This window comes from Magnolia sinica, chromosome 11 (assembly GCF_029962835.1).
Source record: "Magnolia sinica isolate HGM2019 chromosome 11, MsV1, whole genome shotgun sequence".
Taxonomy (NCBI): Eukaryota; Viridiplantae; Streptophyta; class Magnoliopsida; order Magnoliales; family Magnoliaceae; genus Magnolia; species Magnolia sinica.
The window spans coordinates 63,761,384-63,833,472 of NC_080583.1; the positions used below are offsets into that span (position 1 = coordinate 63,761,384).

At 38.4% G+C, this 72,089-nt stretch overlaps 2 protein-coding genes across 2 annotated transcripts; one reads left to right on the forward strand and one right to left on the reverse strand.

Annotated features, from left to right (window-relative positions):
* The first annotated feature begins 24,261 nt into the window (after nucleotides 1-24,261).
* On the forward strand, nucleotides 24,262-35,645 carry LOC131219237 (heparanase-like protein 1). Its single transcript, XM_058214286.1, has 11 exons — nucleotides 24,262-24,556; nucleotides 24,589-24,608; nucleotides 27,732-27,985; nucleotides 28,121-28,157; nucleotides 29,462-29,645; nucleotides 30,128-30,276; nucleotides 30,368-30,601; nucleotides 31,852-32,041; nucleotides 32,157-32,282; nucleotides 33,820-33,919; nucleotides 35,064-35,645. The coding sequence occupies exons 3-11, from the start codon at nucleotides 27,776-27,778 to the stop codon at nucleotides 35,451-35,453; spliced, it is 1,620 nt and encodes a 539-aa protein (XP_058070269.1). The 5' UTR covers nucleotides 24,262-24,556; nucleotides 24,589-24,608; nucleotides 27,732-27,775; the 3' UTR covers nucleotides 35,454-35,645.
* A 2,352-nt stretch (nucleotides 35,646-37,997) lies between these two features.
* Nucleotides 37,998-42,352, reverse strand: LOC131219238 (heparanase-like protein 2). The gene is made up of 7 exons (XM_058214287.1): nucleotides 42,133-42,352; nucleotides 40,623-40,783; nucleotides 40,289-40,522; nucleotides 39,881-40,070; nucleotides 39,065-39,190; nucleotides 38,857-38,956; nucleotides 37,998-38,356 (listed from the first exon to the last, which is right to left on the reverse strand). Exons 1-7 carry the CDS (start codon nucleotides 42,174-42,176, stop codon nucleotides 38,027-38,029), a joined length of 1,185 nt encoding a protein of 394 aa, XP_058070270.1. The 5' UTR covers nucleotides 42,177-42,352; the 3' UTR covers nucleotides 37,998-38,026.
* Nucleotides 42,353-72,089: the final 29,737 nt, after the last annotated feature.

Here is a 72,089-nt window from a genome sequence, read left to right on the forward strand (position 1 = left end):
GGACTAAGGTAACGGTTTCAACATCAATGGTTTACCTACCCTGGCATAAGGTATTTAGGAGGTTCTCATAGGACTCTAGAAGAGAGTTCAATAGGATTAAGGCTTAATCATCCTTGTCGATCTTCACCTCAACACTCACCAATTTGGAAAGTACCTTATTGAAATTGTTGATATGTTCATCGAGATCTGTCCCTTCCGTCATCTTCATATTATAGAACTGCTTCTTCATAAACATACGATTGAAGAGCGATCTCGTTATGTAGAGACTCCAACTTCGCCCACAATCCAACGTTGACATTATATAGGTCCTCATTGGCCAAACACAATTGGATTGTGCTAATTGCATTTTGATATAATTCATTCCACTCTTTATCGCTCATAGTATTAAGAAGTTTTGCTTTCCCAAAGAGACCTCTTGTAACCCTTGCCTTTTGATCTTCAAACTCCACAATTTAAACTTAGTTTTACTTGTAAATTTTTCCGTCTCAAACTTGACATTCATTACCTTCGATGTCATGTCTTCATATTCAATCTGATACCCCAACCTAATAACTTGATCTCTCTAATACCACTTGTTAGGTGCGGAAGTGTCACCCAAACGTACATATGTGAATCTAACAAGCATAGAGACAGAAAAGTCGAGCATGGATAGAGAACACACCGATTTTCATGGAAAAATTCTTTCAGGAAAAAACCACAACACAAAGCTATAAGTAATCTACTATGAAAATGAAATTATAAGAAATGAACAACTTACAATTAAAATCCTATAGTATGAAACCCTATATCCCCTTTCTCGAAATCCTCACTATCTTTAGAACTAGTTCCTAATAACATATTACACTTGTTTATATAACCTCATATTCGAAATTAGAAACAAAACCGTGCACTTACGTAGAAGTTGCGCATACCATCGATCAAACCTTCAATCAATCAACATCGATTGAGGATCCTTCAATCTATCGATGCCACAATGATCGATCAATCAAATATGCTAAAAAATGTCCAGAGAGTCAACATGATTTTCTAAAATTATCTCGATTGATTGAGCCACCATGCTCAATCAATCGAATATGTCCAAAATTGTCCAGAGACAAAACTAGGAAAATCAGAATTTTTTCGATTCTATTGATCGAAATTAATCCCTATTTCAACACAGATTGAAGGCACAAATTTAAACCTTATTTAAAAAAGTTTAAAAACAAACTTGTAAAAAAATTAACCAATATCTACCCATTTAAGCCAAATAAATTCTTAAAGAAAAGATAACCTCCCTATTGCTTATTTCTTAAAAGCTTCTTTGATGGTTTCTAAGATAGCTCTGAAATTAGAACTTTACTAAACACTAAAGAGTCTATTTCTAAAATAAGAGCTTCTTCTCTTTCTTTTTTCTTTTTAATAACCAAATAAGCTCTTATTAATAGGGATGCTAGGCAAAACAACTCATCCACTGAGGCGATTGTTGTATCCACGGCCAACATCCTTCACTGCTATGTCCGTGAGAAATCCACTCAGTCTATCAGTTTCTTGGAATCATATTTCGTAGGAGCCCAAAATGAGGCAGATTCGAAGCTTAAGTGAGCCATACCACAGGAAAATCAATGAAAGTTCTCCTGAGCCTACCGTGGCGTTTATATATGCCATCCAAGCCGCCAAAAAGCTTATTCCCATTAGGATAACCTGAAATACAAATATTATCAACTCCAGTAGCCCCATGAAGCTTTAAATTATAGAGGTTCGATCCACTTTCTCCTGTGGTGTGGCCCACCTGAGTGTCCTAATATAATACAAAAAAAATAAAAAATAAAAAATTGATGAAGGAAGTGGATTTCTCTCGGACATAGCGGTGGGCCCCACATAGCTTCTGCCTACAAAAGCTTTGGTACATGGTAGGGCCATCTCTTATCAGTACACGTGGCATGGTATGTCTCAATCCGGATTTCCATCAGGTGGGTTCAATAATGGCTGGCTCCTTTTTAAAAAAATCACACATACATGCGTCATTTTTTCTTGATTTTTCTGCACTTAACGTTGACCGTTAACTAGTTTTGTCTCCTGCCGTTGCTTTCTTTTTTTTCTTTTTTGTTTTAATACACACGCGCACACACCCCCACACACTAACGCTAGTGGAATTTCACCACCTATGGGGGAGTTGAAACTCCTGATAGTCTACCACCCGAGCAATAGTAAGGACCCATCTATGTTTATCTCGACACTATTTCGTTCCATTATCGGCCCAGTGTTGGAAGGTCTAGATTGATAGATTAACTGCCACGTGTAAGTAGGCTGATGCACTATTGTATCGTCTTCTGCTTTTTAGATCTCGATGCAATTTTTCTCCACGACCTCTGTCATAGGTTAGAGGTTCTCAACACTTAACACCAACACCAGCCATATATATTATAAATTAATGAAAACAAATGCTCCAGGGACAGTTTATGAAGACAGGGTTAAAGGTTTAACCACTCTTTTTATGACAAATCTTAACCACAATATTGTGGTTCCCAAAAGAATCAAATGGGATGAAATCAATATTGCTAAATGGCATATTGAAGATGCCTATGAAAAACTTCCAAAAGAAACTACTGAACCAGACATTATACAAATAAATAATGATGGTTCTGTCGATATTCTCTTTTCCAAATATTTTAAAGAACCTTATACTTCTTCCCAAAATAACTCTTCTCCAAAACAAAATTTTATCCCAAAAACAATCCCTACCCATGTTTTTAGTCCTCGATACCAAGAAGATGAGTATAATCTGACGGAAAGTGATTTTATACCAAGTATAAATGTCATTTCCGCTGAATCTAACCTCCCAAAATCATTTGTTATAGATACTGATTATCTAAAGCAAGATTTCTAAAGACATCCTTTAACTAAATGGTATTTTAAAACTATACCTGAAATAGTTAAAAAAGATCTTAAAGAAAAATGGTATCTTCACATGAAATCAGTGAAACAAACTATTCCTTTCTTTACATGGTTTAAACTAAATACTGAAAAAATTCCAAATCCCTCAAAGGAAATTCTTATGCTCCAAAATCTCACAAGAAAATGGGAATCTCAAGCAGGGAATTAATTAAACCAAACTTTTCCTCCATTCCAATCAATCAAAATATCTGGTACTATAGCATCTCCCATAAAAATAGGAGAAAAGTTTCCTGCGGATAGACCAGTTACTCCAAAAGATTTAGCTCCTATAGTTGAACAAAACAACTATACGAATACGTTTCTTCATACTCTTGAAGAACAAATGAATTTGAATAAAATACCATTCCCTCCAGCATCTTTTTCATATCCGATAGAGCAAAGAAAAACCTCTGCTTTCTTCTTACCCAAAGAAGCTGCCAAGCCAGCATTTCCTAATCCAAATCCACGATCAGATTTTATATCTGAATTAGCCAAAGAACTGGAAAAAGCAAAAAATCCTTTTATCAATGTTCTTTTCCAAGAATTTCAAGAATCTTCTGAAATAAATAATCAACTCCAACAAATTTGTCTAGATTCTACCTCTGAATCTGATAATGAACAAAGCAGTTCAGAATCCGATTCTTTTACTGATCCAGACATTGAGCAAATAAAAAACCAATTTATTGAAGCAAAAAATCTCCCCCAAATACAAAGCATTGTTAAACATACTAAACAATATTACCAAAGACCTACTCCTGTTGATCTTCAGATAGAAGAACAACAAACATTCTCTAGACTCCATTTTGATGGGAACCATCTTTATGAATGGAATCTAGATGGTATGACTGAATACCAAATACTTCAACTCTGCAACCAAATGCTAATTTACCAAAATGCATGTTTAATTTACCATCATACAATTGCCAATATTGCTAGTGCTATTACGCAAGGTTTTACTGGCCAGTTATATGGATGGTGGAATTCCTTTCTTTCCCAAAATCAAAGAGATGAGATTCTTTCTGCTGTTAAAATGGATGCTCAAGGAAATCCAATCCTTGATGATAAAGGAAATCTAACCGGTACACTTTTGGTGAACTAATTCAAACAATTTGCCAAGTCGGTTTAGGAATATGTACCGAAATGAAACTCCAAAAGCAATTAAAGAGAGAACAATCTAATGGCCGAAAAGAATTAGGTACGTTTTGTTACCAATTCGGTTATGACCCCATCGTTTCTCCTTCTACTCGAAATTGATCCTTGTCGGCTGGATATTTGATCTTGGAAAGCAATGAATGCAGCTTTGAGTGCACTCAGCTCTTTCTTTAATTTGGTTGTTTCATCTGGTAGAGATGATGCTATAATAGCCTCTTTGAAAGATTTTGGCAATTTTTTGGAGGAAGACTGCTTCTTTGTTGCTTCGAGAACAATGGAGCAATTAAATTTATTCAACCACTTGATATATGTGGACTGGAATAAAACTTTGGCATTTTGATATTCAGAGGGTAAAACCTCATACTTCCATTGAAGAATCCATGGGATCTCGTATTTGGCATAGTATTGCATCAGAAAATATCCTGGATATTCAGGATTTTGAGCTTTCTCAAGATTTGAAAAATGAGAAAATAAATTATCTGGCAAAATGTTTGAATGGCTACCAAATAAAATCCACCATTGATTATAAAACCATGATGGAATAGATTTGGTATATGGTGTTGAAAAGTTTAAAAACCATGAATGGCTATTTTCAGAATTTTGGAATAAAAGAGCATATTTCCATGCAACCATATAATCCTAATAGGAAAAGGAATGAGACTTTCCGTTAGGACTATGGATATGTTGGACTTGGGAAAGAGAATCTCCCCATTCGTTTTGGAGAATAATGTTGATGATTTTCATTTTGGAAAATGAAATTTCTTTTTGGTTTTGGTTAGTGCAATGCTCAAAAATTACATTTTTGGTTTGGATCAGAATAGCTTCATAGAAGTTTCTAGAGAAATTTGGCTGTCTTGGATTAATATGATTATTTGGAAGAAAAAGTTTTGGAATAAGAATTTCTTCTAGAAGTTTGGAGAATTCTGGATCTAGGGTTAATACCCTATATTTTCCTTTTGGTTTGTATTCTTCTGGATTTTTGGTATTTGGTATGAATACTGTTTTTGGAGGAGTTTGGATTGTTTGAAATGGGTCTTTTGGGACAATTTGGATTGAGGGTTTTTTCTGTTCTTCGATTTGGAGAGGAGTCTAGAGAAGAGGAAAGAAGGAATTCTTGATTTCTAATTTCATTAGTTCTTTTCCCTTATTTTTAGCTTTTTGTGGCATTTGAAGTCAGATTCAAATGACTTATCATTTTGGAAAGATCCTTCAATATATATCTCATTGGTAGGAACTTGTGGTAAATTCCAATTTTGGAGTGATTGTTCGATATCTGAATATCGAATTTCTTCAAGATTTTTAATAGACATCGTCTCAGCAAAGGTTGTCTTGCCAATGCTAGTAGAATCTATTTTTTTGCTTGTTTTTGCAGATTCTGAGTCAAAATTGCTTTGGGTAGAAAACCATCTGGTTATTTTGGATTTTAAACTTTTGGAAGGGGTAATAGTATTTTGACTAACAGAAGCAGAGCTATTAGATCTATCTAGTTTTGTATATTTAGCAGACCTTTCAGAAAGAGATTTTCTTCCTGGTTCCATATTCTAACTTTTAATTAAAAGAGTGGCTTGTCAATAATAGAATTCCCAGAAAAAGTCTTACGCACAACTGGCTAATGACTAAAGGGTATTACGACAAGGAAGCCTCGAACCTCTTTTAACTTAAAGCTAAATACAGAATAAGGAATTGATCTATTCCGAAAAGGTTTGAAAAATACAACACAAATACAACGTCAAACACACAAATTTTGTATATATAAAACTTCAAATATAAATACAACTACTTACAAGATTGGCTCTGATACCACTTTCGCCATCTACCATATGTAGAGAACTTTAATGAAGATCACATTCCTACTAAAGCTTGCCCTTCCCAAATGGATGTCCGGCTTCTTAAACTCTGTGATGAAGAAATCAATTCTCTTCTCCAAAAAGGTCTTATAACTCCCTCAAAATCCTAATGGAGTTGTGCTGCTTTTTATGTGGAAAAAGCTCCTGAGATTGAAAGAGGTGCTCCTCGGCTTGTTATAAATTACAAGCCTTTGAATCAAGTTCTAAAAACAATCAGATATCCAATTCCAAATAAAAAAGATTTATTAAATAGATTGCATAAAGCCAATCTATTTTCTAAATTCGATCTCAAGTCAGGATTTTGGCAAATCCAAATTCATCCTAGAGATAGATACAAAGCAGCATTTACTGTTCCCTTCGGACATTTCAAATGGACTGCAATGCCTTTTGGTCTAAAAAATGCTCCTTCTGAATTCCAAAACATTATGAATGATATCTTTCATCCTTATAAAGATTTCATTCTCTCATACATAGATGACTTACTCATCTATTCCCAAAATATAAATCAACATTGGAAACACTTAGAAATCTTTAAATCTGTTATTGAAAGAAATGGTCTTGTCCTTTCTTTAAGAAAGATCAAGCATATAAATCAACATTGGAAACACTTAGAAATCTTTAAATCTGTTATTGAAAGAAATGGTCTTGTCCTTTCTTTAAGAAAGATCAAGCTCTTTCAACCAGAAATTCAATTTATAGGATTCAAAATCTCTAAAAATACAATCAGGCCAATCCAAAGAGTCATTGATTTTGCAGATAAATTTCCTAACAAAATTACTGATAAAAAACAACTCCAAAGATTTCTTGGATGTTTAAATTATATATCTGAATTCTATAAAGACTTAGCCCAAGATAGAGCTCTTTTACAAAATCTTTTAACCAAAAATTATTCGGTCAGAAGATTATACAAATGCCCTCAAAAATATCAAATTGAAAGTCAGACACCTTCCTTATCTTAATCTTTCAAACCCAGATTTTCCAAAGATCATCCAGACTGATGCTTCCGACATCGGTTATGGTGGTATTCTTTTACAGAAAGATCCAAAAGACAAAGAGCAACTTGTTTGTTTTACTTCTGGTACTTGGAACCCAACTCAACAAAATTATTCTACTATTAAAAAAGAAATTTTGTCAATAGTTTCTTGTATCCAAAAATTCCAAAGCAACATTTTAAACCAAAAATTTATTCTTCGTGTCGATTGCCAAGCTGTTAAAGAAGTTTTGAAAAAGGATATGAAAAACTTAGCTTCAAAACAAATATTTACAAGATGGCAAGCTATTTTATCAATTTTTGATTTTGATATCGAGTTTATCCCAGGAAAAAAGAATTCTTTACCTGATTTTTTATCTCGCGAATTTTTACAGGGAAAACTGAATCGAGATCTACCCCAAAAACTTCAAAATGCTCCAGGGACAAACTCTGTGAATCTCATCTTGATGGGTGTGTTTTATCCACACAGTTCATCCATTTTTTCAACTCATTTTAGGGCATGAACCTAAAATTAAATACCTACATAGTTTAAGTAAACCACACATTGGGAAACAATGGAGATTGAATGCTTACCATTAAAACTTTTAAGGGCCAAAAAAAGTTTTGGATTAAGCTGTTGTTTGTGTTTTTCTTTCGTCCGTGTCTATTCGACCTCATAAATAGGCTGGTTGACAGATAAAGATAAACATCACTGTGGCCCTGGAAAGGTTTCAACGGTGGAAGTTATTATCTCCACTATTCTGTGGTGTGTTCCACTTGAACTTTTGATCTATTTTATTTTTTAACTCATGAAATAAAATGAGCCGGGAAAATGGATGGCCGGTGTGGATAAAACATATACATCGTGATGAGGCTAATAGAGCTTTGATACTAGCCCAGCGGTGGTGCTGAGTTAGGTGTCCTTGTAGAGTCTAATCTGCCTGTCAGTTTCTCAAGCTGTCAACCTCACGTGGAGGTAAAAGTAAGGCAGATCTAAAACCTACGTGGGTGACACCACATCAAATAATGGAGATGTAAGTGCTATCATTGAAATTTCCCAAGGCCCGCCGTAAGGTCTATATGCATGCCGTGTACAAACGGTTTATAAAATGATCACCAACCGTTGAAAGAAAAAAAAAACATATATTAGATTGATAGAAGCTTCTTTGGAACTACGAAGGTTTAAATGTGAATTTGAATTTGGCCATTCTTCTCGACCTGTTTGACACCTAAGATTAGGTGTTATGTAATTTGAATTGCATTCCAAACTCACACAAATGTCATCTGGGATTTGGAAATGCCAGTACTTTATTAACACGGTATCACGACGGGTAGAAATTTCGGTGGATTTAGAAATTTGCTATAGACGTGGTTTCCACGTAGATGCGTATGTTGTCCAACAACATGAGCCTTCTGCGACTGACATCAGCTGTGAAATGTGGTTCATGTTTACAAGATCCACCCAACATAGATTTCACTCATGGGTGTGGTCGGATGGTGGACTTTTATAGTAATATAGTGTAAAACTCACTTTATTAATTATTGTAGCCAATTAGATACACGAAGCTGTTAAATCATATTAATTCATCTGAATTACCAAAGCGGGGCTGGCTGACAGAGAAGTGTGTGTACTAACTTGTCAACCGATAATAGTAATAAAATCATCTGAATACACATCAATGTGGAGGTGCATTGACGGGGCAGAGTTTTATGGTCTCATTATAATGTATGTGTTATATCCATTCACCTTACAAGATCATTTTATGGAAAGAGACAAAAAATAGCCACATCCAAAACAAAAATTGACCACACCATAGAAGCCGTCGAGATTGAATGCATGCCGTTAAAAACTTACTACTGCCCACCGAAGTATTGGATGAAGCTAATATTTAGCGTCATGCCCTAAAATGTTATTGAGAATAGATATACGATGTGGATACAAAACATGTTAGGTAAAATATATCCACATGTATCTAATCACAAATACATCATATACATATTAAAAAAATTAAAACTACAAAAGTGGCATTGGTATTACATGCAGCTTTACTTAGAACTATTGTGCCAGTGGTAATCATTACCCATTTACAATGGACCACACAACATCACGGTGGAACTCCACCATCCAAACATACCCTACATACCCTTAATACACCATGTTTCCTATCGCATAATTTGATTCCAAATGATGGAATATGGATCATTTGCTTGCCATAAATAAGAAAAACTTGTTTATTGCAATGTGGTTGGTGTTGGTTTTTAGTATGTTATCTTTTAAATAATAATAGAGAAGGACAATTTTAGAGGAAATAGTTTTGAACCTTTTTGGGTTTTGCTTATGAGAATAGTCCCACGTTGGAGAGAGAAGAACTTTTTCTTCTTTATATATAGGAGTATGTGGTAAGCATATGTTGTGCTCTTGAGAATGTTACGCCATAGACCACACATGCACGCGCGCCCACTCGGCACGCAGTACAGGCGGGCCGGGCTTGGGCTTGTCTATTTGATCCTCTTTCCTTCCATTTTTTCCCTTTTCCTTAAACCAATCTTCCGCAACTATAACTTTGACCGAGTCTTCTAGAGATATTCATTTAGCCGAGTCTTTGGCACAATGGAAGTATACGTTAGCCGACACCTGTTCGCCAGGTGTCCACCACGTTACCTTTTAAAATTCGAAAACCTAGAAGGATAAGAGAAGCAATTGGTTTTTAAACAAGTTTTTCAGTTGATCGAAAACTCCATTTTTCTATAATTTGAAAAGAGATATTTCAAGCATCAACGGCCTAATAATTGAGTCAGTCACTCTAAACTGAGAAGTGGTTATATCCCAAAGACATTCGTTGTAGAAAATCTGGATCGTACGTCTAGGCCATTTAACGAGATTGAATAGTTTTAGGAAAGTGACATGGATCCGCGCCTCTACTAAGTTTACTGTAACTAATATTATTTAATCATTATATATATATATATATATATATATATCTCTACTAAGTTTACTGTAACTAATATTATTTAATCATTTTTTTTTATATTTTAGATCTAGGTGCTTTCCTTCCAACTTATTCTGTGAATTTCTAATCGTATTATCTATTATTTAATTTACGCTTCTCTATTTAGAATATTGATTTATGTGCATCAATCTAATGAAGAGTAACCCCTTTGGCGGATGCATAGATATCGTTTAATCAGATATGAAAAATCTGATCTGTCAGGTTCATTTAATTAATCAAATGTGACAAATCTGATCTGTCAGGTTCATTAATTCTAAGGTTCATTCAATTAATCAGATCTAACAAATCTGATCTATCATGTTCGTTAATTCTAAGGCTCATTCAATTAATCAGATTTCACAAATCTGATCTGTCAGGTTCACTAATTCTAAGGTTAATTCAATTAAACAGATCTGACAAATATGTATGATCTATCAACCTCATTAATTCTAAGGTTTATTAGATCTAAGGTTTATTCACTTAATCTGATTTGATAAATATGATCTGTTAACTTCACTTAATTAAGGGAATTTTTTTTCTGATGTCCTTCTCTAAGAGTCACTCCTTATCCTCTGTGATAATAGATCTGTTTGATGGATCGAATTTTAAGAGGTGAGAGAAGAAATTTGAATTTTTATTAAGAAAAGAGAAATTGTTGTACATCTTAAAGGAGGAATCAAATACTAACCTGATGGAACCTTATCGGTCATGGAAAACAAAGAAACGAAAAAAAGATGATGATCTCTGTAAAAATCATATTTTAAATTGTATAACAAACCCAATGTTTGATCTTTATTGTGACCACAAATCATCTAAAGATCTCTAGAATGCTCTCACAAAAAAAAAAAAAAAAATACCGCAATGAAGAGGTTGGATCTAAAAAAATATACAGTAAGTCGATTTAACCAATACATGATGGTCGACGGCAAATCTATCGTGGCACAAACAGAAGAAATTCAACTCCTCTTCAATGAAGTATTACAATAGGCATTGAATAATACTTGGTAGCATTAGTTATAAATAAGTTACCACATCTTTAGAAGGAATTCTATAATGACCTTAGAAGGAAAACTGATGGTTTTACAATGGAAAAACTTATCGTGGACATACGAATTGAAGAAGAGTCTCGTCTTCATGATCGTAAAGATAATGGTTGTCATAAAGTCCATAATATTGATAACAAAATTCAACATTCCAAAAGACTTAATAATCTTAACATTAAATCAAATCATGAGCTGAAAAAACCACACAAAATTTTCAAAAAAGTTAAGGCTAAGTTGAGATGTTTTGTTTATGGCATTCCGGGCCATTTTACTAGGAATTGCAGACATCGTAAAGAAAAAGTTAAAGCTTATATAGGAGAAGTAGATAAAGCTAATAAAGTTAATGAAGAGGAACGATTGGTGGTCATGATCACGGAAACATGCAGTGTCGATGTGAAAGAATGATGGTGGCTTGATTCAAAAGTTACAAGACATGTTGGGTCAGACAGATCTTAGTTCAACACCTATATACCATCTCAACATCACCATATTATTCATATGGCTAACATTGCAATTGCTAAAGTCGTTGGCAAAGGCAAAGTGACTCTTAAGTTTACCTCAGAGTGAGAACTTACACTTAAAGATGTTCTGCATGTCCCGAAACTATGGAAGAATTTAGTATCTCGTCACTTGCTAGATGAGGATGAGATTAAAGCTGCTATTGAATGTAGGCAAGTTATTTTTTCTAAGAATAAGAAGTTTGTAGAGAAAGCTTATAAAGTAGATGGTATGTATAAACTATCTGTTGACTTGAATAAAGCTTCTTCTTCTACTACTTATTTTATTAGTGTATATAGTGTGAATGTTTAGCATGATAGATTGTGTCACATCAATCGTAAATACGTAAAGAGAATGAGTGTGTTAAACCTAATTCTTAAATTAAGTAACAAACTCTCCTATGACAAGTATATGCATTGTAGTATGGCAAAATCGATTAGGAAAGACTTTCAATATGTTGATAGGGATTCTAAAATCTTAGGCTTGATTCATTCTGATATTTGTGACTTAAAAGAAACTCAAACTAGATGAGGTAAAAGATATTGTATTGCCTTGATAGATGATAAATCTAGCTTTTATCATGTGTATCTCATTAGGTCTAAGGATGAGGCCTTAAACAAGTTTAAAACCTTCAGAGTTGAGGTAGAAAATTAGTTTAGTCTCAAAATCAAATGCCTAAGAAGTGATAGAGGAGGTGAATATACCTATTTGACCTTCGGTGAATTCTGTGAGTCACATGGGATCATTCATCAATTCACTGTTCCCTACACTCCTCAATAAAATGGAGTTAATGAGATGAAAAATAAGACATTAATAAACGTAGTGAATGCTATGCTTAGTTCTTCTGGATTACCTAATAGTTTATGGGGCGAAGCAATTCTGAGAGCTGCTTACATCCTTAATAGGATTCCTTTGAGTAAATGTGACAAATCTCCTTATGAGTTGTGGAGAGGTAGAATTTCTAACTTAAATTATCTTAGGACATGGGGCTATCTAGCTAATGTTAGACTAGTAGATCCTAAACGGGTCAAGTTATGAAATAGAATTGTAACTTGCGTATTTGTTGGATATGCAATAAATAATAAATCTTATAGGTTTTTAACTTTACGTAACTCTTTATAAAATCTAGAGGCGCAGACTTCTTCGAAGAAACATTTCCTTTTAAATTGAAAATTAGTGGGGGTGAGCCTCAAGTTCCAAATACAAGAGATTGATTGGATGGTCAAGTCTAGAAGAATCCATAGGTCTTGATGTTATGCCTAGGGTCAGTAAAATGTCAAGGGTCACAAAGGATTTTGGACTTGACTTATATTATTATAACGTAGAGAGTGACCCCGTATCATTCTGGGAGGCTCAGTCAGCCCACGATGCTTCCTTTTGGAAGGAGGTTGTAGATTTGGAGATGGATTCCATATTGGCTAATCATACTTGAAATCTAGTTGACTTACCCAATGGTCTAAAACCTCTCGATTGTAAGTGGGTTTTTAGAAAGAAACTTAGACCTGATGGTTCTATAAATAAGTATAAAGCTAAATTATTAGCCAAGGGTTATAGATAAAGGGAAGGAATAAATTTCTTTGATACTTATTCACCAGTCTCTTTAGAATTACATCCATTAGAGTGTTAATGGCAATTGCATCCTTACATAACTTAATCATACATCAAATGGATATTAAAATTGCCTTTTTTACATGAATATCTCGATGCATGATGAAATCTATATGGAGCAACCCGAAGGGTTTGTAGACCCTGCTCAATTGTTAAATGTGTGCAAACTAGTTTAATCCTTGTATGGCTTGAAGTAGGCTCCTAAGAGGTGGCATGCCAAGTTTGACTCTGTTTTAAGAGATGACGATTTTAAGATAAATGAAGTAGATAAATTTATATATTATAATAATAATGGAGCATTGAGTATCATTCTATGTTTATATGTTGATGATCTTTTTATATTTGGATCAAATTACACTATCATAAATCAAACTAAAACGTTAATTCGTATCCTCTAAGTTTGAAATGAAAGACTTAGATGTGACTAATGTACTCCTTATGATCAAAATTATAAGGAAGAATGATGAAATAATTATATCTCGGTCTCATTATATTGAATCTATTCTAAAAAAGTATAACATGTCAAATTACAAACCCATTTGCACTCCTTATGATCCTAGTGTGCACATATATCTTAACAATGGAACCAAGTGTAAATCAAAATGAATATGCTAGTGTTATTGGTAGTTTAATTTATGCAATGAATTGTTCTAGACCGGGTATAACTTCTGCTATTGGGAAACTAAGTAGGTTTACTAGTAATCCCAACAATGATCATTGGGAAGCTGTATGGAGAGTCTTGAGATACTTGAAAAAACAAGTCAGCACTATGTTTTATATTATGGTAGACATCCAACAGTATTAGAGGGATATTCTAATGTTGATTGGAATTCTATTTCTGATTGTTGTCATGCAACCAGTGGCTACATCTTTATCATTGGAGGAGGAGAAATAATTTGAAATGTAAGAAACAATCAATTATTTTTAACTCTACTATGAAGTCTGAACTTATAGCTCTAACCTCCGCTGCGGAAGAAGCCTAGTGGTTGATAAATATATTATATAATATTCTGTTTTGGAGTAAACTTGTACCTTCGGTAAAAGTAAATTATAATAGTAATACAGCTATCAGACGGGCCAACAATGCTCAATATAATGGGAAAAAGAGACCCATAAGTCAAAAACATAGCAAGATTAGAGAATTACTCAAAGAATGAGTAATCTCTATAAACAAAATTAGATCCCCAGACAATCTGGCAGATCCTTTAATTAAATGCCTTGCATGGGAAAAAAGAAATCTACAACACTGCAAGAGGAAAGAGTCTTAAGCCAATTGAGTGAATTGCATGTAACGGTTACCCAACCTGTATGAATGGAGACCCTAGAAAACATGTTTAATGGGAAAAATGAATTACATAGTAGTTCTTAGAAGTTTTGAATTAAGAAAATTGAGTTTCCTGACCCATTTAGATTGAGGATAAGTACTACTTATGAGGATGAAGTTAGACCTCTTAATGAGTTCTATAGTCTTTATGGATGGGACACATGGTCACAAGTGCATCCATGATAGACTCACCTATATGAGTGTGAAGGTTTTGCCACCTTCTACGAGAATCTGGCTAACTCTCTAGAATGCTCTTGGAAGTGGGATTAACACATGGCCTTAAAAGTGTTTGACATTATATTCACCAAAGAGGTGGTGATCAAATGTGTGCGTGAGTTTTTTATCTTACCAATAAATTCCTCAGTTTTGAAATTTTGGTCCACTAAGTATGTGGTAAAGGATAACTTCTTACTAAGACAAGGTTCAAGTCCATGAGACACCTTTGTTTACGTAGGGAAGATCAGATGCTCACATATCTTTTGTTGTTGTTGTTGTTGTTGTTGTTGTTTTTATTTATTTATTTATTTATTTTTGATAGTTGGGGATTGTTGGTTTTTAGTATGCTTTTTTTAAATAACAATGAGAATGAAAAGTTTGGAGGAAATGGTTTTGAACCTCTTTAGGTTTTGCTTAGGGCATATTTGGTTTTCCATGATGCATGTAAATCCTAGTAAATAATTAATTATTATCTTTTTACCTGGTTTGAAAATTTAAGAGTAATTCCACCTCGAATATTGATACAAAAGTGTTGACTTAAATTTGTAAACTCCACCGTAATGTATATGATATATCTGCACCGTCCATCTATTTTATTAGAACCTTTTAGGGCATGATCCGAAAAATGAGACAGATCCAACACTCAAATGACCCACACAAAAAGAAATAATGGCCTTAATTCGTCCACCGTTGAAAGTTATTTCCCTCACTAGCCCCACGTTGATGTTTTTTCATCATTAACCCGTTCACAGGGTCACACAGACATGGATAAGGGGAAAATAAAAATATCAGCTTGATCCAAAACTTTTAGGGCCCTAAAAAGTTTTTAATGGTAGGTGTTCAATTCTCCTTTTTTCCTGTGGTGTGGTCCACTTGAGCTTTGGATCTGCCTCATTTTTGGTCTCATGCCTTAAATTCAGCTGACATAACAAATGAGTGGTGTGGATAAGTCACATACATCACGATGGGCCCCACATTGATTTCGTAAATTCCTCGATATAAGTGTTAAAAAAGTAAGTTGTCACATTTGCATTGGGAAAGATGTGATAATTACCTAGGTAAATAATTATTACCCATTTACATGGTAATTGCAATTGAGCTAAAAAATCAAACAGGCCCTTATGGGAATAGTTCCACATTTGAGAGATAGAAGAACTTTTTCTCCTTTATATATAAGAGCATATAGTAAGTCTATGTTGTGCTCTTGAAAATGATATGCCATAGACCACACACACGCGCACGCGCCCGCTGTGCCGTGCCATGCGGGCGGGCTAAGATCGGGCTCGGGCTTGTTTACATGATTAATTTTGTTCTACAATTTTTCTTGAACCAATCTTTCGCAGCTATAACTTTGACCGAGTCTTCTGGAGATATTCGTTTGGCTGAATCTTTGGCACAACAGAAGTATATGTTGGCCGACACCTGTACGCTAGGTGTCACCCACATCACCTTTTAAAATTCCTATAAATAGTAATACGAAAAACCTAGAAGCGTAAGAGAAGTATAGTTGGGTTTAAACAAGTTTTCTCCCTTAATCGAAAACTCCATTTTTCTATAATTTAAAAAGATGAATTTCGATTATCAACCACCTGATAATTGAGTCGGTTACTCTAAATTGAGACCCGGTTATATTCTAAAGACATTCGTTGTAGGAAATCTGAATAGTATGTCCATGCCATCTAACACTGTCGAAAACTCCTCAAGAAGGCGACGTAGATCCACACCTCCACTAAAATTAATGCAGCTGATATAATTTAAGTGTTCTTATAGATTTTAGATCAAGATACTTTCCTTTCCTTCCAACTTATTTTGTAAATTTTTTATAGTATTTAATTTGCGCTTCTCTATTTAGGGCTTGTTTGATTTTCCAAATTCAGTGTAAATGCCCTGTAAATAGCCAATTATTACAATTTCACTTGTTTCAAAATAGGACGGTATTCATGCTTCAAAAAATGATCCAAAATGATTGGCATAAATTTGTGCGCCCCACTGTAATGTATATGACATATCCGCGTCATCCATCCATTTCACCAGAATATTTTGAGGCATGTGCCAAAAAATAAGACAAATCTAACATTCAAGTGGCCCACTGTAAGGCCCGTATCTTAGTCCATACCATTCCGTAGATTCCTGCAATCCTCCTTGTCGAATTTCGCCGACCCGCGACCTGTAATCGACATTTGCGCGTGACCCTGAGTCGCACCCTGTCAACCTGAGTCGACTTAACCCAAAACTTGTACCCTAGCGACCGCATCATCGTCGTGGTTCCAACACCATGTCTTAAGCACCAAGGCGATACCCAGGCTAGGAGCTGTGGGCCCGCGCATATCTCGAGGAAACACCGCGCATTTACGAAGTTCAAGAGAGAAATCTCTATAAAATATCCCATCAATCCCATTAATGTCAAGTACATGTCAAGTACAATACATCAATCAACCCATCACCCAACACATCACTCACCCCATCACAACCCATACATCTCTTACATAATAACCCCAAAAGTCAACATTTCCATCTCATCTCCTCTCTCTCTCTCTCTCTCTCTCCCATCCATCACTCCATCCCATCTTCTCTCTCTCTCTCTCTCTCTCCCATCCATCACTCCATCCCATCTTCTCTCTCTCTCTCTCTCTCTCTCTCTCTCTTATTTCTCCCTTTTCTTCCAAGCTATCCAAAAAAAAATCCAACGCCCAAGCTTTTCTAACCTCCAAGAAAGTTTTGTGTGTGGCCCACTTCCTAACCCTCTCTCATCTCCCATCTCAACCCTCAATACTTCATCATCTTCCATTAAGATCGAAGCCAAGGAGTTTGGCGTTCCATCGGACCAAGAAGATCTACGGTGGGTGATCTTAGATCTACATTTTCATTTTTATTTTTGTGATTTAAGGGCCCACATATGGTGGGACCCACTTGATGTATGCATTGTATAAGGGAGGGCCCAGTAGTGGCGGGGCCCTCCCCTTCATGTTCTCTCTCTCACTCTCTCTCTCTCTCTCTCTCTCTCTTTGTGATGTCTTGTGGCCCACCATGATACAAGATGATCCTGATCATCCGATCATGAGGCTCACCTTAACGCCGGTCCGTCCGGACGGCCCAAATGAAGGAAAACATAAATATCATCTTGATGCAGCGTGTGGACTCACCCTTGTATCTGTTTGATTGATGGCCATCCATTTGCTGGACAGCCAGCAGTGCTGGCTACTGCATTGACGTCATCTGGTGTGGTGGGCCCCATCATGCGGTATGTCATATCTTAACCATCCATTGATGTGGACCCCACCATTTACGTGGGTTGTATGTGCACCGTCCAGCAGTAGTCGCTGCTGGACATAGGTAAAACACAAACATCAACTTCCTCAAATGTATGTGTTCAATACACATGGGACCCACCTTACATCCTAACCGTCCATCCGTTTGAGAACGGCGGACCCCACCATGATATATGTGTTTAATCAATGCCATCCACCCATTTTCCTAGTTGGTGGGACACACCCACAAGTGCTGCACGTGTGGGATGGACCCACCTTGATGAATGCATTCTCTATCCCCACCGTCCATTTGATTAGGACGGTGGGATAAAACCCTGATGTATGTGCTTTATTCATGTTGTTCATCTATGCGGGTCTCACCAGCTGATGACATCAGCAAGTTCCGTGGACCCCACATCGTTGTATGTATCTTACATCCACACCATAGGATGGTGGGACCCCTGACGCACAGCGCTGCTGTGCATGCAACAGCGGGACCATGTGTCCAATTTCAATCCAAACTGTCCATTTATCTGACGTGGACCCCACACCAGCAGCCTCAGCTGCAGTGTCGTCAGAAAGCTCCGTGGGGCCCACTGATGAATGTATTGTATTCCACACCGTCCATCGGTGTGGACTCCACCGTAATGTATTTATTATCTGCACCATCCATCTGGACGGTGCTGTGAGGGCCACTGTGATGTATGGGTCTTATCCACACCGTCCAGATGGCTAGACGGTGGGACCCACCATTGATGTATTTATTCTATATCCACGTTGTCTATCAGGTGGACCATACTGCAATCAGTGGGATTGAACGCCTACCATTGAAACCATTTGGGTCACAGAAGCCTTGGATTAATATGAAACTTGTTTTTCATCTTAATTTAGGTCTTGGTGACATCCTGACAGATTGGATGGAAAAGGAACATTTTGTGGGCCCCTGTGAATTTTTAAACCGTGGAAATCATTATCTCCACTTCTATTTACGGTATGGTCCAGATGATCTTTGGTCTTCATCTCTGTTGCTATTTATGGTGTGTCCCATGTCATGCGACCCACTTGATATATGAGGCCCAGTGTTGAGGCCCATGGGCACGGCCCATTGAGATGTATCTGAGGCCCATGGGCGAGGCCCAATGTGATGTATTCGAGGCCCATGGGTGAGGCCCAATGTGATGTATTTGAGGCCAATGGGCAAGGCCCATTGTGATGTATTCGAGGCCCATAGGACATGGCTATTGTGTTATATGTGAGGCCCTTTGTATGAAGCCCAATGCGATGTATGTGAGGCCTATGAGTAAGGCCCAATACGATGTATGTGTGGCCCGTTTCGTTGTGTATGAATCCCTTGTATGGGCCACTCTTTGGAAGCAATGTTTGTTAAATGTCCACATTGATGGGCAATGATGGTTAAATGTCCTCATCGTGACCTTCCCTTAGGCCTTGTTAGACCCATTCACATCATTCTCTAAGTGGGTTGACCCTAATTATTGGGCCCCATTTTCATGATTTATCTATTCTCATTGGGCTATCCCAAGATGTTGGGCCCCCATTGGTTGTTAGTAGGATTACCTCTTTTATTTTGAAGTCCATCTAGGACTCATTTGGGCTCCTTAGGGCATCTAGCGGGCCATGCAATAGTATGGTGAAGGAACCCTTTCCGGATCCTTAGGTTTGTGGGTAGGCTGCTTAGGCCCAACCTTGATATAAGGGGGAGTACATCATCATCATATAATATGTGTAGTATAGCTCCACGATCCATGCCCATACGCATCATATGTATGCTTGATGTGAGGAGTGATTGATTGTAACACATGCCACTAGGCAAATTATTATTGTACTCCTTGATAGAGGGAGTTGCTCACATGAGCACGCGGTACGCGTAGGATTGCTGCATGACTGGATAGTGTGATTCATGCATCTCGCATTATGTGACATGACTACTGTATGCCCTAGCGACATTAGGGTCGTAGCCTCCACAGGCATATCATGGTTGGCAAGATTGGACACCAGAAATCTTGTTCTACACGGGGTGCTATAGATGTCCCTGGGTGAAATTTCCTAAATCCTTATGGTACCAGGAGGTTGCTCCAACGTCTAGACTGAGTGGATGCATGAGCACCGACTGCCGATTACTAGAAGGCCTTGCTTTCCACTGTGTCGTGGTCGGTTGAAAGGGGGTGCGGACTTACCCGCCGGAGAGGAGGGGACAAAGATAGGCTGAGTTTGACCAACTCGAGGAATGAGTCTGCTATCGACGAGCCGAGCTCGATATTGGTAGGCGTATAGTAAAGTCTCTTCCACTCACCTTGTTACGCACGATGGGGCGACAATTTGATCTGGAGTGTACTAGACTACGGTGATATTTAGAGTTGAGCTATATTGATATGTGGACTCAGATGAGGATTAGTATGCTTGAGTTGCATCTCGCATCGCATGACCTTAGAATGACTAACATCATTCATGCCTTGCATCGCATAGCCTTGGTACGACCAATAGCATTCATGGATTCATCAACATATTCCGCATTACTCTAATATTGCATAATTGTATCACTACATTGCGCACACACTTTCACTACCCTTTAAGCTTTCCATAAGCTTATGCACGACCGTTGCGTACAGGTGACGTTGGACCGCAGCAGCGCTGAGGCAGGAGCGCATAGCAGATCATCTTAAAAGCTTTTGTTTATCATCATTGTATTTCCCTTTATGTGCATTTTACTTATAAGTTTTTTTTTATCATAGTGGATTTTGTGATAGCGTTCTTGTGGTTATTGTTTGTGGGTTATGCTTATGGTTATGCTTATTACAAATCAAACTGATGTTGAAAATTCTCCTTGTAGAATCCCAGGATTGGAACCTAGTAAATGGGTGCCACGAGCCGAGAATGAGGTACTAAGGAGGCTATCAACGCCAGATTCAACGATTGTGAATTTTGTGATCCCGGTTTCTGAGTTTGGAGCGTGACACCTACACCAAAGTAAACAGTGGCCCCAAGAAGTTTTTAACGATAAGTGTTCGATTCCATTTTTACTGTCGTGTGGTCTACTTGAAGTTTGAATCTACCTCATTTTTAGCTCATGTCCTAAATTTTGTTAGCATGGCGGATATACCGCGTGGATAATCCACATACATAAGGTGTCCCACATATATTTAGCAGCATTCTTGATTTTAATGTTACAAAAAGTAAAAGTCAAATCAACCATAGGGAATTGTGTGGTAATTATCTAGAGAAATAATTATTACCCATTTCTTATGCGTTCCATTTCCCATGCGTTTACCTTTACTCTGAAATATCAAACATGCCCTTAGGGCTGTTTGATTTTTGAATGCAGGTGTAAATACCCGGTAAATGAGTAATTATTACCGTTTCGCCCATTTAAAAATCCTTGAGAATTTCGGCCGAAAAAACCGGTTTAAAAGTGTTATTTTAAATTTTTGGACCTCACAATGATGGATATGATATATCTATTTCGTCCATCCATTATACCACAATATTTTGAAACATGAACCAAAAAATGAGGTAGATCCAATACTCAAGTGGCCACACCAAAAGAAAAAATGGCCCTGAGAAGTTTTTAACAATAAGCATTTGATTCACTTTTTTTTTTTTCCTGTGGCGTGATCCACTTGAGCTTTTAATATGCCTCATTTTTTGGCTCATGCCTTAAATTCATCTGCCATAATGGATGAATGGCTTGGATAAGCAACATGGATCATGGTGAGACCCACAAATAATTTACAGCTTGTTCAAATGTTGCGTAAAAATGTAAGCGATCAAATCAGATACAGGAACAGTGCAGTGAATACATGATAAATTAATTATGACACATTTACACTGCATTTACCAGTGAACTGGAAAATGAAAGAAGGCCCTTGATGTATCGATTTCTATGCATCTATATCACAATTCGATCACATCATCACTGTATTTAATGTATAAGTGACATGAGTGTTAATGTTGATGTGGATAAATTACAGTGCAACTACTTTGCATGAAACAAGATACACGTATTTGTAGCCAGCCAATGATCGGATTCCAGATGATGAATTAGACTGTAAAAATAGAAAATATTTTCAGTCACGTAATTATCGTGTAATTAATACTATTTAATCCGGCGTTCCAGACGAGTCATCCTCAAAGGAGCTGGTACGAGGGATGAACAGGATGGATATCACACCGACAACACACATCACTGTGAGCTCCACGTAGCAGGGGTCGTAGGCAAGACGCGTCGGAGAGCATCTGACAGCCATGTGAGAGCGGCAAGACTGAATGTTATAGCGATTCTCGCGAGTAGGTACTGCACACGTGAATCCCAGCGCACGTGAAAATGTCGCACAAGTGTATCCAAGCCCTGTACAGGGTGTCGATATATGATTTGCTCTCCCTGAATCAGAGCTGGTACATTCATCAGGTGATCGACACGTGTCGATTGAGAATTGGGCGTTGGTGATTTTCTTTCCAACAGTAAATTTTCATCACGTGAAATTGACCCACCTTATGGAAGGGGATTGGCTACTCCCTGACACTAGCCAATGGCTAGTGGTCGGTGCTCCCTGAGGCCCACCATAGTGTATGTGTTTCATCCATGCCGTCCACCGATTCTTCATATGGGCCGCACAGTGTTGATTGAACGCACACCATCAAAAACTTCCCGGAGCCACAAAAGTTTTAGATCAAGTTGATTATATATATATATATATATATATATATAAAGATATATATACCCTTCATCAAAGTCTGTATGACATGATTAAGAGGTTAGATGTGAAATAACTATTACAGTGGGCCCAAGGAGGTTTTAAATGGTAGATGTTTTCCCATGGTGTGGTCCACTTAAGATTTAAATTTACCTTATTTTTTGCATCAAGCCCTAAATTTATCTTTGAAAATGAATGGACGGTGTGGATAAAACACATACATTATGGTGAGGTCCACGTAGCACCGACCACTAGCCAAGCCAAACCGCGGCCCCACCTCACGAGTGGAAGGGACTTATTTCTTGCATCGCATGCTCTGCGGCCGGGCACCTAACGATTGGCTGGGATCTCCTACGCGGGATCCACAAATGTTGTAGCATTCCTCCTATGCAAATCCAGACCGTCCGAGTTGTTGGCATCATCACTCAGTATAGACCGAATGGTACTGATTGGACGATCATGACCATACAAACGGTGGCCATCAAATGGACAGCTAGAAAGGAAACTTCCACCAGATGGTTAGGATCCTTAACAAGAAAACATTTTAGAGTTATACGCCGTCCATAAGGGGTCCAGACGTTGTACGGTCCAGGTTGTATAGATTACAAATCAAGCACTCACCAATGTTAGACTTTGTCCACCTGTACAAGATCTCGACCGTTCGTCCTTTGATGGCCCATTCTCAGAATGTACGGCTTTTGCCCACCCAACCTTGAGAGTTGGTTGGACTGCTTCTCCAACCACCCAAATACAGACAAGTCTTCCAATCGGTGCCTGGGATGATTACCTAACCTCCATTGTTTGGTTACTTCCTCCGGAGATTGGGCCCGACCGATCGAACGGTCCGAACATCCCACACGTGCAACACGTGTTCAGAAAATGTGTACATGATCGCTTGAATATTAGCGTTTAGCACCGATTCTTTCTCGGTTGATGTACATGTGAAACGCGGATTGGCTAAGGAAGCCTTTCCAATAACTTCCTCCGGTAGAAGTTAGGTGGGGCCACATGATGTTTTTGAAATCCACTCCGTCCATCCGTTTTGCTGGATCATGTTGGGTTATGTGTTTAAAAGGAGGCCCGATCTGAAACTCAAGTACGCCAGACGACAAGAAAAAGTGGGTAGGGAAATGCGCACCGTTGAAACCTCCCTGCGCTCCACCGTGATGTTCATGTTCCATCCACACCGTTCATAAGGTCATTCTTAGTGGGGTGAACTGAAAACACAAAATAATAGCCTGTTTCAAAACTTCTGTGGCCCAACGATGTTTCAACGGTGAATATTCAATCCTCACTGTTTCACGTCCTGCGGCCCACTTGAGTTTTGAATCCGCAGCCCATGTCCTCATATGGCAAAACGGATGGACGGGGTGGATTTCTCACAAATATAAATTCGCGTCCGTACAAGTGTTCTATACCCCCAATCAAGCACTAACCATTGTTCGATTTCGTTCCCATGCACAAGATCTCGACCGTTCATCCGCTGATGGCCCATGCTCAGAATATACCAATTTTGGCCACCGAACATTGAAAGTTGGGTGGACTTTTTTTTAACTACTGCCCAATTATAATAACCCACAGAAGTCTTCAAATCAGTGTCTAAGATTACCTAATCTATCTCACCATTCGGTAGCTTCTCCCAGACTGTGGGCCCGAATAATCAAACGGTCAGAATCTCCACACGTGTGACACGTTTACATAAAATCGAGTGCATGAGAGATAGCTTAGATAGGAGCATTTAGCACCGGATTCTTTCTCCATTGTATCAAAGATACTGAAATATTTTATCTCGGCTTTATAAGATATGGAAAGGTGGCTGCTTTAGAATAAGAAGAAAAACAGAGCAAAAATGGCGGAATTTCCACTCAATGCGACAAATCTGGAGACAACCCATTACTCCTAACACCCGTCTCTTGTCGTCGCATCCTGGGTTTTCTTTGTTTGATGGATGGAGTTCGCTTAAAGCAAGCTAAAATAGATATGTGGACTGAGAGAGAAGAATGCCCGTGGTTTTTTTGCTGAAGTTCCTCCAATTCTGGCAAGAACAACCGTCGCCATTTATGTTAGGTCGTCATTTCGGGTTTGAACAGGTCTGATTTCAATTGGGTTTGTCTTAAAATAGCTCAGATTTCCTTTTGTTTTTTTTTTTTTGTTTGCTTGTTTGTTTGTTTGTTTCTTTTTCTTTTTTTTTTTTTTCATGTTGGTAGCTTTGATTTTTCTTCTTCTTACTCTGTTAAAAAAATCGTTCGAGGAATTATAAAAATGTAATATAATTCGTTTTTATATTATTTAAGGTTTGAATTTATATTTATGATAGTTCAGATTTTACTTGTGTTTTTTCGTAAAATAGCTCATATCCATTTCTTTCGGGTCTGATTTCAATTGGGTTTTCCTTAAAATAGCTTAGATTTTCACCTCCTTTTTTTTTTTTTCCATGTTGGTAGCGTTGATTTTTCTTCTTTTTACTCTGTTGCAAAAATAAAAAATAAAAAAAAATACGGAGAGTAGAGTATAAAAGTCTAATATAATTCATATTTTGAAAATCGAATTTTGGTTAGAATTTTTATTTATTACAGCTTCTTCTTGGATCTGTTATGAAAAAAAAATAAAAATAAAATTCCTATTTATTTATTTCTCAAAATATAAACTTTTTTTCTTCTGGTAGAAAAATGTCTATTGTGAAGAAAGGGGGGAAAATATCTCATTTTAATTTTTTAATTGGTAGAAAAATATCAATTTTTACCCATTAATTTCAAAATTTTTTCTTAACTTTTAAATGTTTCTTGCTTAATTTTACTTCTTAATTTATAAGTCTTCTGAGAGCAGTAATGTGGAATTTGAAGAACAAGAAATCATTTTATTGAAGGAGAAAAAACAAATCCCATATTTCAAACCTATTTCTGTTTTTCATATCTATTTTAAATGGTAGAGAGATTATGTTGTCTTGTTAGTTTTTCACTGTTTAGAGAGATGATAGTTCTTATGTTACCAGCTTTAACTACACTGCTTAGATTTTTATTTATTTATTTTCCTTTCCTTAATTAAGGGCAATTTTGGAATCTGGAATATCCTCTAAGGGGTTGTTTGGATGGTGGTAAATGGGGCAAGTAGTAAATGATTCACTAGCAAATCATTTACTACTTGTGTTTGGAAAATCATTTACTAATTGTAAATGATTTACTAGCAAAGCCCCCTTCTCATTTACCAGCAAAAAGGTGAGTTTTCGTTTACTAGTAAATTAGTAGATTTCATTTACCATTTACAGGCTATCCAAACACTGTAATAAATCATTTACAACTTAATGACAAACAGACAGGCTGTAAATCATTACAGCCTTTCAATGATTTACTAGTAAATCATTTACAATGTAAACCATTTACCACCATCCAAATGACCCCTTAGTCGCTAGAGGTGTACTAGAGTCGATCTGAGTCAAGCTTGGCACAGCTCGACTCGGCTCGGCCACTAGCTGACCTCAGCTCGAACTCGGCTCAGCTCGGTTCTCCAGCCTCACTGGCCAGCTCGGCTCGGTTTGGTTCGGTCAGCAGCTCGGCCAGTTCGAGCGAAGATCAAGCAGAGTTCGCCTGTGCAGCATTTTCACAAACACATGAGCTGCACCTTCAAATTCTCACTGTATGTAAAACACCAACGTCGGTTTTACAGGTATTTCATCAAACACCTTGTAGGCAACATCAAAATCAAGAAAAAAGGGTATTTGTTTGATGAAACATACCTTTCTTGCTACCAGCCGACACTTCGTTGAGTCATTTCATCAAACACTTGGTGAGCAACATCAATATCAAAGTAACCGAGTCATCAAATTGGTTTGATCCGAGTTCGTTGGATTTGATTTGAGTCGAGCTCGGGCAAGCTCGACCTTGGTTCAAAATTTTTCCGAGCTCAAAAAATCAGCTTGACTTGGCTCGAACTCAGTTTCGAACCGAGTTGAATCGAGCTTTTTCGAGTCGAGTCGAGCGAGCTAACCGAGCTAACTCGGTTTGTGTACAGTTCTATTAGTCGCTGAGAAATTCATATTAGACTATGCAAATTGCGAACGGCAATTTATTGGTAACGACGGATGGCGATTTGGGTCATTCTAACTAAATCACAGTTTGGTGGTACTTTGATCAATTTAGACCATCGATCTTATGTTTTACATATCCCAGATTTTAATGTCCAGCTAACCCTTTGTTAAGTGGTACACAAATATATGGACGAGAACGAACTTGTAGTAGCAGCGGTGCATAAAAAGGCCAAAGATTTGATAGCTAGGATCTTCCAATCTGTAGGTGCTTTGGGTCATCCTCCAACTGGAGTGAGTCCCATTAGGTCAACAATCTGGATCTAAAATTCGACAGTGTTTGCATTCTGATGTGCGAGTACTGTATAGTTTCTCAACTCAGATAAATCTCTCTTTTCATAGTTTAAAAGCCCAAATCTGCAACCCAATGAAATATTTCTTTTATTGGAAAGAAAAAGAAATGCCATAGAGATTTTACTTCTTAGATCTGTTGTAAGGAGGGAAAAACAGATTTTTAATTTCAGACACAAGCCTCTCTTTTCCTTATTTATTTCTGGTGGGCCATTGCGTGTATAGGCCATGTCCCAAAAAATAATGGGAGTCTATTGTTGTAACTATCTGATAAGTGACCTGGAGAAGGAATGGTTGGAATAGAGATCCACATTGAGCCATTCGAAACTCACAGCAACTCAATGGTCAGATTTGTCCTACCACTCTGATTTTGGCAAATAGGCCACCTAATCAACTGTTTGGATCACCACATTATTGCCTTGTGCAGGTTGAGGAGGGAATTAGATAAAAATCTTATGCAGTTGCTGCATGCTAACATTCTTCTTCATTATTTCACTTGGGTTGTCTTATTAAAAGGCTACAAGTTTTATCTTTCTATTGTTGATTTTACTTCCTCTAGGTCTGTTCTGAAGGGAAGAAAATGCAATATTTTATTGGTGTAAAAATACAAATTTTCAATCACAAATCTCACACCCGGCCCCCCCCCCCCCCCCCACCTTTTTGTGAGCTCATAATTCAAACCTGTTTGTAATCTTTCTGGTTTTGTACATGTTGTGTGTATCTCATGCTTATCTACAGCTAAGTTAGGAAACATCAGTTAACTTTCTTTTCTTCTTGTGTGTGTGTGTTATGGTTGATTGGATGAAGTTGTCTTCACTTAGCTACCTTTTCTCTCAAACAGCCCATTTGATTGAGTTGCATGAAGCTGTTATTGTAGATTTGGGAATGGGGTTTCAAGCTTTCTTTGTTCTCTTTCTATGCTCTCTTCCTGAGATTTTTGCCCAAGAGGCTGTAGATGCAACCATTGTAATCGAGGGTGCGGCCACAATATCCAAGACCGACGATAATTTTGTGTGTGCTACTCTTGATTGGTGGCCCCCTGAAAAGTGCAACTATGATCACTGCCCATGGGGTCAAGCTTCTGTTCTAAATCTGGTGAGGATCCAAACATATCTTTCTTGATAAGTGTTTCAATCTTTGTTTAATGTGGTATGGTTTTGAAGAAAGGGTCTGTACTTTGGAAATTACAGAAATCATATTCAAAATGATATTGTTTTGTGGTTTGGTCAGGACCTGGATCATCCCTTTCTTGCTACGGCCATTAAAGGTATGATATCACTTGAATTTGATTCTGCATCCTGAAATTCATTTTGGTGTTCAAAGTTTTTCTTATCAGAGAGAAATAAATATTGTATATTTTCTTTTGATGCTCCTTCACGATACCGTACTGTTTTTAAAATAAAATAGGTTAGGGAGGTTAGTAGCTCCCTAACTATCTATTTTCCCCAAATTCCCTTCTCATGCTTTTCTCCAGTAACAAAGGTCATTGTCATTGTCATCATCAAACCTCATATCATCCATGACAATGTTATTAGTGTTGCTTAATTTAGTTGGGTTTATATGGAAATTTCTTCTTTAACTGATGAAATAGTTTGGGTTTTGGGTGTTTGATTGATAGTCTGATGCTAGTGAACATAGATGGGGCTGTTTGGATTTGAGCAAAGTTGTGTCCCAACCAGTAGTCATGGACAACCTTACATTTTCATGGTTTTTCAACTCTCTTGTGCATGGGAATCCATGTCCTTTTGTACAACTAGTCTTGGATATGTGACTGTTAGACCATTGGGTGTCTTTGGTGGGGAGGTGGAACTACTTGTCATTGACACTTTATAGTTTCGGTGCACATGCATGTCATGTTCCAATGTGCAATGTGCATGACTGTTCTAGTTCAATCATTCCGCGCGTTAATACGTGCCACCGCGCTAAAAAAATGTGGCATGTGTCAAATGTGCACATGCACATATCTAAATGTGCCATCAACCAATCTTTAAGTTTCCCACATGTACCACAATCTATCCATTCCAGTCCATGTTTCAAGGTGTTCGACAAACAAGGGATGGAATAACTAGTCTGCAACAACATGTCCCAGCTAGCCCTTACCGCATGCCATGGATTGCTAGTTACAGGTTGTGACACTGCTTTGTCCATATCCAAACAAGCTCTTAGGATACATTTGGATGTTCCCAGTTCCTAAGATTGACAGATGCACTACTGCCAAGTGCAGAGTAGCAGTTGAGATAAGATCAGGGCCTTCCTCAGTTCTTATCTCGCTTGTGATTTTGGCGGGAGAAGTGGGAAATGCTAGCCCGCTTAATGCAGGTTGGTTTTTCATGCCACACTAAACACTAAGCAGGTTTAAGTACACTTGCGAAGCCCTTCAACTGTGATTTGGTGGTAGATCCAAACTCTACCTTAGCATGTTATGCTGATAAATACATAACTTCTAGTCATAATGTCTAGTTAATTAATTCTTGGACAGCTATTAACCAGGTTCATTTTAATATATGCTTACACTAGTACTATTAATGCTTGCAGTATTGATTTGCTGTTGCTTTATTTGTGGAATTGTAGCTTTCCATCCTCTAAGAATAAGAGTAGGAGGTTCTCTCCAAGACCAAGTTGTTTATGATGTTGGGAAATTGGGGTCTCCATGCCATCCATTTAGAAAGATGGCAGATGGGTTGTTCGGATTCTCCAAAGGTTGCTTGCGTATGGACAGGTGGGATGAGCTGAACCTGTTATTCAAGAAAACGGGGTAAGGAATTCTACGTCTATGATTAACATGCAGTGCTTTGCCTCCTATTTAGGACCCAGAGTATTGGAATGAATGGATGGTGGTGTCTATTGGCTAGAGTGATGGGACCTACTCATTCATCACATTGGTCCAAGTATAAACAAGTTGGTCCCATAACTCTAGCCAGTAGGAGCCTGTGGGCACTTATGTGACTACAAAGCTAGATCATCATCATCAGTATCTAAGCCCTTATCCCAACTAATTGGGGTTGGCTACATGAATCCTGTTCCACCATTCCACTCTATCAAGGGCCATAAATTCAGTTAGACAACCAAGCTAGACCTCTTTATAAAAATATTGGGCAACATCAAACACAATGATTGACGGATTGAAAAAGCCCCAAAATTGATATTTTTAAGCCTAAGTATACTCCATTATAAAGAAAGTAACATCTTTATGACAAAAGCAGTGATGTGATTGGTATCTATATCTGATGGTTGCAGATCAGTTGTGACATTTGGTCTTAATGCACTCTACGGGAGGCATCAGATAAAAAAGGGTGTATGGGGAGGTGCTTGGAACTCTAGTAATGCTCGCAGTTTGATAGAATACACCATTTCGAAGGGATATAATGTTGATTCATGGGAATTTGGTACTGGAATTATAAATTTGAGACATTTCGGTTTTGCTTGGAAAACCCAATATGTGTTTTCTCACCTACCAAATGCTTTTCATGGTATCAGGAAATGAGTTGAGTGGAAAAGGTATTGGTGCAAGTGTTGGTGCTGAACAGTATGGAAAGGATCTAATTGGCCTTAAAGCTATCCTCAACAACCTATACAAGAAGTCGAAAATACAGCCGTCGCTGTTGGCACCTGGAGGTTTCTTTGAAAAAAAGTGGTATACTCAACTTCTTCAGGTTTCCGGGTCAAACGTTGTTGATGTCTTGACACATCATATATATAATCTTGGTGCAGGTGCGCTATGTGATCTTTAATTCATTTAACATAGGGAATTCCATTTTTTCTTTTATAAGATTCCGGAACATGTTGGGATTTCACATGATGTTATTTTATCGTAGGTTTTAGAGTTATTCTTACTAGGGATATGGCATGTGCAATGCATGTGGAGAAAGATAGTAGGGGAGGGAGAAATTAGAAGAAAGAGAGATGGAGGAAAAGAGCGTGGCTACTTGCTACAAACATAGAGAGAAATAGAAATGATTTCAATGGCTGTAGACCCATTCCTACTGTTTCCGTTGCCATGGCCCACTCAAGTTTTGGATCTGCCTTGTTTTTCTGCTGACATCCTGGGATGAGGTGGCATAATAGATATATGGAGTGGATTTCATACAATCATCTGGTGGGCCCCACACAAATTTGTTGCATGGGACCAAGCAGGCTACGTATAAGGAAGAGAAGAGTGAGCTACTCGCATTAAAACCACATTGCTTTTTGTGGGTAAAATCTATTCTGTTTAAAGTCAAATTGTGGGTGAAATCTGAACCATCAGACAAACAACAGCCACATTTTTAAGTTCTCAAAATATCTTTGATTTCATTTAAAATGTTTTCCCATATCCTTTCCCTGTTCAAAGTTCTCCGCCGAGGAAAACTATTTGTGGGGGCAAAATGTCCAAAAGCTAGTTGCGGTATATAGACAGTAATAGATTATACGTGAATAGATTTTAATGAATTTAAACTGAATAGATGCATGATTCTAAATTATACACTTATTTGAACTAATATTCATGCAATTAAACATCTTTTAGGAGGTTAACTAATCTCGCGATGCTTGGATTAGCCAACCCATACGCATAAAGCATGGCACATGAGTAAGAAACAAACAGATTGCTAAAACAAGTCTTTCTAGCCATCCATTTGTTCCATACACTGGCCCCACCTGCTGAGTGAACTAGCCTTGTCTTTGGGCATGGGCATCTACAAGGTGGGACTTAGATGATGTATAGCTTAGATCAAACACTTCTGTGCCACATTGCTACATGTGTTGTGTAGATTGTTTTCCTTGTATTGATGCATGGGATTATCTAATCTCTATTTTTTACCACTGTCATATGACTTTGAATTTATCGGGTTTGATTGGGTCACCATGTCTGGCATGTATGGACATGATTGTCACTTACAAATTGTACTGTCCATGTTTGTATCTGTGGTTTCCCAAACATGCAAGAGCATTAATTGCTATCTATAACCCATCTTTCTTTTCAGGTGTTGACCCTCATCTTGTTGATAAGATCTTGGATCCCCATCAGTTAAGTCACATAGCTGGAACATTCAGAGATCTCCAACTAACAATAAAAACACATGGTCCATGGGCTTCTGCTTGGGTTGGGGAATCTGGCGGGGCCTACAACAGTGGGGGACGGCGGGTCTCCGACACCTTTGTAAACAGTTTTTGGTAAGTTTGTCGTGTTAGTTCTTTCACATTTTGTTCTTAGAATTTCTGTCATGATACCTGGTTGTCTTCATGTAGTTGATGCAAATTCCTCACATAGGTATTTAACATGAGGCAGGTACTTAGATCAGCTCGGAATGGCATCCAAGTATGGTACTAAGGCGTACTGTAGGCAGAGTTTACTTGGTGGCAACTATGGCCTTTTGAACAAAACAACTTTTGTTCCTAACCCTGATTACTACAGGCAAGTAACTTTTAAATCATTTGAGAATTTTGGATATCATGTAATGAAGCATGGGCATCTGATTAGTTTGCTGTTGTGTGCAGTACACATAGGTGGGTCAATTGTTTGTGGTCCAAATGGTTAATCTAATGGGTCCCACCTTGGATTCGGGATGCCCCAAAAGTCTTCAAGGTCGAAAGACCTTAATCATCCAATCTTTGGCCCTTTTTCTGGTCTATTATTATTATTTGGCTTTCTTTCACTATCTATGTAGGCTACTGATTGAATATTTAGATCTTCCAATCTTGGATATTTTTGGGGCATCCTGCATCTAGGGCTGTCAATTGATACCTGATGGACCTGAACATTTTAATGGGTCTGGATCCAATTTTTAGGACCTGTTTAGAAATTGGTTCAGTACTTGTTGGCCATTTGGGACCTGACTAAAAATGTAGTCGAGTTCGGATCAGGGCCTCCAGCTTGGACCCTGTCAAAAATGGATTGGGTTGGTCCAGCTAATTTTAATAGTAATATGTATATGTGTGTGTGTGTGTGTGTGTGTGTGTGTGTGTGTGTAGAGTCATGCTCACCCACACACCTACGCACGTGCACACTTTTGCACACGTGTCATAGGTGTCTAATCTGAACGGTCCATATGATGTGGAATCCCATGAAACCCCAAAGGACAAATTTTCACCCTGATCTAAAATTTTGGTGGGCCATAGCAAAGAGAAATGCAAATCAAGGGAGGAAACTGTTTTTTATTTTTCATGGCCCACCAAAGTTTTGGATCAAAGTAAAAATTGGGCCCGGAGGGTTTCATGAGGTGCTGCTTCATGTGGACCGTTCAGATTTTAGAGTCACATCACGTATGATGAGTTCTCTAAAAAGTTTGCATGAGTTCCATGTGAATTGGTGCGCATCTAAGCATTTGGTTACCAATGGAATGAACCACAAACATGTAAGAGAGCCTATTTTCAACCACACATTTCAAAATGGCATCCATGTGTGCGATCAAATCCATCGATTGGGTGGGTCCAATCATGTCAATGCCCTTATTTGACTGAGTTTACTTGAAACCAAGTTCCAAGTGCACAATGGGTATTCAAACTTGATAGGATCTGATTCCTCAAAAAACGAGACCCGAACCCAATCAACCCAGGTACTAGTAATTAGGACCTGGCCTGAGCCTCGCCCATTGACAACCCTACTTGCATCCGTGGTGGGGGCCATCACATCAACGATCTAGATCACCAAACCATGAGTCCTACCTATACAAATTGGGCACGTGTAGACTCCTGATGTGTTAATTCCTCTGCGGATTGATCAAGTACAACCGCCTGTAGGTTAGCTTCACCTACTAGGCTACTATGCATTTTTACAAGCATTATCCCAACAAAATATATGCGGTTTTTCAAAGGCAATATGGAAACCAAAATGAAGGTATAAAAGAAAGGGTCTTATTGTAATTCTGGTTGTAGGTAATCAGTTCTCGATTCCTCAATGTTTGCAATACATTAAAATCTTAATCCTGATTGCATGTTATGGTTGTTATCAGTGCATTGCTATGGCATCGGCTGATGGGAAAAGGAGTTCTTGCTGTTAATTATAGTGGCTCTCCATTTTTACGTGCCTATGCCCATTGTTCGAAAGGAAAGGTATGATTGGGTAATCTCAGACTTCTTGGATCTATGACATTTTATTATTGTAGCGAGATAAGTTGAGTTCAAGGTTTAAAAATGCGTGTCTTGAATCAGTCTTTAACTATCTTGAGTCAACTCAACTGGGCCGAGTGAATCATCTTCACCCAGTTTTCCTATTGTCAGTTGAGGTTTTTTTTTTTTTTTTTAAAATAAAAAAATTTAATTAATTAATTTTTTTATTTTTCAGAAATTATGGACCTAGTTTCCCAAGCTATTAGATGAGTCAAGTAAAAAAGAGTTATATAGAAAACAACTCTTGCTGAATTGGATTGAGTCATCTGATTTTTTTTTTTTTTTGGTTGTCCTATCGAGTTTTCAGACCATGAATATAATTGAATTAACATTGTTCGGCCACTTGGAGTCATTTAAAATTGAAGTCATCTTCAGAGAAATACATGTAGAGGTGCAATCTGAATAATTAGATTTTTCAGTTTTGTTTGGAAATGATTGGCAATAAAATAGTTAGAATTTTTTTATGCTGTTTGGGAAAAGGGTGTAATGACAAGATTTTCCTATTCAAATGGCACCAACTTGAAATTGAAGCTGGTACTTTGTTTAGAACTTAGTTGCAGGATCCTTCTCACTAGGTGCCTCTCCCACTTCTAAATCTTGCTCCCACTCCTTCCTATCTATTTATACTTGTTTACATTTGAAAGAGACACTTCCCCGCACCCGAATTTGTTGCCACTTGCATCGAGCAGAATTATGGAAATCTGTCAAACTAGCTCCTATGGCGAGTGAGCTCACTTCAAATTGAATAAATGTGCTCAGTTGTGTTTTCGGACCAACACCATTCCACAGAAATGTTAGCTTCCACATGCACCTACGTATATCATCAAATCCAAGGGGTCCTTTCTCATGCCTCAGTGGTAGATTCACAAGAGTTTCAACACAAGGTCATGGGTTTGAGTACCTATTGTGGTGTGAGTGCATGTGTAAAAAAAAGAAGTCCAAGTCCTTAAAAAAAAAAACTTTTCTCATGCCAAGACTATCACGTTGTCATACCCATAGCTTTCTTTAAACTGATTCCACTTGGACGGCATTGTCCTTATTTTCATTAATGCCTGAAAACAAAACAAGATGATTAATCTAATTGCAGGCTGGTGTGACTTTGCTTCTGATCAATCTAAGCAACACCACTGAGTTTGCTGTCACCATCAGAAATGAGATGAACCTCAATCATCGCGTAGATGAAGACGTTCAAAGAGAAGGTTCTTTTATGACCGGTCTCAAGAGAACAGTTGCGTGGGTTGGTAGGAAAGCATCGGATGTGTCAGACCAGAGGGAAGAGTACCATCTGACCCCCAAAGATGGCTACCTCCGAAGCCAAACCATGCTCCTCAATGGGAATCCTTTGGAGCTGACCGAGGATGGGAACATCCCGGCTTTGGATCCTGTTCTTGTCGACGTGAGCTCGCCTATAGCCATCGCTCCTTTGTCCATTGCCTTCGCCTCTTTGCCAAAGTTTGAGTCAGCCGCTTGTGCATGATTACTGTATGTATATCCTATCTCTACTCGTAATGTTGTATTTTGCAGAAGCTTAAGAGCTAAAATGTTGCATTAAAGCTTGGTGAATTCAAGTGGCTCCACCTAGCTTCCCCATGTGTGAAAGAATAAGTTCCATTTTTAATCCATCCAAGATGTAATTGTTTATATAAATTTCACCAACTGAATTGTGATATCTTGTTGTATGTGGCCATGTATGTATGCATCCATTTATATGTTTATTTTAAGAGGTGCGCATTCTAGTGGTACTAGTACCACCACAAGCTTACCATGGTACTGGGCAGATGTGGAGCTCACTGATGTATTCATGAATCTGACCTGTCCGTCAGATGCATCACCTTAAAAATGCTTAGATCCCAAAATCATCCCGATCCAAAAATCAGGTGGGCCACAACACAAAATGTTGAGAGGGAATGTTGGCCATTGCTTAGAGTGGTTGGCCCACAATGATGTGTATATAAAATCCCTGCCGTTCAGACCCTTCATCCAGTCTAGAGGAAGGGCCGGGCCAAAAATCAAGTTGTTTTATGACTCAGGTGGGCCATGTGTTAGCATCCCTTCCTAGCTTGTTCCCTTTGATGTGCCCCACTTGAGTTTTGGACTGGAATGAGTTTATCGGTGATAGATGGGCCCCACATCTTCCCTGCACCAGCACACCCATTTAAAGATGGATTGAGTTAGTGGTGATTTGGGTATAAGACCATCTTGCTTTTGCTTTACTTGCTCTGGAAAAGATGTCTGAATGGCCGTATCTTTATATTTAGATTTATTGATTAAGATGAAAATTCGTTGATTGGAATCAACATAATAGACTATTAGATAGCGCTTGATTGTAATGAACCTATGTAACTATACATGGACCTGTGGCTGTTTTAGGCTCTCATCACCAGTCCCTAGCCTGGATAAAGGAGGGTATTCCATAACTTCCAACATGAATCCAAGTGGATAAGGATTCATGTAGCCGTTCCCAATTAGTTAGGGATAAGGCTATGATGATGAAATTCTTCACTTAGTCTGTTTGAAAATGAGTTCATCTCTTTTTTGTTGATAGTGTTTATGTATTTAAAAATCTTGATCTTTATAACATAATGAGTTCATGTAAACAGTAGTTCTGTAATACATCATTAATGTTAACTAAAATGGGTTGAACTCGTTTTATGGTGACTCCCAAACAGGTTTTTTCTTCTGCTCCATATATAAACCCCAACCTACATGTTGCTTAACTTGCAAGACTAGTGTTGGAGAAAATGGAAAATAAGAGAGTTGAGAGAAGGTTGGTGTCATGACTCAAGTTGAGAGAGCAATGAATAGCAAGAGAGGGAGGGAGGGATTTCATATCTATGTCAATGTATCTACGGATGGTGCAGGCCCTGTGTAGTGTGATGATCATATGTAGTTAACTACATGGGACGATCTGATCATCTGGTGGGTATGCCTCAAAAATCAGGCTGATCCAGTCATCAGGTGGGCTGCATGATAGACAAACCCAAAAACCTCCCAAATTTAGTGTGGGGCCCACCATGATGTGTGAATGTTGTCCAACCTCTCAGTTAGGGTTGCCCCACCATGAAAATGGACAACCCAATGGTTAGGCTGATCTAAAAACAAGTGGTCTTGTCCACATGAAAATAAAGTTTTTAGGTGTTCCATTGTTTTCTATGGATAGTTGGATTGAAGAACAGAGTCTTTTTTGCCGCTCATTGCAGAAGTTTGGGCAATCTCACTGTTGGAGTGAAGGGTTTTGATGTCGGCAATTGCAACATTAGATATGCTCAAGCATGACCCATCATCATTCAATTGGTTCATAGATAGATCATAAAATTCCCACAAACAGGATGAGAAGTGGCCCCCCATGTGACTGATCAAGACCTCACAAACATCAAGGCTCCTTCGCTGTGGAGTTTGGGACCCCAAGGCAACCATTGAGGGTGGTGGTAAGGAGGCAGCTGACTCTATTTTAGCTAGCATTTTCTCTAACTAAAAGAGTGATGGAAAAAATCAGCCTCTTGAACAAATCCTCTTCCTTTCAATGAGTAGGTTACAGGCCATAAGAGAGTGAGAGACTTACTACGGTAGTGGAGGAAAGGTCCTTTTTTGGGCTCATCAATAACTGTCAATGGTTCATCAAAGGTTAGTCAGGGTGGGCTGCTCAATTAGCACATCTTCTGAAAAAGGATCCGGCATGGTGATGGACCAATGAGTATTGGGCGACATTCAATAATCTCAAGGAGCCCCTCGTACAGGAACTGGTCATTGTCCATGTGCACATGGTATGAAGACCATGTTAGTTATCATGGTCTATAGTTGTGGGCATGGTTTTCGAACTTGACTTACCATGAGCCCCTCATTCAAACATAGAATCTTGCAAAGCGAAAAACTGATGACCAGAACATGTTGAAAAAAAGAAAGATGCAGCTACGGCATACATTAAGATGATTTTTTGAACTCTCGAGCGAGAGACTTTTTATGTATATTCAATCAGTGCAGATTACAATTGCAAAGAACACAATAATGATACTTAGGTGCAACCATAAATTTCAGATTTGCAATGGTCCCTCAGCAGGCTGGAGCCTTGAAGTCCTTAAAGACAGCAAAGACAATCGATGACTGAGCAACACTCACAGGTTTTGAACTGTCAACTTGGGTTGGTTTCAAATCAGGGATGTCACCATTTTCTGTAAGCTCCAACGGTGACCCGTTGAGCAGCATGGTGGTGCTCTTTAGATCACCATCTTTGGCAGTCAAATGATACTCATCTCTTTGCCCACCTGCTATGGCTTGCGCTGAAGCTTCCAATGGTGGGTATAAGTTCAGGTCGTTGGCCAGCGAAACGTTGAAGGATGTCGAGTTGGATAGATTAATCAGAAGCAGAGTAATTCCAGCAGCCTGAGAGAGAGAGAGATTAAATAAGAATATGTTCTTTAGTAAAAAGAATATTCGAACTGGTTATACATATACATATCGGTTTCACTCTAGCAACAAATCTCTTGAAGAATTTAAAAAAATGAAAATGAAAAGACTATTAGTTTTGTAATTGGATTACTTATAATTTGAAACATAGCAAAATGTCAAGATTCTAAAAGCCACTATAACATGTAAAGTGTTTAGGGCCTAAAAAAGATTTATAAGAAATTATAGGCATCTAAACAACACTTGTAGTGTCTTTATTTGTAAACTTTTTACAATGATTTTACAAACATCCAAACGACTCCTAAGTAAAAAAATTTCTTGTGAAACCATTTCATTACAACCAGACCCCCCCCCCAAAAAAAAAAAAAAAAACCTTCATTTTGAAGTCATCAATGAAGGAAATAAAGTCAATAAATACAAACAAATTTAGGGAAAAAAAAGAAAGTAAAACCACATTAAGTAGAAGATGATCGTACCCCATTTCTACGGCAATGAGCATATGCACGTAAGTACGGCGAGCCATTGTGATTGGTAGCAAGAACACCTTTCCCCATTAACCGGTGGAAAAGAAGAGCGCTGATAAACAATAAAACAACAAAAAAGGATTTGTCGACGGTTCTATAATATAAAGATAAAAGATTACTGAAAATGTAGGTATTTTGGTTCTATAGTTTCAAATCTCACCTATAATAGTCTGGGTTGGGTACCATTGTTGTGGTGTTGAGGAGACCGTAGTTTCCACCTATCAATGTCTGCCTGCAGAAAACTTTGTGGTTATACGTTGATGTCATACCAAGCTGATCCAAGAACCTGTTACAAACACAATGAATCAATCAGTCGATTGCTTATACTCAGATTGATCTAAAGCTTAAGATATAGATGTATTGTTTAATGGGAAATATTTGTAGAGATAAAGATATAGCTAGTTGGATCTGCACGCCCCATGACCATTCTTAGTTGGCATGTATTATGATCTTTTGATTTTGGAATGTACATTGTGTTGCCGTTTCCTTGTATATGAATCCTTAGTGGGTTATAAATGTTATGGAAGTTTTTTCTCTGATTTTTATGGTGTCCTTTGTCAATTTTGACAATATTCCAATGGGCTCACATTGCTCGCCGTAAATTACAATGCTAGGAGCCGAATTCAGACTCATGGACATTACGTCGATCTAGATGGTTCATTAGGTCCAGGTAATAGATGGGATGGTTCAGATTGTCTTCAGGAAGCATTTTTTCAGAGTCATAGGCAAGATGGTATCATCTTCTCATCATGGTCTTTTTGGGTGCCTAAAAACAGTGAGCTGGACCAAACGGACAGTCGAGAATGATTGATCATTCCCATGTATCCAAATGCAGTTCATAGAAATAAATAACTTTAATGCAATTTCACTAGATACAGTTCTAGGGGTGATACTAGAAGAAGCATATTGGAAAACCAACATGAAAACAGATGCATGAATAACATCTATAGGAAAGAAAGAGAAAAGGGTCCATCACCAGAAGCTATTTACGAAGGCGTGTGATACGAGTTTGCCTCCGCTGTTGTATGCACCACCGGATTCTGAAACCCAAGCCGATGACCATGGGCCGAACTCCTTAAGCGTGACCTCAAGGTCATTGTATGTCTGAACTATCTCATTGAGATGATATGGATCTTGCATCTTGTCGAATAGAGTCGGATCAACACCTAAATGAGAGAATCCATAAACACCATTAATTTCGCCATCTTACCATACATTAGCACATATATGCACCCATTTGATCAATTCATTGGGCAGCAATGAAAGCATCTTCTCTACACATGCATTCACAATTTACATGTTTGTAAGAAATGCTGAAGACGCCAATGCAAATAATCAGATGGGGTCCACTAAGTTCAGAATTCAATGTAAAATCCTCACTGACCTGCACCAAGGTTGTAGATATGATGGCTCACTACGTCGACAACGTCGGGCCCTGAGGCCAGAAGGAAGTCATCAAACCACTTTTTCTCAAAGAAACCTCCAGGGGCCATAATCTGTGGTTTTTTCCCGGAATTCTGATATAGCTCGTCGACAAGTTTTCTAAGTACGATCATGTCCTCTCCGTATTGATTAGGTTCTACCTTTGCAGCAATTCCGCCTCCACAGAGTTCATTTCCTGATAGGAAGTGTACCATATAAAAAATTAGAGAGAACTTAAAAAAAAAATTAAGACAAGGGCTGTTCAATTTAAGACCTGAGATTGCGATTGTGATTACCGAATTCCCATGAGTCGATCTTTTGGCCCTTTGAGAGGATGTACTGCATGAAAGCACGAGTGTTTGATGGGTTCCAATTGCCTATGTAAAGAGTATCTTTTGGATCTTGATTTGCCTTCTTTCTCCCAATGAGTGCATTCAGTCCAAATGTTAGCACAGCTCTGCAACCATTCAAACAGAACTGTTTAGTGACTTCATAAAGCAACTGCCTTAAGAACTCTCTACTTAGCTGCATTTTAAAGGTGTGTGTTTAGATGTACTATTGGATTTAATTGCAAAATAAGAAAATGCACCAAAACTACTTTTTGGGTCATTTTCCCTTTGATTAATTAAACTGTATTCCTCGTTACTTGTCCATCCAAACACGACCAAACACTATATAAAAAACAGCATTACTATATACTCCAGCATGTGTTGCTGAGAGAATAGAGTTCTTGGTCTCCCTCTACCATGGTTGTTTCTAATGACAAATGGTAAAAAAAAAGAAAAAAAGAAAATAGAGAATTGAATTGACATTATCATTCTAAATAATGTGGATATAATGAATTTGTTGTTTTTTGTTAGCACTACATTGAGGTTCTCTTTTAGGAGAATTCCTTGCCAGTATTTACATATCAATCCGTCCAGCCAGATCACCCCACGAGTGAGAATGGGAAAACTCAAAATCAGGTCATCCAATCATCAGGTGAGTCACCTTCTGAATTTGATGTTTTTGGAGGTTATTCATTGTTTTCTATGGTGTGGCCCATCTGATGCTTGGATTGGCTTGATTTTTGTGTTGCCCCAATTTCATGGTAGGCGAACCTGCTGAATGATTGGATTCCATATAAACAGCATGGTGGGCCCCATATGTAGCTAGTTGCAAGAAATTTTCTGTGATTGTTGTAGAGGAACCACCCTCCGGACTTTGATGGACATAATAGGCTACTTCCTCATTTGATGGGACGCATTGAGTTTGCAATTCAGTTTACTTGTGCATTTAGATGCATCATTCCAGACTGTTAAATGATCTCGATTCTAATCCGATTGAGAGACGAACACAACTAGAATTTCTTAATCCTTAAGACTCTGGATTCCCACAATTATAAATTACTAGAGCTGGTCTGATTATGATAAATTTGAAAACTAGATGTCATTTAAATCCCATTTGGGATACCCAAAATCTAGTTCTAGTTCTAGTTTTAGAGTTTTTTTTTTTCAGCACAACCAATCCACCATGTAAGCAGAATCTAAATCGCAATGAAGGAAAGAAAGGAAAGGAGCCCTTGTTGTCTTGCCAAGGATTTGAGTGTGGTGAGTTTACTTGAAAATAGCACTAACTACTATAGGATTTCAATGTAGAACTCGTCTAAGCTATAAATACTATGGAAAGGTATACGGGGGGATACACAAATCTCTTCGGATCTCCCACCTATTCTATATATTTTTGTCATTTTCAATAGAATTATATACAAGCAGTTTCCAAAATGTAGTCTTTTATTAATAACAGTACTAAAAGAGAGATACTTACCCTTGGCTTGAAAATAATTCATAGAGTGCATCCCATCTATCCATGTTAAGACAACCATTGGAAAATCCAAACAAGCCACTTTCCTTCTTTTTGAAGTAATGGCATTTGCGAACTGTGCCATTCACATTGTACAGAACTTGGTCTTGCAATGAACCTCCCAGCCTAAGTCTCAATGAGTTGAAAGCTGAAATTTCAAATACTAGAAATCGTCAAGAGTTTAAAACCATTACTAAAAAATAAAAATCAAACAATGCCCAACAATATATATATATATATATATATATATATATATATATATATATATATGAAGAAAGAGAATCTGTTCTTTTCATACTGTTGAGTTCTGATTTAAACAGTGAATTCCCCAACACTAATTAAGAAAATCCAATATCTTTACCCCACTTACCCTTGATAGCCTTTGGAAGAATTGGGTTACTCAAATTCTGTAAAAAAAACACACAAATCCAAGCTTATTTTATAAACTATTAGACAAATGTAATACATGAAACTAGTTTTAAATGAGAATTTCATGCGGTCACCTGGGTGTGGTCCCTTTATGGTGTGTGTATAAATCCATGCCTATCTATCAGGGTTGTCCAATCATGAAAATGGGACACCCCAAAAATCAGACTGTTCCAACCATTAGGTGGGCCACACCACATGTAACCATGGACAACCACCTATATTAAAGTTGGCTATTTATTTTAGCTACCTTTATGGTGTGTGTATAAATCCATGCCTATCTATCAGGGTTGTCCAATCATGAAAATGGGACACCCCAAAAATCAGACTGTTCCAACCATTAGGTGGGCCACACCACATGTAACCATGGACAACCACCTATATTAAAGTTGGCTATTTATTTTAGCTAGAGCTGGGCATGGGACGACTTTACTCGGCAAACTCAATTCGTCCAACTCGTTCAAATCTGACTCAGTCTGAATCGAGTGGATGAGTCGATCCGAATCAAGTTGACTTTGTCCAATCTGAACTCAACCCAACTCGGTGCTGACTCAACCCGACTCGATACTTGTAGGGAGACATCAAACAAGTCCAACAGATTTGCCCAATCACGAAGATCACCCATCACAAAAATAGGCCAGTCGAGTCATCATAAGGGCCACGTGTATCTTCAGGCTTTAGGGGTGGTTGACCATTGTTCTATATGGTGTGGCCCACCTGATGATGGGATTAGCCCGGTTTTATGTATAAGAGATCTTCATGATGTGTTGAACTTGTTGGACGTGCTGGATGTCATAAATACATGATATGGGCCGTACATTACATGCGACTGCAGATGATCAATTTTTCCAAATAAAATAACCACCCAAAAAGCTCAAAGACATATACAATGTGTGATCAGGCTTTTGGGGTTGTTGATCATTGTTCTCTAAGGCGTGGCCCACCTGATGATCATGATATGGGCCGCATGCGATCAATCTTTCAAATAAACTAACATAGTTTTCCACGTACCACTTGCATTTGTACATGCATGGATTTGAATAGAAGGAATAGATGCACATACAACTTTAAAAAGACTATGATACATACCAGATTGAGAAGACCAGCTTGCTCCCAAGGGCACATATTATAATTACACTTGCTAGGGGGCCACCAATCAAGGGTGGCACACACAAAAGTGTCATCTGTCTTAGCAATGGTGGTCACACCTTTTACTGTAACTGTTATATCATCTCCTATACCTAGAGAAAAATAACAGCACAGAAGAAGAGAGAGAAGGAAGCTTCTGCTAACCATTTCAATCTCTTCCAAAAGGTAGGACCCACATTGAAATTCAATCTAAGGTCTTATAAAGGCAGCCAAACCATCTAAATTTAGCAATTTTAGCTAATTAACTGATTTAGTTAGAGAAGGATAAGGAATAAGTGTCTAGAATTAGCAGTGTTGACTAGGCATCTATCTGTCGTAATTCTATTGTTATGAAATTAATGTTAGAATCTTTCTAAAGACTCTCTCCTTTCCTACTTTGTTTAGGCCTTTATATATATATATATATATATATATATAGAGAGAGAGAGAGAGAGAGAGAGAGAGAGAGAGAGAGAGAGAGAGAGAGAGAGAGAGAGAGAGGAATTTGTCAACTTTTAATTTAGATTTACTATTTAGAGTATGGATCATCTATGTTGATGGTGGTAGCATATTAGGGGTTATCCGGGCAACACATTAGTTAGTGTTACCCTTACCGTGGAGCCCACCTTGATGATGTTGTGTATATCCATGCTGTCCATCTGTTTCTCCAGCCCATTTTAGGAAGGTTTATAAAAATTATACATATACAAATCTCAGGTGGTCCACACCACAGGAAACAGTGGTAGTCGAGTGCCTCACCATTAAAATTTCTAAAGAGCCCATCTTAAGGTTTTAGTAATATTTATTTGCAATCTAACGGGTTGATAATGTCACGAAGATCTGGATGAAGTGAAATACAAATATCCTCTTGATTCAAAACTTATGTGGCACACAAACAGTTTTAATAGTCATTAATCACTATTTCTAGTGGTATGGTCCACCCGAGATTTTTATCTTTTTAGGTTTGGAAATGCGTCCTAAAATGAGATGAAAAAACAGATGAACGGCATGGATGAATAGAAAATAGATCAAGGTGAGACCCACATGGTTAGGGTAACAGCTAATCCGCTCCCGTTGAAGTTGGACGCGGATTTCCTGTGAAAGCCTTTCGCAGTGAGTTCCTGCGCTGGAAACCTATATGGCCCATCCATACATTTTGTGAGCTCATTTTAAGACTTGAGATCAAAAGTGAGGAGGATCCAAACTCAAGTGGGCCGCACTAAAGGAAAGGGTGGGCTGGGGAATTCCCACCGTTGAAACCTCCCTGGGGTTGACGGTGGGAGGCGGATTTCGAAGTTTGGGTGGGGCCCACTGCCATGTTTGTAGGAAATCTACCCTTTTTATCCATTTTGCGATCTCATTTCAAGACATTCAAGACATTCGACTAAAAATGAGATGGATCCAAAACTCAAGTGGGCCACACTGGAGGAAACAGTGGGGATTTAGTGAGAACCGTTCAAATTTTCTTGTGGCAATGAAAGCTTTGTGTCAGGCTAAAATTTTAATATTTTCACTTCATCCCAGTGGTAATGACCTTTTAAACCGTCTGGATGGCATATAAACCTCAAGGTGGAGCCAGGAAGGTTTCAAGGGTAAGTATTTCTTTCCCCGATTTTGCTTCTCGTGTGGCCGACTTGAGTTTTGGATCTACCTCATTTTTAGTTCTCGTCCTAAAATGAGCTCACCAAACGGATGAACTGAGTAGATTTCCAACAAACATGGCGGTGGGCCCACCCAGCATCCCTGCGCAGGAACTTTCTGGGAAAGGCTTCGGCAGGAAATCCGTCTCCTTATCCTGATTCAAAAGTTCTGTAGCCACACCAATATTTCAACTGTGTACCTTCAATCCTCACATCACAAAATGAGCGGACAAAATGGATGGACGGCTAGATTTCTCACAAACATCACGATGGCCCCACCTAGGTTCCTAGCGAGGAACTTACTGCCAAAAGCTTTGGCAGGAAATCCGCATCCGCTGATGGGAAAAGAATCCTTGCTGTTAATTATAGTGGCTCTGTATTTTTAGCTGCCTATGCCCCATTGTTCGTAAGGAAATCCACATCCGCTGATGGCAGGAAATCTGCCATAGTAGGATTTCACCACCTATGGATACTCGAACCCTTGAACGGGTGTTGAAACTCATGAGAGTCTTGGATCTGTGAAACATTATTATTGTAACGAGATAAGTTGTGTTATGGGTAAAATTAGACTTGCCATCCAGAAGAGGTCAGCTTGGATATATATGCACAACACGAAGAGGTCGGTCAACGCCATTCATGATCAAGGAGCCCCTCAACAGCTAGGGAAGAGCCTTTTGTTGTACCTTACTGAATGACCCCGAGCTCCCTAGCGGTCCCATCGATTTCTTAGTTGCTCCTCGGAACATCTCTTAGCAAAATCTCCCGAAGTACAACCCTACACCGTACGACAAAATGAAGAAGATTGTCATCCCCAATATCTCGTCCATATTCTACTAACGAAAGGAACTCGGTCTCGGTCCTTTGACGCGGCTTCCAAGGGTAGGTCGGTAGGTTGATAGTCTGCTCAATGCCAAGAGAAACTTGACCACAACTCGCTAGAGAATCCAGGTTAGCGAAACCCCTCTTCAAGATGACCGTCCACCTCGGACTCCTACCACGCACTTCTATTAGTTCCAACCTGGCTCCAACTATACCTACCCGGGATCCTAGTCAAGGACATCGGAAAACGACTGCACATGGATTTGCCCGAGATCTTAGTCGAGGATCTCGGGAGAGACCTGCAATACACCTGGGATATGAATCCCTTTACAATACGCCTCTACTAAACAAGGGAAATTACCTTATACGTCACGGCCCCTCCTCACCTATAAATAAAAGCATCCCTAATGGTGAAAGGTATTCACGATCCAACTCAGAAAACACACCTAAAAAACCTTACATTCTACTAGACCTAGCTTGTCTGTTTGACTTTGGCATCAGAGGGTCCCCTGCAGCAGCCAGGGTCTCCATCCATGTCTTCTCTTGCAGGTCTCAAGTGGTCTAAGGAGGATGTCCAGATTTCTACATCATTAGTTTGATGCCGTCTGTGGGAACAACATCGAAAGTCGTTTTCATCACCTACAGTGATTCAACAATGGCGAAGGGGAGAAAGAACTCAGACCACCACTGATGTGCCCAGGCTTGCATTGCCAGAACAATCTGTAGACCATTGGGACTCATCTTCCCAACCTCAAGTTGATTCTGCACCCACAGGCCTGGTGCAGCGATCCTGGAACCGGGGAGGTCAGCTCGTCTCTCTAGAGCATTAAGTTGAAGCCCTAACTAGCAACATCGATCAGAGACAGGCGAATTCTAGAGCCGAAAATCCCTCCTAACTAGGGGGCTGAGGAGGCTATTGCTCGGGCAACCGCTGAAGTTTTAGCACCATCTCAAGCACCTTTTTGCTTCTGGAGGAGCAAACTAGCCTTATGAAGTATCAGGACATGCGCCCTCCCATGCCTCAGGAATTGTCGCGCTGGCTACCTCCGACCTGCGTCGTGAGTTGGAGAAGAAAATGTGTGGCAAAGCTACTAAGACAGTGGCAAAAAATAAGGACGCCTAAAAGGTCGAGTTCAACGAACTATGAGGTTAGATAGCATGACATACGATAGGCTTATCGCACACACAATCTGACCTCAATAGAAGTCATATTTGAGGAAACTGAGCCACTGCTCACCGCCGACATCAAGCACGCTCAGCTCTCGTCCAAATTCTGGATGCCGCAGATCACCCCTTATTCCGGGGCCATCGACCCAACCGACCATCTAGAGTCTTTCAGGGAATGGATGGAGCTTGACGGTGCGTCGATTGTGGTGATGTGCTGAGCATTCTCCTTAACTCTATCAGGGGCAACTCGGAAATGGTTTTGATAATTGAAATTATGGTCCATTAGCTCATTCACACAGCTTAGTAAGGCCTTTACTACCAAATTCATCAGAGGAAAAGAAAGGCTAAAGCCAACGACTCACCTTCTAACCATTGTCTAGAAAGAAGACGAGCTATTGAAGGATTATATCAAATACTTCAACCTGAAAGCGATGTAAGTGGAGGGCTATTTGAATCAGATTGCCCTAGCCGTTATGCAAGTGGGTCAGTTACTTTTGGTGATGGGAGCTCTATCAAGATAGTTGTATGAGGGACAATAGATGGGCTTGGTTTGCCCAAGATTGAAAATGTTCTTCATGTAGAGGGACTAAAGCACAATCTCCTAAGTATTTCCCAGATTCGCGATAAAGAAAACTCAATCACATTCTCCAAAGATATGTGCAAGATCTCAGACTTTGTAGGTAAATTGATTATGGAAGGTCTTCGCACAAGTGATAAATGCTATGTAATCGAAAGTAGTGGAGAAAATGTCCCATCCACAAGATGTCACATGACCCTAGATAATGAGTCTAAGTTGTGGCACCAAAGACTCGGGCATGTCCACTACTGGAGCTTAGCTAAACTAAGCTCAAAGAATTTGGTGAGAGGACTTCTTAAGATAGGGAATAATGAAAAGACTGTGTGCGGTGATTGTCTTAAAGGCAAATAGATAAAAGTCGGACATAAAAAAGATAACCACCGTAGCAACTTCCAAAGCACTTGACTTATTGCATATGGATCTAGTGGGTCCCACCAAAGTTAAGAGCCATGGTAGAAAGAGATACGTTCTGGTAGTGATAGATGATTACTCCAGATTCACTTGGGTCACCTTTCTTCAGGAAAAATCTGATGCATTTGATGAATTTCAAAAAATGGTAAAGTGACTCCAAACTGAAAAAGGATACTGCATAAAATGTATACGGAGTGATCATGGTGGGGAATTTGAGAAAGACCGATTCCAAAAATATTGTGATGAAAATGGAATCTGGCATGAATTCTCAGCCCCAAAAACACCACAACAGAACAGAGTGGTAGAAAGAAAAAATAGGATGTTGCAAGAAATGTGCTCGGTTATGCTTAACAGTAAAAACATGTCTAAATATTTTTGGGCCGAAGCCGTCAACACTGCCTACTACATAATAAATAGAGTATACCTTAGGCCAGGATTGAACAAAACTCCCTCTAAATTGTGGTGTGAAAAACAACCTAGTGTTAAATACTTTCGTGTCTTTAGTAGTAAATGTTATATTCTTAGAGACAGGGAAACTTAGGCAAATTTGACTTTAAAAGTGACGATGATATTTTTCTAGGATATTCTATGAATTGTCGTGCTTATAGAATTTATAATTTGAGGACCCTTACAATTCAAGAAACTGTCAATGTGGTTGTTGATGACCAACCCCATGACAACAATTGTCCTCCAGTTGATGTAGAGGATGATGTGGATCCATACATAATAGGTAAATCTGATGGCAAATCCACCTCTCCCCTTAAGTCTCAACATTCGGGTAACATATCATTTATCAAGGATCATCCCCTCAATAAAATCATTGGAGATCCTAGTGCCGGTGTGAAAACTTGGCGATAGCTTGAGATCATCAATAGTCATCTCTGTTTCACCTAAAAAATTGAGCCCAAAAATGTTATAGAAGCGCTCAAAGATGAACATTGGATTGCAACAATGCAGGATGAGCTACAACAGTTTGAAAGAAATGAGGTGTAACGGCTAGTTCCCAAGCTGTAAGGAACAAACATCATCAGAACAAAATGGATCTTTAAGAACAAGTCAGATGAATCTGGAAATGTAGTGAGGAACAAGGCTAGACTTCTAACGCAAGGCTACTCACAAATTGAGGGCATTGATTTTGATGAAACTTTTGCCCCTGTAGCATGCCTTGAGTCTATAAGGATTTCATGTCCATTGTATGTGCATTGCATTTCAAATTATTTCAAATGGACATGAAAAGTGCCTTTCTCAATGATGTACTTGAGGAATAAGTATATGTTGAACAACCAAATAGATTTCTCGATCCCAAACATCCTCAACACATATACCAATTGAGTAAAGCACTTTATGGTCTTAAGTAAGCACCCCAAGCATGGTATGAGCATTTGACTCAATTTCTTTTGGCCACCACTTTTGTAAGGGGAGTGTTGATAAAACATTGTTTACACAAAAGACCAGGAATACCTTACTGATTACCCAGATTTATGTGGATGACATATTCTTTGGATCCACTTGTGAAGATACTGTTCACGAATATGTTGATTTAATGAAATTAGAATTTAAAACGAGCATGGTCGATGAGCTTAATTTCTTTCTAGGGTTACAAGTGAAACAAATGCAAAATGGGGTCTTTATATGCCAGTCCAAATATGCGAAGGAATTGGTAAAAATATTTGGACTTGAATTTGGCTGTACCCATCATACCCCCATGAGCACTACACTTGAAATTTCCAAAGATGAAAATGGCAAGAGTGTGGACCAACACTTGTACCGCACCATGATAGGGAGCTTACTATACCTAACAATGAGTTGGACGGACATTGCCTTTAGCGTAGGTGCATGCACTAGATTTCAGGCTGATCCTCAAGAATCACATTTATTTGCGGTTAAAAGAATTATTAAGTTTGTGGCTGGGACTACCGACTTCAGCTTGTGGTATCCATTTAATATATCTACCATCATTGTTGGGTACTCATATGCTGATTGGGCCGGGAATATTGATGACCGTAAATCAACCAGTGGTGGTTGTTTTTACATCGACAATTGTCTTGTATCTTGGTATAACAAGAAAAAAAACTTAATATCTTTGTCTATTGCCAAGGCCGAATACATTACAGCCAGTAGTTGTTGCGCACAACTTCTTTGGATGAAGCAAATGTTGTTGGATTATGGTATAGAACAATCTAGAATGACACTATTTTGTGATAACATTAGTGCCATTAATATTTTAAAAAAATCCAGTCCAATATTCACGAATAAAGCACATTGACATTCGACACCACTATATAGGTGAACATATAGAAGAAAACATTATTTTATTGGAGTATGTTCCTACCAAGTAACGACTTGCCGATATATTAACGAAACCACTGGATGCCAATAGATTTGGAGATCTCCAAAAATCTATTGGAGTGTGCATGGTTTAAACCTATCTAAGTGGCCTATTTGCTTTAATTGTCATATTTGAGGATCTATGGCCTCTTTATTCTTTTTAAATATATGTTTATATTTTTTTTTAATTTCTTTTTGGATGTACAAAATACTAATTTATTGGTAATTTTTTGTGTACATCTCTAAGAGTAGGTTAGTGCGAGCTGAACTGGTAAATTTTTTTTTCAAGACTATTTCGATGGAATCGAAGACAATTTGATGGCATCGAACCTAGTTCGATGGTATCGAATACTCCTCAATTGCATAAAAAAAACCCTCGAATCTCACTCAATAAAAAAAACCTCTAATCTCACTAACCTAACCGGACACTATTTGATGACATCGAAAGTGTTTCGATGTCATCGAAGTTCATTCTTTGATGGCACCGAACATACATCGATGGAATCGACGTATCGGGGTCTATATATACTGCGCGGGCGGGAGTTTTCATTTTTCATCTTCTTCTTGCTTCCGTTCGACTCCCGACTCATCTTGGAGCTTCGGTGATTGCTTTTCACTCATTTTCTCTCCACCGTTTTGTGCCCTACTGTGGTCAAGTATCCTATTTGGATTCTAAACTCTCACAACTTTTGTTTTGGAATTCCTACTAGGATCATTGAAGTTGGATTTAGGGTTTTTTTTTTTTTGTTAATCCTTATTTTTTTTAATTGTTCCTAACAAATTTTGCCAATATATTATGGCTAAGGATAAAGGGAAGGCCCTAGCTCAAACAAAATCCATCAAAGAGAAGAAAACAAAGCTGGGCGATCATATCTCCACCTCTTCTCCTGCGAAGGACATTTCAAGCCAAAGATACAGTCTTTGAGTGGGTAGTGGATCTTAGACGCATAGAACCCTATGGGGTTGATTTGCTGCTTGGCATGATTGGGTGGCAAAACATCCTAAATCTAGGTGGTGAGGTTCAATATGATCTTGTACACCAATTTCTATGATCATTTCACACTGTTCATAATAACCTTGGGCCTATACGCATCACTTTTAAAAACTTGACTAAACGAATCACTCTTGTGATGTTGGGATGTCTCCTAAGAGCTGAAGTAATTGGCAAACCAGTCTGTACAAGAAATATAAACGCTCTAGGAGTTTGGGGAGAAATAACCTGGTCCTTGTGTAATGGCGCAACAATTGCCAAAAACGAGAAAAACTTTCTTCTCGCTCTGAGCATTTGGACCCAACATTTCTAATTCTTCACAACATTCTCAGTACAAATGTATATCCGTGTGAAGTTACTGGAAATGAACTCTTCCCATATACACTTAACATCTTGTATGATGTTCAATAAGGTATTCAAATATGTCTGCCGAATCTCATTTTGCATCAACTGATTCTTGTTGTTGAAGGAAAACATCATACAACAATTCAATTCCGAGCCTTATCTGCAAATGATCAAGATTCCTAGAGATGCCCCTTACACATGGTCCATTCTGTCCAATGATTCGTTTCACTCAAGAAAACATTCTTTTCCTAAATCTACCTACCAACCTACATGATCAAGAACTTGAAGGAGATGAGGATTAGAATATTGCCGTGCCAACTACCAAAGGATCCTATCGTATGCCAGTGCCTCCACAAAGTCCAGATTCAGTAAGTACTCATAACTTCTTGTGACAAAATGATCTCATCAGGCACCTTCTTAATGGTCAATCCATCATTGAAGAGCATATCCAACAATGTGAAAGTTGACTAACTGGTATTGAACAATGACTCAAAGCCCTCCAACACATTGGAGAACACATTATGGAGCTGTTTCTGAGTCAACATGATCATATCCACCCTTATGTGGGTGCCCCATCATATCTGAAAGATTAGCCAGTAGCGTCATACATCTATTTGGATGTTCTGGTTAATCTGATTGGCACATATATGTATACATCCATCTATCAGATGCTTGGCACTAATTTTTTTTTTCCCTAAACTGTTTGATTTGATGTATGTGCCCAACTTGGGCTTTTGGATTGTGAATGATGCTATTTTTTTTTGGATGATTATGCTAAGGGCTTTTGGATTATGAATCTACCCATGCTTGGGGTAGTTCTTTTGTTGGCTGAATGATGATATTTTTTTCTAGACATGCTTTCACCTCTTTTTGGTATATCTATATTTATGGCATGTTACTTCACATCATGTTCTAAATCCGCACTCCATATTTATATGAACTTATGTGAACCTTATCCCTATCTTCCAATATGCTTACTAAATTCCACACTTCAATTATTCAGGCATATGTCTTATATTGTTAACCCTTTGCCAATGACTGACAAAAAGGGGGAGAACCATCCTCCCACCAAATGTGTGTGGTTGCTATTGTGTCTTTACAAATCTTAAAATGCAGGAAGTTAGAGGGAGTATGTACAAAGGGGGAGCTACAAGCAATTCAAGTCATATCAAGTTTGTAATCGAGTTGTAACAAGGAAAATCTATAATAACTTGAGTTGAATATAATATCTAGGGTTTGTTAGTTGTTTTGTCATGTAATTGATAAAGGGGGAGATTAAAAGTGCCCTGTTTGTCAATATACGTGAATGATAAGTCTCTTAGTTATGTAAGCCTTAAATAGAAGACAACAAGTTCAAGACTCATCAAGATGAAGGCATACTATCATATTTAAAAGGTAAACTAAGCCTCATCTACCCAAACAAACCCTGACAGGCGTTGAGACTCAAATATTGTATAATTTTTCCCATTTATATCTTGGTTTTATGAACATGAATCAGCTTAATGTTCTATTTTACTCATGTATGTGTTGAAAGGTGAATTTAAGAGCTTGGATTGAAAAGGGTGCTAAAAGCATGAATTCGATGCTCAAGAATCACCAAAGCAAGGGATGGATCTTAGGAGAATAAGATTGAAGAATTCACATACCAAAGATCCAAGAAAACCAAGTGAGAAATGAAGAGAATTAAAGATTTGAAGTGAAGAATCCTGAAATTGTCCTGAAAAAGAGTATTCTAAAACTCTAAAGTTTATTTTGAAAAACTACGCAGAGTGAAGTCTATTTTAGAAAACTGCATAAATTTGAGGCGGTTTCTAGAGTTTTCCAACTAGGTGCGAAAGTTGGAATTCCCCACTTATAAATAGGGCTTCCCAGGGGATTTTTAAGCATCATTCAAAGCATTTAAGAGCAAGATTTAGGGTTTTTAGAGAGTTTTTAATTTTATTAAAGTTTTATAAATTATTTTTTTCTTTTAGATCTTTTCTATTTACATTTATTTCTTTTTTGTTGATTTTTTATTTTACAATTTAGTTATGTTTTTCTAAGTTCCATCTGGCCCAAGCTAGAAGGGAAGCACATTAGTTTAATGTTTTCATAGTTATGATGATTGATTGTTTTAATGATGAGAAGAATGGTGAATGCATGTTATCTGTTGTTTAGGTTTAGTTTTTAATCATCTCGTGAGATCCATATGTTTCCATCATATGAGATCCACATTGATGGATAGGATTACCCTGAATCAATTAGATTTTCTAGATAGGAGAAGTTCTCAACCTATTACATTTCTTTGATATTCATTATCATATAGGTATGAATTCTTAAAATCACTGGCGCTTGAGAATATATATCAATGGTACAAGTTCATGATTTTCTAATCTTTTATATAATTTATTTAAAATGTTTAAATTATTTTATTTTCTGATTAGGCCGACCATAGTGCTTGGATCGTAGTTGTGTTATCCAAATCATCATGATTTTGGAACATTAACCTATGTGTGGAACTTTGAAGTTTGGGTATTATTTTAATTTAGTTGAATTACATCCATTCAAAACTCATAAAATCAAATCATCAGTTTAGTTTTTAGTACTTTGTTTGTTTTGCATTTGATTTTCTCCTTCTCGCAATTCATCTCCCTGTGGGATCGACGCTCTATTCATAGAATATTACTTACGAACCTCTGCACTTGGAGGCAAGCAATCAAGTTTTTAGCACTGTTGCTAGGGAGAGACTGAGATAGATTAGATCTGTGCAAGATATCTAAGGTAAGTTCTTTTTTAAGGTAAGTACTCTTCTAAACCCTCAAAAATTTCTGTAGATTTTCTGTTTTTCTTTGAAAGTAAATTCAGTTGGGTCTTTCAAGCACTAACTGTGACTTAAGGTTGCCCTGCTTGGGATTTTATTACCTAAGTCCTAGAGTTGTCCTACAGTTGTTGTTTGATCACAAAGATCATCCGTTGAATTTATTTTTCCAGATTAACATAGTTTAATTTTTGCATTAGTTTTCCTTTTGTTGATTTATTTTTTATTTTTGCTTTGTGGTTTGAACCCTTATGATTGGCTCTGTCGCCTGGGTTATTGATTTATTTTGCTTTGTGGATTGAATCCTCATGGTCGGCCTTGCCGCCTGGGTTGTTGGTTAAGTTTTTTTTTTTTTTTAAAATAAAATTAAGTATCATACTTGCTATTTGAATTACTGGTATTTATTGTGTGGTATAGATGGTTTATGTCTCGTTGGAGTATGGACCAAAACAATCAACTCTCCTCCGAAGGTGGACTAGTTCTAGGCCTTGATCATTCACTTAGAAGAGGCACTCAATATTACTTAGATTCCGTGGCAGACCCAATTGATAATCTAAATCCAAATCTGCCAGATCCAACTATAAATCTAAACAGAGAAAATCAACCTAATCCTCCTCTTGAGGATGAGAATGAAGTTCATAGGAATGTGTCAAACCAACCACGAACTTTACGGGAACGTCTACACCCTGAGAGATCAACTTTACCATCTTGCATATTGTTCCCTGCTCACACTAGGAACATTGATTTTAAATCAGATGTAATTCAATTAGCTTGGATTCTGAAAGCCCCTACTTGCACCTTAAGGACTTTCAGGAAGTAATTGCAACATTACAAGTAAACAATGACAATAGGGATGCACTTAAGCTTAGGTTATTCTTATTTTACCTAAAGGATAGGGACAAAGTATGACTCAACTCTCTAAGACCTAATACCATCACTATATGGAAAGCCTTAAGTAGAGAGTTTTTGAAAAAAATTCTTTCCCGAGCACAAAACAAATGCACTTAAACAGGAAATCATGTCGTTCTCCCAAAAGGGGAATGAACTACTTTTCCAAGCTTGAGAGTGCTTCAAAGACCTTCTACTTACTTGTCCACATCATGGTTACAAACCATGGTATGTGATTGATGCATTCCGAAAGGGGCTCACCATGGATACTCGTCAGTTCATAGAGATGATGTATGGTGGAACCTTTCTTGACAAATATCATAATAATGTTGGAAATTTTCTAGACATGTTAGTAGAGAATATGCAGACGTGGGATGTCTTTGTTAAACCAGACCAAACTAGATCCATTGCTAGAGAGAAAGTGGGGATGTATGTCCTAAGAGAGGAAGACGACCTTAATGTAAAATTCGCTGCATTGACTAGAAAGGTCGAAGCCTTGCAAATTAGGAAGGTTGATATGGTTAAAGAAAACACTTCCTTAGGTAGTTTTTGTAGCATTTATGGTGGTGCAAACCATGACATAAAGGATTGTCCAATAATTCCAGTTATACAAAATATCACGCATGAGTATGAGCAAGCAAATGCTATAAATAATTACCAAAGGTCAGTTATGCGACCAATGGGAAACACTTGCAATCCAAATTGGCGTAACCATCCTAATCTTAGTTGGAGGAATGAACCAAAAATTAATGCGCCCAATGCACCTCAAGGCCCTCTACAAAATAACTTTTTTGGGGCACCTAACAATGCACCATATGTGCCCCCATCAAAACGATCATCTGTGGAGAATGCATTGACCGCATTCATGAACTCTGAAGTTCAAATGAATCAGTCTCTAATCCAATCAAATCAGCAATTAGAGACGGCCGTGGCTAGGATTGAGACTCAACTAAATTGTAGGGAAAAAGGCACATTTCCTTCTCAACCCGTGCCAAATCGTAGAAATACACATTTCATTGTAGACTCAAATCCAGCCAAGTTACATTATGAACAAGCTAAGGCCATCATTACCTTGAGAAGTGGAAAGGAGGTCGATAACAAGATAATGCAACTGGTAGAAATACTGGAGGATGAGCCACCATCTCAAGAGAATGATGTACCAGTTATGGTTCAAGAGCCATAAAAATAAAAGGATAAAGAGACTAAGTCACAGAGCCCCCAGTTTCGTTCCCATCTAGACTTCGGAACCCGACTGTCCCCATGAAATATCAAGAGGTGTTGGATGTGCTCCAAAAGGTTATTGTTAATATTCTCTACTTGATGTCATTAGACAAATTCCATCATATGCTAAATATCTCAAGGACTTGTGCACTATAAAGAGGAAATTAAATGTGCATAAAAAGGCCTTGCTGAGAAAGTGAGCGCTATCATTCAACAAAGGGTCATACCCAAATACAAAGACCCAGGAAGTCCCACTATTCTTTGTATTATTGAGAATTTTTAAATTGAGCATGCTTTGCTAGATTTGGGTGCAAGTGTCAACTTAGTACCTTATTCGGTTTACCAACAAATGGGGTTAGGCGAGCTTAAATCAACCGCAATTACATTCCAACTCGTTGACCACTTTATTAAGGTACCAAGGGAAATTTTAGAAGACATGCTAGTTTAAGTGGAGAAATTCTACTTCCTCGTGGATTTTATCGTACTAGACACTGAACCATGTGTAAATGATAGCGCTCAAGTTCCCATCATTTTAGGCCGCCCATTCCTAGCAACTTTAAATGCAATCACAAATTGCAGGAATGGAATGATGAACTTGTCTTTTGGTAACATGACTCTAGAGCTAAATATTTTTAATCTATGTAAAAAGCCCATTGACAATAATGAGATCCATTAGCTGAATTTCATGGAATGCTTGATAGAAGAAGAGGAATTGAAACCTAGTCTGACTAAGGAATTGATTCAAGTCTTTGGGGGCTTGAAAAATTCTAATTTAGAAAAAGTGCTTGCTGAAATTTATGATGATAATGAGAGCACTACCACCCAAGACATTGTTATATACCAATGGAGACCGTGCATTCAAATCCTTTCTATCGAGGACTCGCGACCTCTGTCATCACCAACCAATGTTCCAAAGCTTGATTTAAAACCACTATCAAATGAGCTTAAGTATATATACTTAGGTGAAAATAAAACTTATCCTGTGGTGATCTCTTCATTTTTAGACAAGGATCAAGAGATTAAATTGTTGAATGTTCTAAGGAACCACAAAGGAGCCTTGGGCTGGACCATTTCTGACATCAAGAGTATAAGCCCTTCCATATGCACTCATCGAATCCACCTCGATGAGGACACCAAACCAATTAGACAACCTTAATGGCACTTCAATCCAAACATAATGGAAGTTGTTAAAAATGAGGTGATCAAATTGTTGAATATGAGAATCATCTACCCAATATTCGATAGTGTTTGGGTGAGTCTAACTCAAGTAGTCCCAAAGAAATCTGAAATAACTATCGTGCAAAATTCTAATAATGAACTCAAACCAACACGTGTCACCACAGGTTGGTGTGTTAGCATTGACTATAAAAAATTGAACCAGGTTATAAAGGACCATTTTCCTTTACCATTCATTGATATAGTTTTAGAGAGGGTATTAGGTCACTTTTATAGTTTTCTTGATGGATATTTCGGATGTAACCAAATAGAGATAGCCTTGGAAGACTAAGAGAAAACCACATTCACTTGTCCATTTGGTACGTTTGCTTTCAAACAGATGCCATTTGGATTGTGCAATGCCCTAGCAACTTTCCAACGATGCATGTTAAGTATTTTTTCAAATATGGTTGAGAAGTTTCTTAAGGTTTTTGTAAGGCCCATATCCTAGACTGTACCGTTCCGTAGGCTTCTGCGGTCCTTCCGGTCGAATTCCGACGACCCGCGATCTGTTACCGGCATTTGCGTACAATCCTGAGTCGTGTCCCGCATATCATAGTCGGAACGACCCGAGACTTGTACCCTGGCGACCGCGCCGTCGCCACAGTTTTGATGCCGCATCTCACGCGCCGAGGTGATATCCTGGCCAGGAGATGTGGGCCCACGTTCGGTTCGAGAAAAACACCGCGTGTTGCAAAACCCAAGAGAATCTCTACCGAATGTCACATCCATCAATCAATCAATCCCATCAAGGGTCAGGTACATGTCAAGTACACATCACCTCACACCTATCCCTAAGCAACCCCTAAAGTCAAAAGTTCTTACACAAGCCCATACCCCTTCTTACACAATCTACCCCAAAGTCAACAAAGTTCTTACACCCATCACTCACCACATCCATCATTCCATCACATATCACTCTTTACAACCCTCTCTCTCTCTCTCTCTCTCTCTCTCTCTCTCTCTCATTTCTCAAACTCACTCTCCCAAGCAAGAAAAGAGATCACATGTCCAAGCTCTTCACCCTCCAAGAGAACTTTGTGTGTGGCCCACTTCCTACCCTCTCATCTCCCATCTCAACCATCAAAACTCCATCATCTTCCGTTGGAATCGAAGCTAAGGAGCAAAGGAAGCCTAGGAAGCAAGAAGGAGACGGTGGGTGATCTTGGATCTCCATTTCTTTGTCTTTTTATGATGTAAGGGCCCACTTATGATGGGACCCACCTTGATGTAGACTTTGTATCAAAGAGGGGCCCATAGTGGCGGGGCCCCTCCATCCTCGCTGATCTCTCTCTCTCTCTCTCTCTCTTTCTCATGTATTGTGGACCCCACTATGATGTATGATCCACATCGTCCCATCCGTAGGGCCCACCTTGCTGACCGTCTTTGGGTGGGTTTGGATGTAGGAGAAACACAAATATTAGAGTGATCCAATCAGGTGGGCCACGTCCATGTGGGACCCACCACGATGCTTGTGTTATATGCCCACTATCAAGCGCCCAGGGATGCTAGACGTGCACTATCAGGGAAGTGTGAACTAGACGGTGTGGGTGGCTAGCAGTGAGGTGTGTTTTAACAGTGGGTGTACTGACAGTGAAGTGTTAACTGGTAGTGGAGGTGCACTGATGGTGGGTGTGTACTGGCAGTGGAGGTGTGCTAACTATAAGTGTGTGCTGACGGTGGGGTCCATGGGACCCATCCACGCTGTCCATCCTTTTAGATGGGCCACACCATGGTGTATGTGTTTTATCCAGACCGTCCACCACCCCTGGACGGTGGGACCCACGTCCATGTGGGGCCCTCCCTGACACACCCAGACCCATAGCTCCAGTGGTAGGCTGAGTGGAAGATACCTCTTTTCAACACTGAGGTCCTGTCATTGATTCCCTAGTGCGGTGGCTAGCAGTGAAGTGTGTTCGGCCGGTGGGGTCCATGGGACCCACCTACGCTATCCATCCATTGGGGAGGGCCACGCGATCATGTGTGTGTTGTGTCCACCGTCCATAGATAGTGGGACCCACCCCATGTGTGGGGCTTCACCCTGATGTATGTGACCGTCCAGGCCCTGGATGGCCTAGACGTTAGATATGTTATATATATATATATTATATTATATAATATAATATATATATATATATTATATATTTTATATACCTGTTGTGGTGGGCCCTACGTGGGACCCACCTCTCTTTTAAATGCAGAAAAGCTGCATGTACAGCAGCTAATTTTTTTATATATTAAATATATATATATATATATATATATATATACATATATATATATATATTACATATGAGAGGGTGGGCCTTATGTGTACTACTCACCTCTGCCCTCTCTTTAATGCACAAAGCTGCTGTGCAACATTTTATATATATATATATATATATATATATATATATATATATATATATGTTGGTGGGGTCTATGGGATCCACCTCTCCCTTTGTAAGGCAGCAATGCTGCAGGTGTAGCGGCTATATAGCTGCTCTCTGGATATCAGCAGCCCGCAGGCCCACCTTTGATGTATATTTTGTATCCCACGCCGTCCATCTGATGGTGGGACCCACTCCATATGTATGTGCTCCATCCCTGTGGTGTGGGCTCCGATGATGTATGTGCTTTTTCTACACCATCCACTGTTTGGATGGTGGGGCCCACCATGATGCATGTATTGTATCCATGCCGTCCAACCATTTGTAAGATCATTTTACAGCATGGGAAAATGGGTGAGTCTGATCTAAAGTTCAAGTGGACCCCACCATTTAAATAGTGGACCGTGACATCCACCGTTCAACTTCTAAAGGCCATGGTAGTTCCAATTAAGTTGATGTTGTTTTCACTTCATTTACCTCTATGTTAACTTATGATTAAGTCGGGTCTCAAAAATACATAAGGGTGGGCCCGATTTGATACACATTTGACCCATTGGTGCGGCCCATTTGATTCGGCCCATTTGAATTGGCCCATTGATTCGGCCCATTCGATCGGCCCATTTGATGTATATGAAGCCCGATGTGATGTATGCGAGGCCCATGAGCAAGGCCCAATGAGATGTATGTGTGGCCGTTACATTGTGTATGGATTCCTTATATAGGTCACTCCTTGGAAGCATTGTTGGTTAGATGACATTGAGGGGCAATGATGGTTAAATGTCCTCATTGTGGCCTTCCCTTAGGCCTTGTTAGGCCCATTCTCTTCATGGGTTAACCCAAATAAGTGGGCCCCACTTGCTGTATGTGATTGACAGATTCTGATTTTCGATTCCGATTACCGATACCGATTATGAGTATGTGACAGCATAGCATCATGATACCTATACCTTAGGGCCCACCTAGGTGATGTATCTGCCGCATCGTCTAGCATGGGATGGTGGGCCTGCCATGATGTACGTGTTTCATCCCTGCTGTCCACGTGGAACACAAGTGATGTATGTGCCTTATATCCTAACCGTCTATGGGACGTGGACCCCACACAAAGTATGTTTTATCCACGCCGTCCGTGGGATATGTGATCCACCTTGATGTGTGATTTCATCCACACCGACAGGGATAGGGGACCATCGTGATATATGTTTTATCTTTGCTGTCCATCAGTTTCAGGGCCCACTTACTTTATGTGCAAGGTCCATCTGTGATGTATATTTGAGGCCGATGTGATGTATTTATGACCCATGTGCTGAGGCTCATTGTGATGTATGTGCTGCCCATGAGTGAGGCCCAATGTGATGTACTTATGACCCATGTGCCGAGGCCCATAGTGATGTGTATTAGGCCCATGTCATGCGGCCCATCACGATGCATATCAGGCCCATGTGATGAGGCCCGACTTAACGTATGTTAGGCTCGTGTGAGCAATCCATTGTGATGTATATTAGACCCATGTCATGTGGCCCATTGTGATATGTATCAGGCCCAGGTATGTGGACCGTTGTGATGTATTTGTGGTCCATTTGATAAGGCCCATTGCGATGCATTTATGGCCCGTATGGCGAGACCCGATGTGGTGTATATGTGTCCCTTGAGTAAGGCCCAATGCAATAAAGGTACGGACTGATGTAATGTGTGATTTTACTATAATGTATGTAACGACATTTATGTGGGCCACTGCTTGGGAGCGATGTTGGTTAAATGACCACATTGATGGGCAATGATGGTTAGATGTCCACATTGTGACCTTCCCTTGGGCCCATTGTGAGGCCCATTCTTGTTATGAGTAGGCTACCTAGGCCTATCCTTGATATGATGAAAGTACACCATTATCATATAACATGCTTAGTATAGCTTCATGACCCCTGCCCATGCGCATTACACCATCATCATATAATATGCTTAGTATAGCTTCACGACTCATGCCCATGCACTCATATGTATGCCTGATATGAGGAATGATTGATCACAGCACATGCCATTGGATAGATTATTATGGTACTTCTTAATAGGAGGAGTTACCCACATGAGCGCGTGGTACGCGCAGGTTTGATGCATGACTGGATGGTATGACTCATGCATCTCGCATTTTGTGATATGACCATCATATGCCCTACCGACATCAGGACTGTAGCCTCCACATGCATATCTTGGATGGCCAGATGGGACATCGAAAATCTGTTCTACATGGGGTGCTATAGATATCCTTGGGTGAAAGTCCCAGAACCCTCTTGGTTTCAGAGGTTGTTCCAACGTCTAGATCAAGTGGATGCATGAGCGCATAAGGGCCGTATACCATTAGGCCACGTCTTCCACTATGTCATGGTCGGTTAGAAGGGGGTACGGCCTTACCTGCTCAAGGAATGGGTCCGCTATCGACGGGCTAGGCCCAATATTGACAGGCAGATAGTGAGGTCTCTTCCACTCACCTTGTTGCACTCGATGGGGTGGCAATCTAGTTTGGAGTGTAATAGACCCCGGTGATTTCCTAGAGAGGAACCGTACTGATATGTGGACTTATTGAGTAGGAGTTACATATTCATTCATTCATTCACTATCCACTTAGGCTGGTGGTGCACAACTAATTGTTGTATACCTTCGTAATGGCAATGATTTCAGTTGGAGTGCGCGACTAACTTGAGATCAGGAGTCTACTACATGAGTCTAGCTATCAAAATTTAGGTATGAGACTGGTTTGGATAAAAGTCCCTTGTGATGGACCCTGTAGCCTGTGATACTACGTACTATCATCCCGACTTCATACTCCAGCTTGGTCATTTCATTCGCATCGCATTGCATTATCTGTACATAGCATTTGGCTTACTATGTCTCTCCATTGCATAACTGATCTACATTGCTTCCTCAGTATATGATATTGGTTTATTATATTTTTGCATTGCATGGCCTGGATAAGGCTGATGGTATTTATGGGCTATCAGCATGTTTTTGCATTACTCTGATATTATATGATTTATTAACATGCCCGTATTACTGATAGCATTTATAGACTTGTCAGTATTTCCGCTTACTCTGATTACTCTAATATTGAATACTTGACACTTATCTTGTGCACACACTTTCACCACCCTCTAAGCTTTCTATGAGCTTATGCATGATAGATGCGTTCAGGTGGCATTAGGTTGCAGTAGCGTTGAGATTGGAGCGTGCAGCTATCTTCTGGAGCTTTGATTTTTGATATATGTATTTCCCTTTCAGCACTGTATTCAACTGTTTATATTAGTGGATATGTGATGATGATGTTGCCTTTGTGATTTGGGTAAACTAGTGGTTATGCTTATTGTGAGTTAAATGTACATTGGAAAATCCTCCTTGTAGGATCTCAGGATTGGAATCTGGTGTATAACTCTGGGAGCCGAGAATGGGGTACTACGGAGGCTGTCGACATTAGATTCGGCGATCGAAAATTTTGTGAGCCCGGTTTCCGAGTTTGGGGTGTGACAATTTTCATGGATGACTTTTATGTATTTGGGAGTAGTTTTGAGGAATGCCTCAACAATTTATCTCTTATTTTGTCTAGGTGTGAACAGAATACCTTATCTTAAATTGGGAGAAATGTCATTTCATGGTTCAAAAAGGAATTGTTTTGGTCCATGTTATCTCTAAAAATGGAATCGAGGTAGATCACTCAAACTTGACATTATAGCTAATTTATCTATCCTCGAACTATTAGAGATAAATAGGGTATGTTGGTTTCTATAGAAGATTCATCAAGAAATTTAGTGCCATTATTAGACCTTTAACTAATCTTCTCTAAAAGGATGTCCTATTTAAGTGGACAGATGAGTGTGCAAGTACCTTTAATAAAATTAAATCATCCCTTACCACTGCACCTATCATGCGTCCACCAGATTGGACACTTCCTTTTGAACTAATGTGCGATGCAAGTGATTATACCATATGGGCTATTTTGGGCTAAAGGAAAGATAAACGCCCTTACGTTATTCACTATGCGAGTAAAATTCTAAACTCAGCCCAAGTGAACTACTTAACAACTGAAAAAGAGTTACTTGCAGTAGTTTTTACTTTGGATAAGTTTAGATCCTACTTGCTGGGATCCAAGTGGTCATTTTTATGGACCACTCGGCTTTGAAATATTTGCTATCTAAGAAGGATGTAAAGCCGAGACTTTTGAGATGGATCCTCATACTTCAAGAATTTGACTTAGAGATAAAATATAAGAAAAGAGTAGAAAACGTAGTGGCCGATCACATTTTCAGATTGGTGTTAGATGATTCCACTAAGGAGATGCATATCCAGGACACTTTTCCTAATGAACAACTATTTGTGATCTCCAAATTGCCTTGGTATGTGGATATAGTGAACTATCTCGTGACGGGAAAAATGACATATCATTGGAAGTCACAAGATAGCAAGCATTTTGAAACCGAGGTTAAGAACTTCTTTTGGGATGACTTATATATATATATATATATATATATGGGACTGATCAGATTTTTAAACGTTGTGTCCCAAAGGATGAAGCTTAGAGTGTTATTTCCTTTTGCCACATGGAAGCACGTGGTGACCATTTTTCTGCTAAGAAAACCACTGCAAAAATCCTGTAGTGTGGTTTTTACTCGCCTACCATGTTTAAAGATACACGCTTTCTGTGTTGCTTGTGATAGATGTCAAAGGTTGGGAAGATTGTCCCGGTGCAACAAGATGCCTTTATCCCCAATTTTACCATTGGAGATTTTTTATTGTTGGGGTATTGATTTTATGGGTTCATTTCCATCTTCTTTTGGATTTTTTTATATATTGGTTGGTGTGGACTATGTTTCCAAGTGGATTGAGGCATTCTAACTAGGACCAATGACAATAAAGTGGTCATACGATTCCTCAAGGAAAATATTTTTTCTAGATTTGGAACTCCAAAGGCCATCATTAGTGATGGCGGGTCTCACTTTTGCAATCAGACATTTGAGGCTTTGATGAAGAAATATGACATCAAGCATAAAGTGAGTATCCCATACCACCCACAAATGAGTGGGCAAGCTGAGATTTCTAATTGAGAAATTAAACACATTTTAGAGAAAACTATATGGCCAGATAGGAAGAATTGGTCCCTTAGACTATCCGACTCTTTATGGGCTTATAGGATTGCCTATAAGACCCCAATTGGAATGTCCACATACAGATTGGTGTATGGAAAGACTTGCCACTTGCCTGTGGAATTGGAACATAGAGCCTACTGGGCAATAATGAAATTAAACTTTGATATGGACCAAGCAAGTGGAAAAGGAAATTACTATTGAATGAATTAGAGGAGCTGAGGAGAGACTCTTATGAAAATTCTAAAACCTACAAAGAGAAGACCAAAGCTTTTCATGACAAAAACATCCTGAGGAAGAATTTTGAATCTCAACAAAGGTCCTATTGTGCAATTCCCATCTCGAGTTCTTTCCAGGAAAGTTAAGATCAAGTTGGACATGCCCCTTCATTGTGAAGAATGTTTATACTCATGGGGCTATTGAAATTGAGAATCCACATAATAACAATGTGTACAAGGTTAATGGTTAGAGATTGAAGCCTTATGTAGAAAACTTTTATTTGAGAGAGGAGTCCATCTCTCTTCATGAGCCAGAGTATTCAGATTGATGCTCCTAGTCTAATGGAGCACTTATGTAGAATTTTTATTATATTCAATTTTTTTTAAGTGTCACCTAGTAGGTGAGTTCTTCATGGTAGGTACTATCCACCCTTTCTTTTATTTTTATTGTTCCTACATTACATTATCATTACATTGGGGACAATGTAGATTTTAGGTTAGGGGGTGTGGATAGTCATCCATGTGAGTTTTTTTTAGTAGGTTTCAATTTATTTTTTATTTTTTTTAAAGGTTTCAGTTTATTTTTTAGGTTTAAGTTTATTTTTTTAGGTTTCTAGGAAAAAATTTTCAACATTTTCAAAATAATGTGTTTATATACAAGAATGTGAACATGATATTATGTGAATTCCAAAGGCAAAGTTAATATTTAGTCTAGGTTGATAGTAGTCAGAATTCTGATAAATGAAAATTATAGAGTTGAGTTTGATTATCTAATCACTAGTTTAAAGTGAGTTATAATTTTATGTATTGAATTCACAATACACCCTAGTTAACTAAGTGAGGAATATGATATGTGAATTAGAATAACAAATTTTGATTCAAACAAGGTTGAATGAACTAGTACCATTGATATATGCTTAAAAGAGAGAATATTAAAGAAGAAGAAAGTGATGGAAAAAGAAAAATTATTATAGAGCATGAATGCAATGATCATAACAATCGTGTCTGTAATCCGGAGTAAGCATACCTAAGTATCCATTACTGTTACCATTACAAGTACGATACCTTAGATTAAGAAGCAAACCCAGTGGGAAGCTTCATCTAAGGGTGGTCTTTAATAATGAGGATATGATGATAAAAGAAGAAATGGTATGAAGGAAATGAGATAACTAGATATTTCATATTCTTGGGATGATTGAAAGGAGTTAGAATAGGGAACATACATATTTCTAAAAGTTAGACTAGTTTCACTAAGCACCAAAGTATATTAGATCATAACTATTCTAAATTTTGATTAGGTCTTTAAATTCAAGGATGTAATGGATTAGGAAATTGAGATTCTAACTAACTTCAGACTTAGGGTAAGTAGTGTTTTGTTTTGGAATTCATATGATGAATGGAGGCATAATTGTATAAATTTCTTAGTGTTGAATTATTTTTCATGTTTTCAATGTTTGTGGGTAACATTTCTGGAAACCCTCACGAGACTATAACTCATCCACTAGGTGAAACCTAGGAGTTTAAAGGCTTATTGCATATGCTAAATGCAATCGAGATTACCTGCGAAAGTGGTGTAGTTAGAATTTTTTATAAAGGTCTTCGACTAACAAAAAAATAAAAATAAAGAAAAATAAAATGGGGTGGTTACATTGGCGCGAACTTGCGCAACAGACCTCTATTGCGCGGTCACACTATTGAGACTCAAATATTGCATAATTTCCCCCATTTATATCTTGGTTTTATAAACATGAATCAGCTTAATATTCTATTTTATTCATGTATGTGTTGGAAGGTGAATTTAAGAGCTTGGATTGAAAATGGTACTATAAGCATAGATTTGATGCTCAAGAATCACCAAGGCAAGGGATGGATCTTAGGAGACCAAGATTGAAGAATTCATACGCCAAAGATCCAATAAAACCAAGTGAGGAATGAAGAGAATCAAAGATTTGAAGTGAAGAATCTTGAAATTGTCCTAAAAAAGAGTATTCTAAAACTCTAAAGTCTATTTTAGAAAACTTCGCAGAGTGAAGTCTACTTTAGCAAACTACGTAAATTTGAGACAGTTTCTAGATTTTCCAACTAGGTGTAAAAGTTGGAGTTCCCCACTTATAAATAGGGCTTCCCAGGGCATTCCTAAACATCATTCAAAGCATTCAAGAGCAAGATTTAGGTTTTTTTTTTATAGAGAGTTTTCAATTTTATTAAAGTTTTAGAAATTTTTTTTTTAGATCTTTTCTATTTGCATTTATTTCTTTCTTTTTGCTTTTCTATTTTACAATTTAATTATGTTTTTCTAAGTTCCCTCTATCCCAAGCTAGAAGGGAAGCACATTAGTTTAATATTTTCATAGTTATGATGATTGATTGTTTTAATGATGAAAAGAATGATGAATGGATGTTATCAATTATTTAGGTTTAGTTTTTGATTATCATGTGAGATCCATATGTTTCCATCATATGAGATCCACATTGATGGATAGACTTACCCTGAATCAATTAGATTTCCTAGATAGCAGAGGTTCTCAACCTGTTACATTTCTTTGATATTCATTATCTTATAGATATGAATTCTTAAAATCATCGGCGCTTGAGAATATATATCAATGATGCAAATCCATGATTTTCTAATCTTTTATATCATTTATTTAAAATGTTTAAATTATTTTATTTTCTGATTAGGCCGACCATAGTGCTCGGATCCTTGTTGTGTTATCCAAGTCATCATGATTTTGGATCATTAACCTATGTGTGAAACTTTAAAGCTTGGGTGTTGTTTTAATTCAGTTGAATTACATCCATTCAAAACTCCCAAAATCAAATCATTAGTTTAATTTTTACTACTTAGGTTGTTTTGCATTTGATTTTCTTCTTCTCACAATTCATCTCCCTGTGGGATTGACTCTGTATTCATGGGATATTACTTACAAACCTCTGCACTTGGAGGCAAGCAATCAATAGGTATATACCCCCAAAAGAACCTAACTTACACACAAACTACTTTTGAATATCCCCTGGTAAGATTGGTTTTTGCACCTTGAGTATTGGAGGAAAACACGAACTATACATGAAAAATCAACGTCCTGACGATTGCATCGATATGCAATCAAGGACAACTTCGATGGAATCGAACATGGTTCCATTGCATCGAAAAACTAGCCCATACAGTCTAGCAACAAACTGCATAAAAGCAAGGTATTGTTGATTGCATCGAATTAAGGTCGATGACATCGAAATTCAAATTTTGATGGCATCGATACAACTTTGATTAAATCGACCATGGGCTACTTCCTCCATGATTGAAATACTCTAAGTGCTCCTCAATGTAATCGAACTTCCATCGATCGCATCAAGAGTAAGTTATCGATTGCATTGAAGCTCATTCGATTGCATCGATATAAGGACCAGATTGTCCAACAAGCTTTATAATAAAATCTAATATATTCGATTACATCAACGACAGTTCGATGACATCGCGAGTCTAATCGATTGCATCGAAAAAGGGACAAAATTGTTGTAAGTGCTTATACTTAAAACACATTATAGTTTGTCATATTTCGTAGTCTTGTTAGGATCGCAAACTCGACTGAAGACAAGTTATCAACTGATAAAGCGTCTAAAAAGAAGGCTCAACATCTCAAGACAAGACCATTCATGGTTCGAGGTTCAGAACACTTCGTATGAGTCAACCTTCAGGTGATATAAACCTAAATTGACCATAGGTTTAGTGTATTTCATACACGCATAACTATAATCATTCTCATATTAAATACACTCAAGTTAGGCCAGCTAGACATTTGGTTCGGCCAGCCTAACTTAGTCCAACCCTATAATATTTGGTCAAAAAGACAGATTTGAAAAGATCTTTTTGTGGTCTGTTCGGCCAGTCAAACATGAACTTCGGCCAGCCCAAGGTGGGTTCGATTAAGTTTCTAGTAATGGAATAAATTCAGATTTTAGGCTAGTTGGGCTAGCCAAACCACTTGTTCGGCTAGCTGAATTTTTGAAAGATATTATCCCACGAAATCTGAGTTCCATTGGAACATGATCTTTGGAATTCGGCCACCCGAACCAACCCTTGGGCCAGCCGAACTTTACAAATCTTTGGCTATAAATAGAGGCTCTTTCTTACTCATTCAACCATGAAAATTCATAGATCTATATTGTGTTGCAAAGAGAGAAAGTTCAAGCCTCCTTTAGATTAAATGTTTTAATAGAGTAATCCATACTCTACTTTTTAAGAAAAAGCAGCAATAGGGCATCACTCATTTTATTGAAAATATGTTAGATCCTTTTATTTCTTTTTTGGGTTAAACTCATACAAAGACTTCATCTACATCCCAAGAAGAAGATCGTTGCATTTAAGCTATAACTATGACTTTGACTCACCAATTGAAGATAAGTAGTCTTTTCATTTATTTCAGTTTGAGTTTTTCTGAGATAGCCCGGAAATGTTAGCAGGTTTGTTTGTGGTGAGCCTGTGAAAATCACAAAGTGGGTTTGATTGTGATAGCCCGTGAAAATCATAATAACTGTATCAGGTTGTTAAGGTGACCTTGTAAAACCTTTAAATAGTGAATGCTAAAATTGTGAGTATAGTAATTTTGAGAGTGGAGTAGGTTGCATTGAGGCACCGAATCACTATAATTCTCTTATGCATTATGGTGATTGGTTATTATTATTTGTGCGTATTTTGTGCTTTATTTATTCTTGTGATAGTTTGATATTTTGATTTCAAAGACGTCGTGAAATAAGGTTGTCCTACCTAAATCTTTTAAGTGAAAGGTTGTCCTACGAACTATTTGATATTAAGAATTCAATACTTTACACAATTGTATTTATTTGATTAATTATTCCGCATTGTATCGAAATATTTGGTATAGTCCTATTCACCCCCCCTCTAGGACTTCTATAGCTCGTCCTTTCAGTTGTCTAGCAACCAAAGTGAATTTTACAAGGAAAATCTCAATGGCATCGAGCTACCTCTCGATGACATCGAAGGCATCTTTAATGGCATCGAAGTATGCTCGATGGCATCTAACGGAGTCTGTCCAACACATGTTTGAAAAACTTGGTGCAGACTGTCGATGACATCGAAGATCCTTCGATAGCATCGATAAGAGCAGATTTCTGTTTATTTTTTTACCGTTGGGATTCAACTTTATATATATTCTTGGGTTGCTTCTTGGTAAAATTAGATAGAATTGAAGAGAGCTTGAGAGAGTTATTGTAGTAGTTAATATCCTTATCTTTAAGCCCTCTTTCCCATAAGAGTTCTTCATTCAATCCATAGCATAAGCATTTTTTGACATCCTCATTACTTGGATTGAGTTATAAACTCAGGTATTCGTTGAGTTTCCAATAGCACTCTTTAATGGTAAATCTTTGTGCTAGAAATCTTGAATGCTTAGCTCATGGGAATCTTCTCTAAACTCTAAACACAAATCACTTATTAGAGAAAATCAGACCAAACCCTAAACCAACAACCTCAGAGCCTTGAATTGAGCATTAACAGATGGTTGTAGTTCAAGGGAGCTGAAGATTCTTCATCAACAGGAAGATCTTCATTAACATGTGCTAAAATGGAGCTCAGTCACTTATTTGTAAGTATACAGAGTCCGTTGAGTCTGAAACCCTTTCTTTGTATAGAATTGGGATTCAGAGTTTGAATTGATAAACTCACTGAGACCTTTTGTAGGCCTCCAACGGGAGAATACGTTGTATCCTTGTGTAGGACTTGTTTCCTTGTGTAGGCATAAGTTGCCTTGTGTAGGCTCCTAGTAGTGTCCTTGTGTATGACTCATAGCCGTGTGTAGGTATGGTGAGTTGCCTTGTGTAGACATAGTGAGTTACCATGTGTAGGCACCTAAGGATGTCTTGTGCAGACACCTTAGCTAACCTTGTATAGGTTGTAAAGGTTTATGGCTAACTTAATTTAAAACCATCGATAGTGAAATTCAGCACACTCTAGTGTGGAGTGCATCAGCCGGGAGTGGAGTAGGCAAGTAGTCGAACCACTATATATTGCTGCATTTGTGTTGATTGATCTTGCCTACATGTATTGATTGTTTAAATGTTTACATTATGCACAATACATATTTGATAAAATGCAACACTTAGATTTTCACTATCTTAGAAGTTGAATATGAATGACTTCTTAATAGTCCTACTTGACTCATTTTAAAATTGGTAGAATTTATAGTTAAGAAGGATTAAAGAATGTTCTCTCAGCAGATCAGATGTTACATGGAGG

What these genes read in the sequence shown, in the direction of transcription:
- LOC131219237 (XM_058214286.1), top strand. Translation starts at nt 27,776, where the DNA reads ATGGGGTTTCAAGCTTTCTTTGTTCTCTTTCTATGCTCTCTTCCTGAG. An exon ending in ACCTTTGTAAACAGTTTTTG is followed by an intron (nt 32,042 to 32,156) that starts GTAAGTTTGTCG and finishes AACATGAGGCAG; the next exon opens with GTACTTAGATCAGCTCGGAA. An exon ending in CCTAACCCTGATTACTACAG is followed by an intron (nt 32,283 to 33,819) that starts GCAAGTAACTTT and finishes GGTTGTTATCAG; the next exon opens with TGCATTGCTATGGCATCGGC.
- LOC131219238 (XM_058214287.1), bottom strand. Translation starts at nt 42,176, where the DNA reads ATGGATAGATGGGATGCACTCTATGAATTATTTTCAAGCCAAGG. An exon ending in CCCAACCCAGACTATTATAG is followed by an intron (nt 38,957 to 39,064) that starts GTGAGATTTGAA and finishes ATTGTTTATCAG; the next exon opens with CGCTCTTCTTTTCCACCGGT. An exon ending in CTCATTGCCGTAGAAATGGG is followed by an intron (nt 38,357 to 38,856) that starts GTACGATCATCT and finishes TCTCTCTCTCAG; the next exon opens with GCTGCTGGAATTACTCTGCT.